Raw genomic sequence first — 53688 nt, 5'->3', positions numbered from 1 at the left:
CTCACATCAGGTGAAGAGGATACACGTGAAATCTTTATCAATTGCATCCCTCGACAGACTGTAACGCTTTGACTCGGATAACTCAGTAAGTCCATTAAAAGGAAGAGATAGGAAATGAGGAGTTGGTGTCTCACACATTTAATGGTTGGTACACTGCAACCCGCTCTTAGCTGATTACTAGACTGAAGTGCTCTTTGAGGAGAGTAAGGAATCAGAAGCTCACTATAATTATACTATATTTTGGTGCAAGATCAGATAAAGCCTTGGACACAAAGACAGCTATCATAAAATCAATTCTAAACTTTACAGGAAGCCAATGTGTTGAATTCAGCCTCTGTGTTTCATTTTGCTGATCTCAATAACATTCATGATTATTCATACTGTCATCAGTTCACATCAGGATTCAGAAACCAGTTCAGGATCAAATGAGTCACTAATGGACTTTTATTACATTTGATGAGCAGTTTACAATAGAAATATTAAAGCACACATATTACTCTGTTTATTAAAGATTCAGAACAGTATGAGAGTCTGATCTAGAGTCATAACTTCTGTATGATGATGAAAAACTAATTAAAAATGAATAGATATATAGTGATGTGAGATTTGATGTGTGCATGTGAACATCAGAAAGAGTCTCTCTATCATTTAATATCACACAGAGACACTGAGGAATAAGAATAAACCCCAAATCCAGCACAGAGGGGTTCAGTGAATGTGGTGTTGAGTGTGTGTAAGTGTTTGAGTGTGTGTGTGTGTAAGTGAGTGAGTGTGTGTGTGTCAGAGACTCTGTAGAAGGACAGAGAGCCAGCAGACACGTCCACATACACTCCTACTCTCTTACAGGATGAAGGGATGAAAGATTTACCACTGAAAATGTTGTTATTATTGTGACGGAAAGAGAAACTGTTATCAGAGCAGTACAGACTCCAGGAGTTGTCATTGGATCCAAACTCACAGTCACTCCCTCCTTTCCTGTTGATTCCTTTATATGACACTGATATTACAGCACCAGCACCGCTCCATTCAGTCTCCCAGTAACAGCATCCAGTCAGACTCTCAACACTCAGAACCTGAGGAGCATCATCAAATCTCTCTGGATGATCAGGATACGGCTGAGGATCTCTCACACGTGTGATCTTCTTGTTCTCATCAGACAGAACGAGTCGAGTGTGTGCTGTGTTTGGATCCAGTGTGAGATCACAGGCATCTGAACACAAGAAGAGAGAAACATCAAGAACAACACAACACTGAAGATGTGTGTGTGTTTACAGCTTTGACTAGAGCTGTGTCTGAAACCGCTCCCTATACACTATATAGTGCACTAGATCATCTGTCACACATTCTGTAGTGATGTCTGAATTCGGAGTGAACCACGTCATTCCTTACATTCCTCCACTACTTTTTACCCACAATTCATTCTGATTTCACACTATTTCCCACAATCCAATGCGGAGAAGCGGCGAGCTGGAAGCGAGAGTGAGTTTGAAGGAGAAATGATGTTTACATCTTTATTATTTCGGCTTTAATGTTTATTTCACACAATTATTCATATTAAAATATGTTATGTAGGCAATAACTCAGTTTAATATTTGACGATAATTTAAAAATGTCAAATCAACGTAATATTTACAGTATTGTAATAATTACAATATAAAGTCACGTTGAGTGTTATTGCTAGTAATATTATTTTCTAAAATAAGGTAGATGTAATATAAAATATCATATGACAATAACACCACCCCAGTGAATTTAGTTAGTGAACGAGTGAACGAGTGAGTGATTTCAGACTCAGCTTGTATTTGTAAAGTCCTGAATCTCCTCACTATTCACAGATGTCTTCACTAATATAGTGAAAGCTGTGTTTCAGTGTTAAAGTGGAATGATAGCAGGCTTTCTGCCACAGCGGGAAAAAATGTGTAGCATTTTAAAATATTTATCTGAATGTGACAGTTAACATTTATTTTTAAACCATTATTTGAATATGGCAACATAATATCGTGCTCTACAATATTTCTATGAATTAATCTCTGACAGACTTTCAGCCAATCACTGTGTGCATATTTAATGAGCATGCTGACATCATCCCTAGCCCCGCCCCCTTCCTCTGAGCTCAAGACTTCTCTCTGTTCCTCAGTAAAAGTTTGTCTCAGCAGCTTTGTGAACAGCTTTTAAGAGAAAACTTTTACTGTTATTTAGGAGAACTATTAGTGCTAAGATCAAATGTTTTGTGAATACGAGCCCTGCTCAAAGATTTATAATATCTGAAACAAGTCTCTTCTGCTCAACTATGTACTTGCTACATCATTAGAAGAATGGCATCTACGCTAATATTTGTCTGTTTCTCTCTTATTCCGAGGTCACCGTAGCCACCAGATCCAGTCTGTGTCCAGATCAGAGGGTCACTGCAGTCACCCGGATCCAGTACGTATCCAGACCAGATGCTGGATCAGCACCTAGAAAGGACCTCTACATCCCTGAAAGACAGCGGAGACCAGGACAACTAGAGCCCCAGATACAGATCCCCTGTAAAGACCTTGTCTCAGAGGAGCACCAGGACAAGACCACAGGAAACAGATTCTTCTGCACAATCTGACTTTGCTGCAGCCTGGAATTGAACTACTGGTTTAAAAGTGAAGTGACATTCAGCCAAGTATGGTGACCCATACTCAGAATTTGTGCTCTGCGTTTAACCCATCCAAAGTGCACACACACAGAGCAGTGAACAAACACACACACACTGTGAGCACACACCCGGAGCAGTGGGCAGCCATTTATGCTGCGGCGCCCGGGGAGCAGTTGGGGGTTCGATGCCTTGCTCAAGGGCACCTAAGTCATGGTATTGAAGGTATTGAAGGTGGAGAGAGAACTGTACATGCACTCCCCCCACCCACAATTCCTGCCGGCCCGGGACTCGAACTCACAACCTTTTGATTGGGAGTCCGACTCTCTAACCATTAGGCCACGACTTCCCAACGGCCACGACTTCCCGTTTCACGTTTCGTCTGCCACGTTTCGTCTGGTCAGAGGAGAACTGGCCCCCAACTGAGCCTGGTTTCTCCCAAGGTTTGTGTGTGTGTGTGTGTGTGTCTGTGTTAGTGTGTGTCTCTCTGTATGTGTTTGTGTGTGTGTGTGTGTGTGTGTGTCTTTGTGTTAGTGTGTGTCTCTTTTTGAGTGTGTGTGTGTGTAGACCTACACTTTCGTGGTCCTGCTCTCATCCTCTTCTCTCCTCCATGATCCACACTAGAAACACACAAACACAGGTTCATAAGTTGACACTCATATAATCAGACTGAGTCAATAGTGTGTGTATTTGGTGTATATCTGTCCGAGCTCAGAATACAGCCAGAGAACTCCCTCATACCCCACGCTGGGACAGGAACAGTTAGAGCTGATCAGGGTTTGATGGGCTTTTTAATCTGAAATCGATTGGATCTTCTGCAGCTTTTGAAAGCGTCTGATGAGCATCGAGCGAGGGCTTGGATCTGGTGCTGAGAGAGAGACCCTTCTGAGCAGCTGTGCTTGCTGTCTGATGAGAAAAGAAAGGCTGGAAAACTGTCTGCTGGTTTGCCTGATTGAACCAGAACCAATGTGAGCTGATTTTGGGATCACAGACGAGTGACGGAGCGATTAGAGTCTCCTACAAATAAAGGCTCCTAAAGGGATTTAGCTGGAAGCTCCTGAACTGACTCTAATAAAACGCTGTCATATTGACTGAATGTGTGGATGCAAACACACTCTTGGCACAGCGGAGAAACACAAAACCAGTGTCTCCTGCAGCTGTACAACTGAACACACTGTGTGTGTGTGTGTGTGTGTGTGTGTGTGTGTGTATTACTGAACACACTGTGTGTGTGTGTGTGTGTGTGTGTGTGTGTACGACTGAACACACTGTGTGTGTGTGTGTGTGTGTGTGTGTGTGTGTGTCTGTGTGTGTCTGTGTGTGTGTGTGTGTGTGTACGACTGAACACACTGTGTGTGTGTGTGTGTGTGTGTACGACTGAACACACTGTGTGTGTGTGTGTGTGTGTACGACTGAACACACTGTGTGTCTGTGTGTGTGTGTGTGTGTGTGTACGACTGAACACACTGTGTGTGTGTGTGTATGACTGAACACACTGTGTGTGTGTGTGTGTACGACTGAACACACTGTGTGTGTGTGTGTGTGTGTGTGTCTGTGTGTGTGTGTGTGTGTGTGTGTGTACGACTGAACACACTGTGTGTGTGTGTGTGTGTGTGTGTGTGTGTGTGTCTGTGTACGACTGAACACACTGTGTGTGTTTGTGTACGACTGAACACACTGTGTGTGTGTGTGTGTGTGTGTGTGTGTGTACGACTGAACACACTGTGTGTGTGTGTGTGTACGACAGAACACACTGTGTGTGTGTGTGTGTGTGTGTACGACTGAACACACTGTGTGTGTGTGTGTACGACTGAACACACTGTGTGTGTGTGTGTACGACTGAACACACTGTGTGTGTGTGTGTGTGTGTGTGTGTGTGTGTGTACGACTGAACACACTGTGTGTGTGTGTGTGTGTGTGTGTGTACGACTGAACACACTGTGTGTGTGTGTGTGTACGACTGAACACACTGTGTGTGTGTGTGTGTGTGTGTGTGTGTCTGTGTACGACTGAACACACTGTGTGTGTGTGTGTGTGTGTGTGTATGACTGAACACACTGTGCACTATGAGCTCCTGAGAAACACTTGTGAGAGAGTGTGTCTGTGTGTGTGTGTGTGTACGACTGAACACACTGTGTGTGTGTGTGTGTGTGTGTGTACGACTGAACACACTGTGTGTGTGTTTGTGTGTGTGTGTCTGTGTGTGTGTGTACGACTGAACACACTGTGTGTGTGTGTGTGTGTGTGTGTGTACAACTGAACACACTGTGCACCATGAGCTCCTGAGAAACACTTGTGAGAGTGTGTGTCTCTGTGTGTGTGTGTGTGTGTGTGTGTGTACGACTGAACACACTGTGTTTGTGTGTGTGTGTGTACGACTGAACACACTGTGTGTGTGTGTGTGTGTGTGTGTGTGTGTGTGTACGACTGAACACACTGTGTGTGTGTGTGTGTGTGTGTGTGTGTACGACTGAACACACTGTGTGTGTGTGTGTGTGTGTGTGTACGACTGAACACACTGTGCACCATGAGCTCCTGAGAAACACTTGCTCTGCTAATATTACACCAGTTATGTGTATTTCTCTCATGACTAATTATAAATGAATCATTTTTCTGAGCTTTGAGTTCTTTCACTGAACTAAACACATTTGTAAAATGGTCTGGCACCGTCAGTAGCTACTTTAAGCTGTTTTTTTCAATCGTAAATCTCCACTTCATCAGGGCTGTGTTGTTCTCTGTAGTTGTTTTCCTCTGAACTCATGCCCTTGACGAGTGTATTTGATCATTTTACTGATTTTTGCTGTTTTCGTTCTGTTGTTAAAAGGTTTAAAATGCGTGATAGCTTCGTTCTGCTCAGTGTTGCTGTCACTGATCGTTTGGTCCTCAAGTCTTAAAGATGTGTGTAATAGTTACATACTCAAGAAAATATCTAACATTAACATACACTGAACTGAACATTTAAGTGCTGCTTTTAACAAAAAAACTGTCTGTGCGCACAAATATATCCTGAAAGAAAGAGAGACGGACAAAACTACTCACATTTTAGTTGCAATTTAATTTAATTTAAAAAACAATTTAATAATTTAATAAACTGCATCCGTCTACCTTTCAGGCTGCAAAGAAACAAAATGTGATCATTTTAAAGGGGGCTTTTCTATTCTATTTTAAAAAAAGATATTTGACATAAAAGACCTTACATATAGGGCACAAGAGAAAATAATAGATGAATTTATAAAAATGACTCTGTTCAAAGGTTTTTATACATTATTAAATGTAATGTTATTCCTGTGATGCAAAGCAGAATTTTCTTCATCATTACTCCAGTTTTCAGTGTCACATGATCTTTAAGAAATCTTTACAATTTATTTGACTCAAGAAACATTTCTGATTATTATCAATGTTGAAAACTATTTTACTGCTTCATATTTTGTGTGGAAATGATGATGAACTTTATTTCTCAGGATTTTTTATAAAGTTTAATGAACAGCATTTATTTGCATTTATGTTTTAATTAAAATGTATTAATTAATGCAATGTATTAATTAAATTTGTTAATGCATTTAATAAATAAAAATCATTTAAAATATCTTCACTCACTTTTTGTCACTTTCATGCATGATGAATAAAATTATTAATTTCTCTCTCTTTTATATAATTACAGCACAACCGTTGTGAATTTTATGACAGCACTACCAATCTCAAATTCTTACCGTCATTCATAAAAAGTCACCGGGTCGAGTAACACGTTACAGCGCTGATTCTGCTCGTGTTTGGTGCTCGTGTACAGTGCTCTCAGGATCATTCTGTCCATGATGTTTCTTTTCACAGTTTATTTAGGTAACAGCTTAAGGACATTTGCACGATTTCAATCATCATGCAGTAACCAACCTAAGCCCCTCTCAAAAAAAATAAATAAACAACTCTGATCTAAGCAAATCACATGGGTCGTCCATTAGAGGTCGGAAAATACAGAAATCACGGAAAAAGGTTAAAATATTTGCTGATGCTGCAGAAGGAAAAACCATGCATTAAGAGCCAGGGTGAAAACCATTGAAAGTGTACATTTGTGTACATTTTTGTCATTTCCCTAAATTTATATTTTTTTATTTAGCACTGTCCTTCAGAAGCTACAGAACATACTTACATGTCTCCCAGAAGACAAAATTAGTTCAGTTTATCCTGATCTTCAAATTCAAAAAGTTTTCACACCCCCAGCTCTTAATGCATCATTTTTAGAGTGAACTGAGATTTGGATTGAAGAACAGAATTTCAGTATTTGCAGCCTCACGCCAGCATCTGTTACAGGAGCTGCAGGACACAGAAAGATGTAGAGAGAGATGGAGGAAAAGATTGAACAGAGGAGGGAGGAGAAAGAGGTTTTGCAGCGGAGGAATCTGGAGCACGGCTCAGGCTCGCTGATGACTCTAAAGACTGTTTTGGAGGGTTAGCTGACTGCAAAGAGACGTACAAAGATTAAAGCTGTACTTTGGTTATTAACTGGGAAAACTGTACATGTGCATTAATCACTTCTTGTTTCAGCCCCAAAATGTCCACTTTTTGATTGGAGGAATGGTTGCTGTGGCTGAGACAAAAGAGGAGACTGGTGAGTGAGACGGATGTCTTTCTGGAGGGGCAAGCAAAGTCATCATGCTGAAAGCTTGGGTCTCATCAGCTGGACCTGATGGGGAAGGAGTAGCTTTGGGGCCAGTGGGTTGTGATGGGGATCCAAACTCATCGTCAGAAGGGAAAATGTTGGATTTAGGATATTGTAGCGATTGGGGCAAAAGCTGTCATGGAGGTCAGTTGGCTGTGTATATATATATATATATATATATACACACAACATGACTTTTCATACCACTGCTATGCTGATGACACTTAACTATAATATATTAATTTAACTATATTTCCGTCCTTCGGATGAGACGTTAAACCGAGGTCCTGACTCTCTGTGGTCATTAAAAATCCCAGGAAGTCTTTTGAAAAGAGTAGAGCTGAGACCTCGGCATCCTGGCTAAATTCGCCCATTGGCCTCTGACCATCATGGCCTCCTAACAATCCCCATGTCTGCTGATTGGCTTCATCACTCTGTCTCCTCTCCAGCAGTAAGCTGGTGTGTGGTGGGTGTTCTGGCGCACTATGGCTGCCGTCGCATCATCCAGGTGGATGCTGCACACTGGTGGTGGATGAGGAGATACCCCCAGACTATGTAAAGCGCTTTGAGTGCCTAGAAAAAGCGCTATATAAAATGTAATGAATTATTATTATACCTCTCATTCCATCCTGATGATCCGACGGTAGCTATTCGCATCTCAGCTTGTCTAACAGACATTTCTTGCTGGATGATGGACCATCACCTTAAACTCAACCTTGCCAAGACAGAACTGCTTGTGTTTCCAGCAAACCCATCATTTCATCACAACTTCACCATCAAGTTAGGCACATCAACCATAACTCCTTCAAAAACAGCTAGAAGCCTTGGAGTTATGATTGATGATCAGCTGACTTTCTCAGACCACATTGCTAAAACTGTCTAGTCCTTCAGAAACTGTTTTTGCTTTATTCAACATTAAGAAGATCAAGCCTTTCTTTGGGAACATGCTGCACAACTCCTTGTTCAAGCTCTTGTTCTGTCCAGGCTGGACTATTGCAATGCTCTCTTGGCAGGTCTTCCAGACAGTTCTATCAAACCTTTACAATTAATCCAGAACGCGGCAGCAAGATTAATTTTTAATGAACTGAAAAGAATACACGTCAAACCTCTGTTTATCAATTTGCACTGGCTACCAATAGCTGCTCGCATAAAATTCAAGGCATTGATGTTTGCCTTCAAAACCACCACTGGCTCTGCTCCCATTTACCTAAATTTGTTACTTCAGACTTATGTGCCCTCTAGAAGCTTGCGTTGTGCAAGTGAACGTCACTTAATTTTGCCATCCCAAAGAAGCACAAAGTCACTTTTACAGTCTTTTAAATTAAATGTTCCCTCCTGGTGGAATGACCTCCCCAACTCAATCCGAGCAGCTGAGTCCTTAGCCATCTTCAAGAATCGACTTAAAACACATCTCTTCCATCTTGATTTCAACCTCTAACTTTAACACTAACTATTCTAATTCTATTCTTTAAAAAAAAAATCTCATTATCTTTCTTATCTTTTTGCATTCTATTTTCTTTTCATTTATTATACAATTATAAAAAAAGACCTCTAACACTAGCTTGCTCTATTCTTTTTCTATTCTATCCGTTTTCTTTTTATTTATTATATTATTTAAAAGCCCTTGCTTCATGTAGTGTGTTTAAGCTAACTGAGACTTGTTATAGCACTTGTATATCATTGCTTTTTTGTTGTTTTTGATCGCTTCCATTGTCCTCATTTGTAAGTAGCTTTGGATAAAAGCTTCTGCTAAATGAATACATGTAAATGTAATATATGAATTAGCATGTTAATTGAATTAATTATAAGAACGAGCTCCACCTGTGCTAAACTGGTTGATTAATCTGAACAAGCTCCTCCCAAATGTTGTTAATAAAACATGATTTAATGTAGATCTAAATCATTCACACACATGTTCAGTACGTCAGTATTAGTGTTTGACATACTTGAGTATCTGCAGTTTATAGTTTGGATCCTGCAGTTTGTGTTTGAGCAGCTGGACTCCTGATTGTCCTGGGTGATTGTAGCTCAGATACAGCTCTCTCAGGTGTGAGGGGTTTGAACTCAGAGCTGAAGACAAATAACCACAGCCTTCCTCTGACACCATACAGCCAGACAACCTACAGACACACAGAGACAGAGACACCGAGACATCATCTACAGACATACACAGTCAGATCATCTACAGACACACATTTTAACCAGTTGACTGTAAATTATCTCTGTTTTTAATACCTCAGTATCTGCAGCTGACAGTTTGGACTATTCAGTCCATCAGAAATAAACTGTACACCAGAGTCCTGCAGGTCATTGTTACTCAGATCCAGCTCTCTCAGGACACAGTTTGAGGATTGTAGAGCTGAAGACAAACTCTCACAACACTGAGCAGTGAGATTACAGCCAGCAAGACTGAAAGAGACAAGAACACACACCAACAGTCAGATCATCGACAGACACCGTCACATCATCTAGAGACACACACAGTCAGATCATCTACAGACACAGTCAGATAATCTACAGACACACACAGTCATATCATCTACAGACACACACGGATCATCTACAAACACACAGACAGATCATCTACAAACACACAGACAGATCATCTGCAGACACACACAGTCAGATCATCTATAGACACACAGTCAGATCATCTAAAGACACACAGACAGATCATCTACAAACACACAGACATATCATCTACAGACACAGACAGACAGATCATCTACAGACACACAGTCAGATCATCTACAGACACACACAGACAGATCATCTACAGACACACAGTCAGATCATCTACAGACACACAGTCAGATCATCTACAGACACACACAGTCAGATCATCTACACACACACACACCGTCAGATCATCTACAGACACACAGTCAGATCATCTACAGACACACAGACAGATCATCTACAGACACACAGTCAGATCATCTACAGACACACAGTCAGATCATCTACAGACACACACAGACAGATCATCTACAGACACACAGTCAGATCATCTACAGACACACACAGTCAGATCATCTACAGACACACAGTCAGATCATCTACAGACACACACCGTCAGATCATCTACACACACACACACAGTCAGATCATCTACAGACACACACAGTCAGATCATCTACACACACACACCGTCAGATCATCTACAGACACACACAGACAGATCATCTACAGACACACAGTCAGATCATCTACAGACACACACAGTCAGATCATCTACACACACACACCGTCAGATCATCTACAGACACACAGTCAGATCATCTACAGACACACACAGTCAGATCATCTACAGACACACACAGTCAGATCATCTACAAACACACAGTCAGATCATCTACAGACACACACAGACAGATCATCTACAGACACACACCGTCAGATCATCTACAGACCAGTGTTGGGCGATACGGCCATTTTTCAAATCGTCATATCGTCAGCCCGTGAGATCGACGATACACGATATTATCGTGCATGGGTGGAGCAAGAGAGAGACTCTTTGTTCTTGTAAATAATAGCAAAACTATTTGGTGTTTAAAAACGTGCGGGTGTGCGAGAGAGAGCCTATGGAATCACCAATAATCGAAAAAAAATACTTTAAAACATACTGACTGATTTAACTAACGTTAAATATAAAATATACTGTATTTAAGACAGCTAGTTCATAGCTGCTAGTTCATTCCTCGTGTTTCATCTGTTTCATTTCACAGATTTAACGAGTTATCCGAGTCAAAGCATTACAACTTCAGTGACTACAAGCTCTAATCCTCTCTTGCGCGTTGAATGTTTGTGTGTGTGTGTGTGTGTGTGTGTGTGTTTGTGTGAAATGCAGTGCTGAAGTGAAATGGCTAGGAAGGTTCAATCAAAATAAAAATAATAATAGTTATTATTATTATAATCTAATACATTAATAGGAGAATGAGCCTAATATCGAGGGAAAACAAAGCCCAAATTCCCTTTATCATCCATCAAAATGAGAAAAAACAAAGACTATATTTCTGATTTGCAGCAAAAGATAATTGAGCTTCACAAATTAGTGAAGTGGCTTTAAGAAAAGAGCTAGAGAGCAGTGAAAATGGCAATTTCCACCATCAGGGCAATAATTAAGAATTTCCTATCAACATAAAATGTTACGAAACTGCCTGGAAGAGGACGTGTGTCTATATCATCCTAATGCATGGTAAGAAGGAGAGTTTGAGTGTCTAAACACTCTCCAAGGGTCACAGCTGGAGAATTGCAGAATATAATTTAGTCTCGGCTTCAGAAAACCTTCTAAAAACAAAACAAAAAAACACAGAACTTAGATCATCACATGTTGTTTGGGAGGGTTTCAAGAAGAATTCTCCTAGCTCATCCAAAAAAAACTAAAGCATATTCATTTATCAGACACGACTGGAACTTCAAATGGGAATGGCTTCTATGGTCAGATGAAGCTAAAAATGAGCTTTTTAGCAGCAAACACTCAAGATGGGTTTGGTGAACACAGAGATATAAAGTACCCCATGTGTACAATGAACTATACTGCTGTATTTTGATGCTGTGGGTCTATATTTCTGCTGGAGGTCCTGGACATCTTGTTTAGATACATGGCATCATGGATTCTTCTGCTATTCTGCTACAGCCATTCCAGTCCTCTGACCTGAACCCTATAGAAAATGAGAGGAGTGAACTGAAGAGAAGAAGCTGGCAATCTAAAGGGTCTGGAGTGATTCTGGATGAAGGAATGGTCTCTGATCTCTTGTCAGGTGTTCTCTAACCTCATCACGCATTATAGGAGAAAATTTAGACCTGTTAAACTGGCAAACGAAGATTACAAAAATTATTGAATAAAAGGGTGCCGTTAATTGTGGCCAATGTGTATTAGAGAAAAACATTTCATAATGATATTTCCCCCCATTTTAAATTCTTATTATCCAATGAAAGGATACATTTTGTGATTTTTTAAAATAAAAGATCAAAAGGATTATCAATGCAGATGAATTTTCACAGCCTCCTTTGATCATATTTACCAAGGGTGTCCATATTTTTGGACATGACTGTAGACTGTGAAAACTATAGATACCATATGTTTCGAACTATAAGTCGCACCTGAGTATAAGTCGCATCAGTCCAAAAATACGCCACGATGAGGAAAAAAACATATATAAGTCACACTGGACTATAAGTCGCATTTATGCATTTAACGCATTTAACGGCTGTAGACAGTTTCTCTTGGTTCATTTCTCTTGGTTCATGTCAAATTAATTTTGATAAATAAGTCACACCTGACTATAAGTCGCAAGACAAGCCAAACTATGAAAAAAAGTGCGACTTATAGTCCGGAAAATACAGTATATAGACAGACTAAAGTACTGGGATGATTTTGCGCAAACTATTGTTAACAGCGTTAACAAAGAATAATGTAACAACAGGAATACATCAACATTCCAAAATCAAAGGTTTATTGCCCTTAACTATTTTTTACATCAAGCAAATCCCGCACTTTATTTTCTCTTTCTTGCAAGTTTTTTATTTAAGAAATGCTGTGCTGCGGGAATATATAAAGTTTGGCAAGGCCAGTGTTCATGCAGGGAGCTAAAGCAGAGCTGAACACACACTAGGGCTGAAACAATTAGTCGACATTATCAACAATAAAAAATTGTCGACAAATATTTTTGTTTTGTCGAGTAGTCGTTTGATTTAATTTGACCTAATTTAGAGTCTGCAATAATGCGGTTTGACTAGTGTGGCGCTGTAGCGCAAGACTGTAATTCAGCCCTCCTCGATGCAATTCGAGAGAAGAAGAGATACAGCGCTTGCTCAGCGCTGCTTCAGAGAAACGCACTCGAGCCGAACCGAATGGTGTTTGGATGTGAGAAAATATATGACGCGCGCTTTCCTCTCAATAATGAAATACACAAAAACAACAAAATTATTATTATTATTATTATTATTAGGGGGAAGTCGTGGCCTAATGGTTAGAGAGTCGCAATCGAAGGGTTGTGAGTTCGAGTCTCGGGCCGGCAGGAATTTATTGGTGGGGGGAGTGCATGTACAGTGCTCTCAATACCACGACTTAGGTGTCCTTGAGGAAGGCATCGAACCCCCAACTGCTCCCCGGGCGCCGCAGCATAAATGGCTGCCCACTGCTCCGGGTGTGTGTTGACAGTGTGTGTGTGTGTGTTCACTGCTCTGTGTGTGTGCACTTCGGATGGGTTAAATGCAGAGCAGGAATTCTGAGTATGGGTCACCATACTTGGCTGAATGTCACGTCACTTTTTTTTTTATTATCAATATTTAAAACAGTTGAGTACATTTTTTTTCCAGGATTCTTTGAATACAAAGATCCAGAGATCAGAATTTATCTGAAATAAAAAAGCTTTTGTAACATTATATGCTTTACCAATCAAAAGCTTGAGTCAATATAATTTTTTTTTTATTTTTTATTTGGGGTGTAGGGGATTATTGTAGAAATTAATACTTCTATTTATCAAAGATGCTTTAAATTGATATAGACATTTATAATGTTACAAAATATTTCTATTTCAGATAAATGCTGATCTTCTGAACTTTCTATTCATCAAAGATCCTGAAAACAATTATATTCTGCTATTTTCAACATAATGATAATAATAATAGTAATAATAATAAATGTTTTTTGGAGCAGCAAATCAGTATATTAGAATAATTTCTGAAGGATCATGTGTGTCATGATCCCGTCTCTTTCTCTGTCTCCCACTGCTGATCACACACACACACACACACACACACACACACACACACACACACACACACACACACACACACACACACACACACACACACACTCTATTCACCAACACGTTTCATTACTGACAGCTGTTTTCACTTTCCATTAGGCTCATTCCCCCCACCTGTTCCTTATCCCTTCTCATTATCTTGGCTTCTCTTAACCCTCTATTTCCCCGTCTTGTTGTCAGATTGTTTGATGTCACAGATGCGTATTGACCTGAGTTTCTTTCACTTCTATCCTGTCCTATCCTGTCTTGTCGGTGTGTACTGTGACTGTGTCTGTTCCCCGAATAGTGAGGTCAAAATATAAATTTAATGTAGGATCTAGAAAATAATCTTATCGTGATTAAACCAGAAACATGTAAAGTAAATGAACAAAAACAATTTTTAAAGTTTGGGCTCATAAATATTAGATCACTCACACCCAAAGCAGTTATTGTAAATGAAATGATCACAGATAATAGTTTTGATGTACTCTGCTTGACTGAAACCTGGATAAAACCAAAAGATTATTTTGGTCAGACAACCACTCAGTTGAGTCTACTCCACCAAACTACTGTTATAAGCATGAGCCCCTTCAGACTGGTCAACAATATTGTAAGAAAGGCCACCCCTTGAAAGTGAACTCTTCCGAACCCTCCCTCCTGTGTTCGTGATTTGGACTGTTCCAAATATTTCCACGGAGTGAGAACCAAGACAGTATAGAGGCTGGATGTGTTTATAGTCAATGTTTCATAGTTAAATTAGTTAGAAGTGGCCCGTTTAAGGATTGTGTGGATACATGTGTGCGTGCAACTAATTGTAAGTACATTTACATAATTCATTGTATGATAAGTTCACAAGCGAAATTAATGACCGCTGCCGCGGCATTCCGCCTAAATGTTTACATTGTTTATTATATTTGCACATTTCCTTGTGGACAAAATGTTATAATTCTCCTGTGTTTTTGTTTAATAGAATATTTAATTTTATTGCATATTAGGCTATAATGCGTAGACTTGAAACGCATCTCAGGGAACATGTTCGGGCTTGTTCACCGGACGAGTTAGGCACGTGAGCTAGACGCACAGTGCAGTAGTGCGATCATTTAATAGAACTTTGAGTCGTATTTGTATATATATTATATTTAGATAATTTACAATGCTGTTACTTATGAGTATTCAAGTACTGTTATAAAGGTCTGTTAATGTGTATTTAATCATTTATTCATATTTGTATACTGTTTTATATTTACAGAACCACACACATCTTTGCACAATAAATCACCCTGAAGTACATTCCTGGTGTGAGACCTAATGTTCTGACTGGACACCCTGTAGCCGTTCTATGAATCCGAACCTGAGTTAGACAAGAGTAGTCAGCAGTTTTTTCATGGTCCTTCGGGCCGGAGGTTGTGGATTGCTACAGACATGTCTCAACCAGAAAGAGAAGCCCCTGCTGTGCGGCCGAGGAGACGAGTTAACCCTCCAGCCTACTTCGAAGACGTTGAGCTCAGTGGACCTGGGTCTCATCAACAGCAATCACGGTCACTTATCTGCCAGGGAGTACTGGAGAATGAAACAGCAAGTGCTACAGGTCATTCCAGATCCACTTCACCAGTGAGCCAAGCATCAGAACATTCTGAGTGGATACTGACTGACCAATGGGACTGCACTTCTGAGAAGCTGAGAGAGGAGAATGCAGCATTGCAAAGGCAAGTGAAACAGCTGCCAGAGCTTACAGCCATGTTAAAGGAGATGAAGAGGGAGAACGCAGCCTTGCAACGACAATCCAGCCAGCTCCCTGAGATCATTTCAGCATTCCAAGAGATGCGTCAACAGAATGCTGCATTATGGCATGAGCTTCAAAGCTTGAAATCGAAGCAGAGCTCTCCATCCGAGTCGGTCACTCCACAAATGCCATCACCACGCTCTCACTCTCCAGCAGTTAACATTCAGACTCCACAGCCATACCGCCCAATACCAGCTCCACGCAGCAGGTTGCCACCATCTGCCACTAAGAGACTGCCACACCCAGCTGTGCCAGAGGAAAGCTCAGAGCTGACTGAAGATCTGAGAAACATGAACATTTCTTCCTCCCCTCATGAGAGACCCTCCTTTACAGCACATTATAGTGACTCAGCTCAGTTCAGGTATCCCAACACTTCCCCATATTCCCAGCCACCTCAGCTGCCTGAGTCCGTGGTCCCATCACAGGAAAGGAGGAGGCCAGCCCATGCAGAATACAGCTCAGATCATTTCTTACCCTCATGCACCCAAGAGAAAATCTACAGAGGTCCAGCCCCTACCATCCCCTGCCTAACGTCTTCTGACCCTAGGGAGTTTTCAAGACTGAGAATTGCTTTAGAGAACATCCTGCCTGACGATGCCACAGAACGTTTCAAATTTCAAATCCTCATAGACCATCTGATACTGGAGGAGGTCCTCCTTGTGGCAGACTCTTACAGCAACTCCAGATTTCCCTTCACCGACACCATGAAAGCTCTGCATAAGATGTATGGTCAACCCCACCAAATAGCCCTGCAACGAATCGCTGAGCTGATGGATGGAGCTAATATATGTAGTGGAGATGTAAAGGCCTTCAGGATGTTCGGACTGCAGGTGCGTTCGCTTGTCAGTATGTTGCAGCAGCTTGGCCACAAAGGTACTGTAGAGCTGGAATGTGGATCACATGTGTCTTGACTCCTGAGTAAACTGCCACATGACCTCAGATCAAGTTTCAAGCGGTACACCCACCCTTTGCAAGTCTCTATTCCTATTTTGCTGGACGTCGCTGAATATGAGCTTCAAGTACAGGAAGACAATAGCCAGTACGCTTGTTATACAAGGCAGGAATCTTCAGTGCGTGGCAGAGAGGTGAGAAGAGAGTCTAAGTAGCTTCGCAGACCAACCACCATTCTACTTGGTACCGACAAGTCACATTCCACATCAATGTCGTCAGCCACATCTAAACCAGCTTCAGTCAGAGAAGAGAAGGTGAGAGCTTATTGTCCATACTGTGATAATAATAAACACTATCTGAATGGCTGTGACAACTTCAAGCTTCTAAGCAAAGACCTGAAGATAGACTGGATAAAGACAAAGAACCGATGCTGGCGTTGTGGTCGTGGACATCAAGCAGCTAACTGCACACTAAAGTCTTTCTGCCCAACCTGCAACAAGAAGCACCTTATGGTACTACATGATGTCAATGACCAGGTCAAGACATCTCAGCCAAGTGAAGCTCCTTCCAGTGCAGTTTTATATGTTGACCGACCAACCTCCGGAAGTAAAGTACTGCTCAAAGTGACTAAGGTTCTGATCAAGAATGGCAACGTGGCAATGGATGCTTACGCCATATTAGATGATGGATCGGAGCGGACCATCATTCTGCATGATGCAGTGCAGAAATTAAGACTTGTGGGGGAGCCAGAGGACCTTGTACTTCGTACAATGAGACAGGATACCCAGGTCATTCACGGGGCGGCAGTGACTTTTACTGTGTCCCAAACTGTTAACCCCAGCAAAGCTTACAAGATCCGTAATGCCTTCACAGCCAAAGCACTCGGTCTGGCAGAACATACACACCCAGTTAGTGTCCTGCAACAGAAATTTAAGCATCTTGCAGGGTTACCTCTACAACAGCTGGACAAGGTCCATCCTGTTCTACTCATTGGCTCTGATTGCCCCCTCCTCCTCACACCCATAGAACCAGTCCAGCTGGGGCCCCCTGGTGGGCCAGCAGCAGTAAGAACACGTTTGGGATGGACACTGCAGGGTCCAACTGAAGAATTGAGCAGTCATCTTTCCCCTGATCAATGATTCTTCACCTCACTGCGGCCTGTCAATGACCTTTATGCAAATGTGGAGAGACTGTGGCAAATGGATGTTCTACCCTACCAGAGTGAAAAGGTAATTACCAGGTCACGCCAAGACAAAGAGTCCATTCAGCTTCAGCAAGAGAACACGGTGAGAGTGGATGTTAATGGTATCCAGCGATACGCTACTCCTCTGCTCTGTGTCAAGAGCATGCCTCGCCTCTGTGCACCAAAGGAAGCTGTCCTGCCACAGTTGAGAGGAATCGAGAAACGGCTGGAAAGGGACCCTGTTCTAACTGCAGCATACCAAGGGGAGCTGGCCAAGCTAGTGCAAGCTGGTTATGTTGTCAAACTTAGTCAGGAGCAAGTGGACAGAACAAAGGAAGCCTGGTACAGTTATCAGCCATCTGCCAGCTGACATTCAGTCACCTAGTAGCATCTTCTGGCTCAGCGAAGGCCACCAAGAAGCTCAGGAATCAACACTTGGCCTGCACTGGAATTGCCAATCAGATACCCTCTCTTACAAACGACCCAAACCAGACAGTGAAGTGCCCACAATGCGAAGCATCTACCAGATCCTTGCCAGCCAGTATGATCCACTTGGCTATATTGTACCCTTCACCACTCGAGCCAAGGTGATAGTGCAGAGGTTGTGGGACAAACAAAGGGAGTGGGATGACCCAAGGCTGCCAGAGGACCTATTAGACTCTTGGAAACACTGGGAGAGTGAATTGGAAGATCTGCAGAATATCAGTTTGCCCAGATGTTACTGAAGCAAGGAACTAGACTGCTCTAGCAGTATTAGGCAACTTCACATCTTTTGTGATGCCTCAGAGAAGGCGTATGGATCAGTGGCTTACTTAAGAACAGAGAACCCTCAAGGTAAAGTGGAGGTGGCCTTTGTAACAGCTAGGTCTCGTGTTGCTCCCAAGAAACAGCAGAGCATCCCTCGTCTTGCGCTGTGTGCAGAACTCACAGGTTCACAGCTTGCTAAAGTCCTGAAGGCAGAGCTAACGTTACCACTCAGTAGTGTCACACTGTGGTCTGATTCCACCACAGTGCTAATTTGGCTTTTATCAGATTCCTGTCGCTTTAAGGTGTTTGTGGGGACCAGAGTGGCAGAAGTGCAGGACTTGACTGAATCTGACACCTGGCATTACGTACAGTCATCCGACAACCCAGCAGATGCAATTACAAGAGGAAAGTCTCCCTCTGATCTCAACAAAGACAGCAGATGGAACCAAAGTCCAGAATTCCTCAGACAAAGAACAGACAGCTGGCCAGAAATGCCACCATTAGCTCACATAAGTCAAGATGGTGAGCTGAAAAGGTCAACTTTCTGTGGACTGTTAACCACTGCTCTGTCACTGCCGGATCCTCATCAATTTTGCACATTCACAGACTACTTAAAAGCTTTTATACAACCATCAGCAGAAAGCTCTCCCTCCATTGCAACTGCAGAAGACTATATAGAAGCTGAGCTCTCAGCCCTCCAACAGATCCAGGCAGAATCATTCCCAGACGAGATATTGCACTTGAAATCTGGTAAACCTCTACCAAGCAATAGTCGACTGCTTTGCCTAGCCCCAGAACTAGATATCAGAACCAATCTTATTCGGGTTGGCGGTCGCCTATGACAAATCAGTCAACTAGACGAGGATACCATTCACCCCATTGTCCTTGATCCACATCACCCGCTCACCAAACTAATTATCAAAGACTACGATGACTGTTTGCATCACCCTGGACCAGAAAGGGTGTTTGCGGAGCTCAGGAGAAAATACTGGGTATTAAGAGGACGAGCAGCAGTCAAACATCACCAACGCCAATGCGCTGAATGCCAAAAATGGCGGGCTAAACCGCATCCCCCCAGGATGGCAGACCTCCCACCTGCCAGGTTAAGAATTCCCCAGCCAGTTTTCTATTCAACAGGTATAGATTGCTTTGGTCCCTATCTCATAAAGTTTGGACGCCGAAATGAGAAGCATTGGGGGATCATCTTCAAGTGTATGACCACCCGTGCAGTGCATATTGATCTCCTCACAAGTATGGACAGTGACTCATTCCTAATGGCCCTCCGTCGCTTCATTGCTCGACGAGGGAAACCCTTTGAAATCCTGTCAGATCAGGGAACGAATTTCAAAGGTGGTGAAAGGGAACTTTGGGATGCCTACACTGCTCCAAGCTCAACTGGCAAGCCAGCAAATTAGGTTTACATTCAATCCACCTAATGCCCCACATTTTGGTGGATGCTGGGAGCGGGAAATTCGATCCTTGAAAACAGCCCTGCAAGTGACACTCGGAGCACAGACAGTCACTGAAGAAGTATTGCGGACTGTTCTCATTGAAATAGAGGGGATCCTTAATGCCAAACCTCTTGGTTACACATCTTCAGACATTGCTGACCCTGACCCAATTACACTCAACATCCTGCTGATGGGGCGGCGGGATGCCTCACTTCCCCAAGTGACGTACCAGGATTCTGAGCTTCTGACGGAAATGGAGGCATAGTCAGCTGTTAGCTGATCACTTTTGGAGGCAATTCATCCATAACTACCTACCCAGCCTTCAAACCAGACAGAAATGAATGTTAGAAACAGAGAACCTACAGATAGGTGAAACTGTTATGATTGTGGATCCACAGCTACCTCGTGCACTTTGGTCTGTAGGAAGGATTGTTCAAGTTTTCCCTTGGAAGGATAACAGAGTCAGATCAGCTGAGATCAAAGTGAAAGACAGAACTTACCTAGGGCCAGTGACCAAGATAATCTGCCTACCTCCTTTGACTGAATGACATTCCAAAATTTAGTAAGGCTCTTCTTGTTCAAATTCACCTTGTGAATTTGGGGGCGGCTGTACGAAAGGCCACCCCTTGAAAGTGAACTCTTCCGAACCCTCCCTCCTGTGTTCGTGCACAATAAATCACCCTGAAGTACATTCCTGGTGTGAGACCTAATGTTCTGACCGGACACCCTGTAGCCGTTCTATGAATCCGAACCTGAGTTAGACAAGAGTAGTCAGCAGTTTTTTTTTATAGTGACATTCTCAATGTTACCCAGAAAACAGGATACAGGTTTAACTCATTTGAAATACTTCTGCTTAATGTAACACTGTCAGACATGCAAAAGAAATCTAATGTATCTCTTGCTCTGGCTACTGTGTATAGACCACCAGGGCCGTATACAGAATTCCTAAAAGAATTTGCAGATTTCCTCTCAGACCTTCTGGTTACAGTTGAAAAGGGGCTAATCATGGGAGATTTTAATATTCACGTTGATAATACAAATGATGCATTAGGACTTGCGTTTGCTGACCTAATAAACTCTTTTGGAGTCAAGCAAAATGTCACCGGGCCCACTCATCGTTTTAATCATACACTAGATTTAATTATATCGCATGGAATCGATCTTACTGCTATAGATATCGTACCTCAAAGTGATGATGTTACAGACCATGTCCTTGTATCGTGCATGCTGCATATCACTGATATTAACTATATATCTCAGCGTTACCGTCTGGGCAGAACTATTGTTCCAGTCACCAAAGACAGATTCGCAAATAACCTGCCTGAACTATCTCAACTGCTATTTGTACCCAAAAATACACATGAATTAGAAGAAATCACTGACAACATGGGCACTATTTTCTCCAATACATTAGAAGCTGTTGCCCCCATCAAATTGAAAAAGGTTAGAGAAAAAAGTGCTGTGCCATTGTATAACAGTAATACTCACTCTCTCAAGAAAGAAACTCGTAGTCTTGAACGCAAATGGAGAAAAACTAACTTGTAAGTTTTTAGAATTGCATGGAAAAACAGTATGTCCAGCTATAGACAGGCTCTGAAAACTGCTAGGGCAGAGCATATACACAAACTCATATAAAATAACCAAAACAATCCAAGGTTTTTATTTAGCACAGTGGCTAAATTAACAAATTACCAGACGCCACCTGATTCAAATATTCCACCAACTTTTAATATTAATGACTTTATGAAGTTCTTCACTGATAAAATATATAACATTAGAAATACAATAGGAATGTAGATTCTACAGCGTCTAACACTTCAGTTTCATCCATCGCACCCAAAGATAAACAAATATAGGACAGGAAGAGCTAAATAAACTTATAACTGTATCTAAACCAACAACATGTTTATTAGATCCTGTTCCCACTAAATTACTGAAAGAGTTTTACCTGTAATAGAAGAACAGCTTCTCAATTTGTTTAACTCATCGTTATCTTTAGGTCATTTCCCAAAACCATTCAAGCTGGCGGTTATTAATCCTCTTATTAAGAAACCAAAACTAGATCCTAGTGAACAGGCAAATCATAGGCCTATTTCAAATCTTCCATTTATGTCTAAAATTTTAGAAAAAGTTGTGTCTGCTCAATTGAGCACCTTCTTGAGCAAAAATGATATATATGAAGAATTTCAGTCAGGTTTCAGGTCCCACCATAGCATAGAAACTGCACTTGTTAAAATTAAAAATGACCTGCTTCTTACGTCAGATCAAGGCTGCATCTCATTTCTAGTTTTACTTGATCTTAGTGCTGCGTTCGACACCATAGATCATGACATAATCATAGATCAATTACAAAACTATACAGGTATTCAAGGGCAGGCTCTAAGATGGTTTAGATCCTACCTGTCCAATTGCTACCATTTTGTTTATTTAAATGGGGAGTCATCTCATTTATCACCAGTAAAATATGGAGTGCCACAAGGATCCATCCTAGGTCCCCTTCTATTTTCAATATACATGTTGCCCCTTGGTATTATTATTAGAAAATACGGAATTAGCTTCCACTGTTATGCTGATGATACTCAGCTATATATCTCAACGAGACCAGATGAAACTTCTAAATTATCTAAGCTAACAGAGTGTGTTAAAAATGTAAAAGATTGGATGACCAATAATTTTCTCCAATTAAATTCGGATAAGACAGAGATATTAATTATTGGACCAAAAAACACTACACAGAATCTTGTAGATTACAATCTGCTACTATACGGATGTACTGTTACTTCCTCTACAGTCAAAAATCTGGGTGTTATATTAGACAGCAACTTGTCTTTTGAAAATCATATTTCCCATGTTACAAAAACTGCATTCTTCCATCTTAGAAACATTGCCAAGCTACGAAACATGTTATCTGTTTCTGATGCAGAAAAGCTAGTTCATGCATTTATGACGTCTAGACTGGACTATTGTAATGCACTTCTAGGTGGTTGTCCTGCTTCTTCGATAAACAAGCCACAGGTAATCCAAAATGCAGCAGCTAGAGTCCTTACCAGGTCAAGAAAATGTGATCATATTAACAAAAGTTTACAGTCTCTGCACTGGCTACCAATAAGTTCCGTATCAGTTACAAATTATCATTACTTACCTATAAGGCCCTAAATGGTTTAGCTCCTGTGTACCTTACTAGCCTTCTACCACGTTACAATCCAACGCTCCCTAAGGTCACAAAACGCTGGACCTTTGGTAGCTCCTAGGATAGCAAAGTCCTCTAAAGGAGGTAGAGCTTTTTCACATTTGGCTCCCAAACTCTGGAATAGCCTTCGTGATAATGTTCAGGGTTCAGACACACTCTCTCTGTTTAAATCTAGATTAAAAATGCATCTCTTTCACCGAGCATTCAAATAATGTATCTTAAATTGTGAGTGTAGTTGCATCTGATCAAATGCGCATTTTTATTCTTTAGCTTGGGTTAAACTAATACATTTTACTTTGTTGGATCAGCAGCTATGCTAATGATGTCTCTATTTGTTTCTATGTTTTGCCACGGGATTTACATCCTGTGGTAAGTAGGATTTACACAAGCTCCAGTCTGGATCCAGAACACCTGAGAAGAGATGATGCTGACCCTCAGAGGACCTCAGATGATGCTAACCCTGAATCAACAAACAGAACTAACAAATATTGCTACAAGTGTGACTGCATCATATAATAATTATTAATTATTAATAATATTAATAATGTTCATTGTCTGGCTGACTACGTCTTGTATTATTTTTCTAAAAATCCTGTCATACGTGCACAAACTGACAGTCACCACTTATAAGCTATTATCTAAACAGATTACCTGCTGGGTGCTCTCCGTCCGTCTGCCTCTTCATGAGCTACAAGTGCCTCAGCCTCACCAGTCCTCTGGTCACCCCTGCCACTGAGGAGCTTTGTGTTCACGTTACTATACCAAGTCCACTGGTTTCTTCAGTTCGCCGTTCTTTATTGATACTTCAGTTTGGATTACCTGTGGTCAGACTTTTTGATTCCGTTAAAGAACTATAATTGTCAATCTCGCTTTTGAGTCCTCTCTACCTGACCATCTAACCAAGACATGGACTCAGCTAGTGGCAGCCCATTCCAGACTGCCGTGGAACACCAGGGTGTCTTTCTAGGCAAGCATGAGGAGGACATATCCGCCGGCAGACACGCCAACGAGATGCTGGCCGCTCAGATGTTCGAGCTTTCCTGCCAGGTCCACAATATGTGCCTACAGTCTTCCACCTCGCATGTTCCTCCTGTCCCGCCGGAGTCTATTCAGGTGAGCCAAAACAATGTCGCTCTTTCCTTACCCAGTGCGAGGTGGTGTTTTCCCTACAGCCCATGATGTATGCAAAGGAGCAAGCCAAGGTCGCCTACATTCTCTCCCTTCTCGCTGGCCGGGCTCGAGAATGGGGAACGGCTAACCGGGAGGCGGAGACAGATTGCATATCCAGCTTTGCGCTTTTCAAGGAGGAGATGATCTGGGTCTTCGACCGATCAGCCTACGGTGAGGAGGCTTCTCGACTGCTTTCCGCTCTCTGTAATCTACCTAGAGTACAGAAGGAGACTATTCCATTGACTCTTATCATTTCTGGTAATCACAGAGGGACAATTTCTTTTTTTATTTTTCGATCTCCTTACACTCCTGTTGTTTTAGGCGATCCTTGGCTAAAGCTCCATAATCCTCACATTGATTGGGCTAAAGGATCCATTTTGTCTTGGAAAGTTGTCGGGTCATGTTGAGTGTTTAGTCTCTGCTGTTCCCCCTGTGTCTTCTGTTTCTGTTTTTCAGGGGGAAGCAGGGGAATTGTCTGGAGTACCGGAGGAATATCACGATATGTGAGGGGTTTTCAGTCATTCCCGAGCCATGTCTCTTCTCCCCTATTACCACCTTTAACACGTCCCTCTCACACTTTGAGTATAAGGTTCTTCCCTTCGGATTGGTCAACGCCCCCGCCATTTTTCAGGCTCTTGTTAATGACGTCCTTCAGGATATGCTCAACTTATTCGTCTTTGTCATCTCGATGACATATTAATTTTCTCACCTTCTCTCCAAGTCCACGTACAACACGTTCGCCACATCCTCCAATGCTTGCTTAAGAATCGACTATTTGTCAAGGCTGAGAAATGCTCCTTTCACATGTCCTCGGTAACGTTTCTGGGCTCGGTCATCTCTGAAGAGGGGATCAGTATGGATCCAGCTAAGGTCCAGGTGGTTGCCGACTGGCCCGTCCCTGACTCTCATGTCGCTTTCTCGGTTTTGCTAATTTCTATCGTCGTTTTATACGCAATTTTAGCCAAGTGGTCGCTCACAATGTGACTGGAGTAATGATGCAAAAAAGTCAGCCTTGAAATCACAGGAATAAATTATATTTTAAAATATATTCAAATAAAATAAAGTTATTTTAAATAGTAAAAAATCTTTCAAAATATTACTGTGTTTGCTGTACTTTGGATCAAATACATGCAGGCTTGATGAGCAGAAGAAACTTCTTTAAAAACAATGTTACTGTTAAAAAATGTTTGACTGGTAGTGTATATTGTGAATAATTTTTTTATCCAAAAATAAAACATCTAATCACTTACCTTTATTTTGTTTCTTATCCATATCATATACTTAAGAAAGGAGATGTTAGGCAGAATGACGAGTCGTTCAGTTAAATTTCATATAGTGATTAAATGGTAAATAAGGTTTCTCTTTCATCTCATTTTGTGTGTCAAATATATTTATTTGCATAAATTAATTGTATAATAATTGTAATTAAATAATATTATTTGCCAAAGCTGAAGTGATTACTACGTATTTTATTTATTTGTTATGTATAACAGTATTTTAACAAATTGCAAGAGCTGAATAATCAATCAAATTATCTTGATTAATCAGTGAAATAATTGACAATTAGTCGATTAATCATTCTAATAGATAGTTAGATTATTTGATTATCAAAATAATCGTTTGTTGCAGCCCTAACACACACTGTCCTTCTGCCGCACGTCGATGCAACTCAGAAAATACGGCTCTTCTTTAAGGTCATTCTTAAAGTACCGGTAACATGAGGAATCATACTGTTTTCTAAAGCAGGGTATCGCGATACATTTTTAGTATCAGTATATCGTGCAACACTAATACAGACATACACACACACACACACACACACACACACACAAACAGTCAGATCATCTACACACACACACACACACACAGTCAGATTATCTACACACAGACACACACACACACACACACACTGTCAGATTATCTACACGCAAACACAGACACACACACACAATCAGTCAGATCATCTACACACACACACACACACACACACACAGTCAGATTATCTACACACAAACACACACAGTCAGATCATCTACAGACACACACACACACACACACACACACACAGTCAGATCATCTATACACACACACACACACACACACACACACACACACACACACACACACAAGACACACACAGTCAGATCATCTACACACACACACACACACACACACACACACACACACACTGTGATCAGTTGACTGTAAATTATCTCTTATATGTTCTTAATACCTCAGTATCTGCAGCTGACAGTTTGGACTCTTCAGTCCATCAGAAATAATCTTTACACCAGAGTCCTGCAGGTCATTGTTCCTCAGATCCAGCTCTCTCAGGACACAGTTTGAGGATTGTAGAGCTGAAGACAATCTCTCACAACATTGAGCAGTGAGATTACAGCCAGAAAATCTAGAAGAGATTAAATATAATTTAAGAAATAACAAAACAATAAAGACATTTACAGAGTGTTGTGAGTTTTCTGTCCTCAGGGAACGGAGGATGACATAATCTGAACACTGAATCACAATATGATGTTTTATAATCTTTCAGATTGATTCATATCTGAGATCAGATGAGCTCCTGACTGTTTATTCAACTCATCAATATTTAACATTCTGCTAAATGTAGCAAGGTTTTCTGGAGGTATAAAAATAAAAGTTTTGAGAGACTCCAGACAGTTGAACAGGATTAAATCCTTCCTGCTGTATTGTTAATGTGATCAATATTTGTCGTTTCTCTTTATTTGCTGCTTCAGCTGCATTAGTTTGAGTCAGTGGTGTTCACAGGAACAGTAACTTGCTTTGCTTTATTAACTTTATTAACTTTAATCAAGGTCAAAGTCATTCAAGATCAAACAAGATGTGTTGAATAAATGCTTGATATGTAGTTTAATCTTCACAGTAAGAGACAGAGATGAATTCACTGAGTCACGTATGTGGAAATCAAATCCTTTCAAATTAGCTTAATGAAATAAAAGAGTCCTGAATGGAGTTCATTCAGGACTTTAAGAGTCATGAAATTATATTAACATTTACTATTTATTTGACTATTAATCATCATCTATGAACTTACAGTTCTGTGGAAATTACTTTATTATGTCTGTGAGTGACTGCATTAATGTTTAAAGTATAGGTTTTGCATTAGTGTATAGAAATTAACTGAGCAAAATACAGATTATTACACACAATAAACGTGTTTAAAATCATGGGTTGTAATGAGGCACTGATGAGATGTGTGTCCTTTACTGCAGATTCATTACTCACTATAAAAGACTAAAAATAGCATTACAGATCTCAGAAGCTGCTTGTCACAGCAGAAGAGTATTTGATGAATCGAGCTGCTAAAGGACTGTTTTCTACTTCCTCCTGATCACGTCTGAAGCAGAACAGCAGCGGAGAGCAATGAGGAGACAAGGAGAGAGATCACATGACAACAGACAGCTGCCAATCATCAAGTTCAGTGTCGATGGTGAAGCGTGTGTCATTCTCTTCCTTTTGACACGATTGACTCGGGTTCGAATCCGCCTTTTGGTAAACTTTCTTTCTCCCTTTTCAAATTTCAAATCACATCAGAAAAGCTTTTATTTTTAATAAAATTTTGCCCAAAAAGGTGGCATCCATTTAATAATTTGAATTACAATTTAAACTCCACTCATTCTGCTTTATAATGTATTACCATTATTAGCAAAATATCCTACTATTTTCAATCATTGCTCCCCTAACGATTGAAAGATTTTACTAAATATTTGTTAATTAATAATGTTTTCAACTCAAAAGTAAATATGCATGTAATGTAGTAATTTTAATATATTTTACTGTTATTTATTGTAAGTACATTAATAAATAAAATCAGACTTATTAATAGGCTTTCCCAATCTTATTTGCGTAAGAAGTTGGCGCGTGATGAATTTGCTCTTTTGGCGGTTAATAGTCTATGCTTGCTGTTGCATGACTTGAATTATTTTTTTTTTTTATTTTTTTACAACATACAACGACTGCAGAGGAATCTGAACCTGAACAAACTAAAGACAGATGAAGCTAGATGCCCGACAGCCTCATAAAGACGATCCATTAGACGCTCCCTAGACAGCTCAGTGTTTTACATATGTCAGGAAAAGGACCATTTACATCCAAATTTAATTTAATGCACACAGAACACAACATAGAAATATGTTTCAGAATATAAACTGCTTAATCGGCCATTTTCAGTAAGATTAATCGTTACTAAATGTGTTTGTGTGTCTGTGCGTTTCACTTGAATAATGTCCAGATGATATCGGTTTTAAAGCAGTGGGTAATTCACTCGTCTACTTTGCGATTCTGTTGGCAAACATGTTTTTATTCAGGAGAAAATCTCTCATTCAGGAACATTTATTTTAAAGGAGTCAGATTCATTATTAAATATGATCCTTTAGTTGATGATGAAACACTCACAGAGCTTTTCTGCAGTTGATCACAGCTGGTATCAGTCTTCTTCTCCCCTCAGCTGATGTGTTGTAGGTCATGAAGTTCAGTTCATCCAGTGTCTCCTCTGACATCTGAAGCATGTAGGAGATTGTTGAGCAGTGACCAGCAGTGAGTTTCTTCTTTAAGTGTTTGTCTGATTTCACAAACTCCTGAATCTCTGTGGACAGAGTCTGATCTTTCACTTCCAGCAGACAGAGGAACAGATTGATCGACTGATCAGCTGAGAGAGGATTAGGATCATCTGGATCTGTGATCCTCTGTTTAATGTGCTGTGTGGTTCTGCTGATGGTCTTTGAGCTGTTCTCTGTGTGTGTCAGTAGATCCTGTAAGAGTCTCTGATTGGACTCCAGTGAGACGCCCAGCAGGAACCGCAGGAACAGATCCAGACGTCCATTCTTACTCTTGAGAGCTTTATCTACTGCTGACGTTAGTAGATCATACAGAGAGACTTCAGAGCTGGATAATCTGAATTTGAGCAGTGGATCTCTGAATTCATGCAGTGTTTTCTGGTTCTCTGTTAAATAGCAGTAAAGCTGATAGAAAGCAGCGAGAAACTCCTGAACGCTCAGATGAATGAAGCTGTAGACTTTCCTCTGATGAATCACAGATTCCTGCTTAAAGATCTCAGTGCAAATCCCAGAATACACCGAGGCGTCAGTGACGTCTATGCCGCTCTCAATCAGGTCCTCCTCATAGAACATCACATTGCCCTTCATCAGCTGTTTGAAAGCCACTTCAGCAAGTTTCACAATCACTTCTCTGTTGGACGGCAGGAGTTTCTCTGGATCTCTCTCTTCATACTTCTGCTTCCTCATGTTGATCTGAATCAGCAGGAAGTGGATGTACATTTCAGTCAGAGTTTGAGGGATTTCTGCACTCAGATCTTCTTCCAGGAGCTTCTGAAGCACAGTGGATGAGATCCAGCAGAAGACGGGGATGTGGCACATGATGTGGAGGCTTCTTGCTCTTCTGATGTGTGAGATGATTCTGCTGGCTTGATGCTCATCACTGATTCTCTTCCTGAAATATTCCTCCTTCTGAGGCTCAGTGAATCCCTGAATTTCTGTCAGACGGTGGATGTATTTGGAGGGGATCTGATTGGCTGCTGCTGGTCTGGAGGTGATCCAGATGAGAGCAGAGGGAAGCAGCTCTCCTTTCATGAGCTTTGACATCAACACAGCCACTGATGAAGTCTCAGTCACATCACAAACTTTCTGAGCGTCTGAAAACATCAGTGTGATTCTGCTTTCATCCAGACCATCAAAGATGAACACAACTTTACACTCCTCATAAATCTGTGAGTCCAGATCTTGAAGTTCAGGATGAAAGTCCAGCAGAAGTCTGTGAAGACTGTACTGATGATCTGGGATCAAGTTCAGCTCTCGAAATGGAAGCACAAACATGAAATCTACATCCTGATTGGCTTTTCCCTCGGCCCAGTCCAGAATGAACTTCTGCACAGAGACGGTTTTTCCGATTCCAGCGATGCCTTTAGTAAGAACAGTCTTGATCTGCTCTTTCTCCTCACATCCTGCTTCAGCGGAGGCTTTAAAGATGTCATTGCAGTAGATTGGAGTGTCTTGTGAGTGTTGTGTTCTGGCTGTTTTCTCCATCTGTAAAACCTCATGTTCTTCATTCACTCCTTCTCTCTCTCCCTCTATGATGTAGAGCTGTGTGTAGATGCTGTTCAGGAGGCTTTCATTCTCCAGGAGTTTCAGTCCCTCAAATAATCTCTCATACTTGTTCTTCATGCTGGTTTTGTGCTGCTCTTTGACTCTCTGTAGTTCATCATTCACTGGTTCAGGAGGATCTCTGGTCTGAGTGTCTCTATACACAAAAAAAATGATTAAAAAATATATAAATACAGGATTTAAGTTATGAACAAAATTAGGATGTAAATCATCACAGGTGGCAGTCTAGTATTTTTCATATATTTTATGTCTTACATATTGACACTAAATTAATTTTAAAACATTAAATGTTTAAAATGCACGATAACAAGCTGGACAGTGTCTCACCTGGGGTCAGAGGTCACTGGTTCAGCACTGGGGTCACAGGTCACTGGTTCAGCACTGAGCTCAGAGGTCACTGGTTCAGCACTGAGGTCAGAGGTCACTGGTTCAGCACTGGGGTCAGAGGTCACTGGTTCAGCACTGAGGTTAAGAGGATAATTCATGGATGCGTCACTCTTCAGAGACACACAGCTGTGATCTGGAGATGAAGATCTCTCACTGATCTCCATGATGAAGAACTGATCTGAGGTCTGTCAATGAAGAAACAGAACAAATAACAAAAACACTTTGACCACATCAGTGGAGGAACTCAGTGATCATGTGTTTGTTGAGAATGAATCAAAACAGAAATCATGAATCTCTGTTCAGAGACGAGTGTGTTTTATGCTGCTGTAATCTGACATCAGGTTTTTTGAAAGCATGAATCCCTGTTCTGGATTTTTTTGAATCAGTACAATAAAGCTGAAAGAATATTTGACATTAGCTACAAAAGCAAACTATGTTAGTTTATAGGAGTTACATCATGTAAAAGTCTTACATGCAATAGAAAAGAAAAGTCCTGAAAAAAAAAAATAGGGAGTTTTATTTGAACATTTACACTTATGAAGGTAAAGTTTACCACGGTAAAGCAATAAATTAATAACACATTTACAGTGAGAAGGGTCTAAATTCAAATAATAACCAAAAAACACAATTTTGGGGGTTATACTAAAGTTTGGATATACATATTTTTTACAAAATTGGAAAAGTCAATCCAGAACACTTTACAGTAAGTACAGTCCCAAAACAAGTGATTGATTGTTTCTTCAGACTGAAGACAAAAGGAGCAATTGAGGGAAAACTATTGTTAAATTTAGCACGTTTGTAATTTATTAATTAATATTAATTAATTTACGTCAAAGTACAATGTGCATTCTAATGTCCAACTTTTAGGTTAACACAGATTACACCTCCCCTGGTATCTGGAGAGGTCCTGTACTTTGTTTTCCAGCTCACAGATTCTTTTTTCCGCGATTGTGTAGGGTTGGGTATCAATTGGGTTTTATTTGATACCGGTGCCATTTCATTACATTCAAAACAGTACCTGTGCCTAAACGGTGCCTGAATCGATACTTCTACATAAAAATAAATAAATAAAATAAAAAGCCCAAAAAGGATAACGTTATAGAACATTAAAAAGATTAAAAATAAATCCATAGCTTTCACACGCTCCTTGGATGCTCTCATTTCCCAAGCTTCTCTTACTCTAAGCCTAATAAATGTATTTCATGATCTGGTTCATTGTTTAATACAAAACCACACATAATGTTTCTACTGTATCTCTGTCAATCACTCTGATATTTAGTTAAGATAAATGCTGTCTGTCACTATTTTTAATCAGTTCTGTGAATTACTGTATGCTCATTCTTTATAAAGTAGAAACAATGTCGTTTGTAAAGTACAGTACTTGTGCAAAAGTCTTTTGCACATTAGTATTTTCACCACAAAAAAGGGTTCTAAGGGAGTTATTTATATTTTTTGCTGTAGTGTGTCAGCAGGAAATATCAGTTTACATTTCCAAACAGTCATTTTGCCATTAATTTTAATAATAATCTAGTGAGATTGTTGAATGCACAAGCAGTCTGACAACAGACCGCCTAAGACTAAGACTTTTTCACAGTAGTGTATGTATAAAGTAAGTATAATTAGATTAAGTATATTTCAATAAGTATAAGGGCTAGATGTTCGCTGGAGGAAACAGCTGTGATGTGATGAGCGGTGAACGAAGAGAAAACTTTACAGTAGATGAGAAACCGATTGCTCCCTCGTGACCTTTTGTGAATTGTATTTATGCCAAAGAACTGCACAGATACAGATATTTTAACAATCTGTCGATAAACACACACCTTGTGTCCTCTGTTTGTGTCTGAGTCTGCTCGCGCTGCTCCACGGTCTGTGGATTGAAGAGCGCGCTGAAAGACAAGGAGACTGATCTGCTGCTGTTTTCAGATTAAATTCAAGGTGACTGACTCTGATGCGATCGCAAATGTGTGTACAGTTTTTGGCTGATGCTATAGCCCCACTAAAAAAGCCTAGTGACGCCCGTGCTTCTTGTTGTCATGCTGTCTAGTCTCTGCTTCCCTGGGTGTCCACTAGTGGGCTCACTTCCCCTTAGGCACTTCACCATAGGCAGTAGTATTCCACTAGTCTTGTCCTGTCATCACAGTAATTGCACTCCTGCTAACCTCCACCGCATCGGGAACGGCCTCCACCTCGGCATCGGGCACCGCCTCGGCCTCCGGAACAGCATCGGGCACCGCCTCGGCCTCCGGAACAGCATCGGGCACCGCCTCGGCCTCCGGAACGGCCTCCGGAACGGCATCAGGCACCGCCTCGGCATCGGGCACGGCCTCCGGAACGGCATCGGGCACCGCCTCGGCATCGGGCACGGCCTCCGGAACGGCATCGGGCACCGGAACGGCATCGGGCACCGCCTCGGCCTCCGGAACGGCATCGGGCACCGCCTCGGCCTCCGGAACGGCATCGGGCACCGCCTCGGCATCGGGCACGGCCTCCGGAACGGCATCGGGCACCGGAACGGCATCGGGCACCGCCTCGGCCTCCGGAACGGCATCGGGCACCGCCTCGACCTCCGGAACGGCATCGGGCACCGCCTCGACCTCCGGAACGGCATCGGGCACCGCCTCGACCTCCGGAACGGCATCGGGCACCGCCTCGGCCTCCGGAACGGCATCGGGCACCGCCTAGACCTCCGGAACGGCATCGGGCACCGCCTCGGCCTCCGGAACGGCATCGGGCACCGCCTCGGCCTCCGGAACGGCATCGGGCACCGCCTCGGCCTCCGGAACGGCATCGGGCACCGCCTCGGCATCGGGTACCGCCTCGGGCACCGCCTCGGCATCGGGTACCGCCTCGGCATCGGGCACCGCCTCGGCATCGGGCACGGCCTCCGGAACGGCATCGGGCACCGGAACGGCATCGGGCACCGCCTCGGCCTCCGGAACAGCATCGGGCACCGCCTCGGCCTCCGGAACGGCATCGGGCACCGCCTCGACCTCCGGAACGGCATCGGGCACCGCCTCGGCATCGGGTACCGCCTCGGCATCGGGCACCGCCTCGGCATCGGGCACCGCCTCGGCATCGGGCACCGCCTCGGCCTCCGGAAAAGCATCGGGCACCGCCTCGGCCTCCGGAAAAAGCATCGGGCACCGCCTCGGCCTCCGGAACAGCATCGTGCACCGCCTCGGCCTCCGGAACAGCATCGGGCACCGCCTCGGCCTCCGGAACAGCATCGGGCACCGCCTCGGTCTCCGGAACAGCATCGGGCACCGCCTCGGGAACGTCCTCTGGGCTTTGAGGAACGGTAGACGCCTGTCTCCTCCTCCTCCGCCCTCTATGTTGGCGAGTCGGTGACACCTTGTCTGGAGACTCAGGCGTTGAGTCGGCCATCTTGTGCTGTGGCTCCAAGCTGGCGGCCATCTTGTGCTGTGGCGCTGGGCTGGCGGCCATCTTGGGCCATGAATCTGGATCAGTGACTGACTTGGGCATTGGCGCTGGGTTAGCGGCCATCTTGGCGGAAGAGACAGGAGTGGCTGGGGCATCCCACGGAAGCCGATGCTGCAGGTAGCGCACGAATGCCCAGAATTCCAGTGTCTCTAACTGCGCCATCTCCTCCTGAGACACTGGATCATCCAGCCCGCCATTAAAATAGTCCTTGAGGGCCGCATCATTGTAGCCCATGCCCTCGGCCAGGGACCAGAACACCTGTGCCAGGGCACCCACCTCATTGCCCTCTTGGCGGAGGGCGATCAGCCGGAGATACTTCGCTCTCCGCTCCGCCATCTTGGCTGGGGAACGGAAAAAAGACATACCGCTGGATCTCAGTGAGACGGAGTCCTTCTGTCACGATCGGTGTTACAAAGAACACAGGAGAGAGAACCAAGTGCAGGTATGTGACTTTATTAAAGGGCAAATCCAAAGGGTTAAACAGTCCAGGCAGGGTCAAAACCGGTAAATCCAAACATAACATAAACAAGAAGGCAAGGCAAGGCAAGGCAAGGCAAGGACGGACATGAATTAACATTTAACATTAAACATTAAACAAGGACTCCGTAACACAGACTCAGACAGACCGGGTATAAATACACAGAAGGATAAAGGGGAAACAGGAGACAGGTGGGGAACAATCAATTAACTAAACAAGGAGGAAGGTGACCAAATAAGGGAACAGGAAGTGATAAGGTGACAGACACCGTGAGAAAGGAGGACATCTAGTGGAAACCCAGGGACACAACCCAGACACTGTGACAATTTCATTCTGTAGGAAGCACTAAAGATAACTCTGATCTATTCAGCCGTAACGGCCTTGCTAACAAGCCAACGATGAGCGCCAAAGATAAAGGAAAGAAAGTGATATTAGATCACGTCTACTCATCTGCTGCCAGAGACTCTCCTCCTACTGATTCATCTTCAGGAGATCTACCAATAATTCTCCTCCAGCTCCTGATACTCCACTAATCAGACCCATGCTGAAGAGAAACAAACTGAGTTACAGGAAAATATTAGCACTGCCCTTTCCCTGAAAACTAATCAAAGGACTGACTCACTGCCGCAAATGATAATTACCAACTCAAACCCAACTGAGGATCTCAAAACATCCTTAAATCACCTGTACGTTGAGATTCAAGATCAATCTGGAAGAGCGAATCACTGATGCTGAACATTACAGAAGACGCTGGAGCCTACGTCTCTATGGTCTCTCTGAACAACCAAACGAAGACATAAAAGTGAAAGATCTTGAACGTTTCTTTTGGATTTGGATTGAAGGATTTGATGTCATTGACATTGCTCACAGGCTTGGCAAACCACAGGCGAGCAGGATTCATGTGAGATGCCATATGGAGGAATGACAAAAAAAGGAAATTCCTGAAACAATACAAGCTTCAATTTGTGGAGGATCTGACCAAAGAAGAAAAGGACAAACGATCGCTTCTATGGTCACATGTGAAGAAAGCACGTGAAGACAACAAGAAAGCCTACTATATCAGATCCAGAGTTTTTTTATTGAGACACATCAAGACAATGTGATTCTTGTAAAACAATTATAAAAGTCCAAAAACATTGTCTTTAGAAAGTAAAACAGATTGATCTCAAGACCTTTCTCTAAATGAAACTGAATTCTGTATAAATCTCTTAAAAACAACAAATCCTCTGGAAATTATGGGCTTACATCAGATTATTATATAGTTTTTATAAATGATAAATCTAAATTCCTGTTAGCGGTATATGAAGAATCCTTACATCACTTAAACAAGGTGTTATCACCTGATCCCTAAACGTCAAAAACATATCCTTGATTATAAAACCTCATTACTAAATAATGATTATAAAATAATGGCATCAATTTTAATGCATTAAATGAGAAAATTGATGAAACTCAATATGGATTCATGAAAGGTCGTCACGTTTCCTCTAATATTCGTTTAGTTATTGATTTAGTGCAGTATAGTTATTTATTAAAATGGAGACCCTTTAATACTTTTTCTGGATTTATATTTGATTCATTAAAATTCTTTGGTTCCTGACAATATTTCATCAAAAGTGTAAGAATTATGAACTGTGGTAGCAATATTTCTATTAAACTTGTGAAAGGAACATCTTCTAGATCTGAAATAAATCGAGGAACAGACAAGGTTGTCCAAATTCTGCGTTCTTCTCTTGGTCGAGGCTCAAGTTTTAATAATATGATAAATGTATTGCAGTTCATGAAAGACAGATTAAAATATCATAACTTGCTGATGACGAGACAGTTTTTCTTGGTGATAGTTCTGAGTGATAGTTTTCACAATTCTCTGGATTGAGATTAAATCTGTCGAAGTGTGAGATCCTACATCTTAAAAATATCAACCTCTCCACTGTATGTAATATTCCTGTTAAAAGCATGGTGAACTATTTGAGAATCAAAGTCTATAAAAATACTGATGGTCAACTCAAATGTTATACCTGTTATTGAAAAATGCAGAAGAGGTATAACTGATGATTGGTGAGAGATCTTTCTGTTCAAGGAAGAGTTTTATAAAGTAAAGCAGAAGATCTTTCGAGAGCAGCATATCTCTCGCTCTTCCTAGTGGCATAATAATTTTAACCAAATTCTCTGATGTAAATATTAATAATACAAGCCGACAAAATCTCCAACTTTTTGTAAATGGTCTCTCCTTTTTTTGACAAGTGTATTAATAACAGTTTTATAAGAAACTCCCTTAATGTCGGATCCAGTCCTTCATGTAAATCAGAATGGTTTAAAGCTCACTGTGTATCTTGGTGCAGCATCTGGATGTTATCATATAAATATGAACTTTATAATAAAGTAAAAGAAGTACTTTACAGAATTATTCACAAATGTTATCCTGTAAATGCAGTTGTTAGTAGATATATTCATAGTGTTTGTTATAAATGTACCTTTTGTAATGTATCTGTTGAAGATATTGAATCTTATTTTCTATTTCTCTTTGGGTTGACTTTAAAATAGACATAACAAAAAAAGTCCAACATTAAGATCCTCATGATACTTTGGTTTGTTATCAAAACCATATTTTTCTGATAGACATATTATGTTATTAAACTATTAATTATCTTAGCAAAGTTTTATATTCATAAGTCAAAAGTAATTCAAAAGAAACCGTCATATATTACATTTTGTAACACTGATCTTAAAATATATTTTGAAGCCCTTTCTAATATGAGATCACAAAATATGAAGCTTATGAAAACAATACAAATACTAAAGCTTTTCAAATCTATGTAACTTCCCTAATTTATGTATTATTTTCTTATTTTTATTGTGTTTTGTTTATATGTATATGTTTGCATAACATTTTTATTTTAGTTGTTGCTGTTATGTTTTGAATGCTTTGAGATGTGCAACGCTCCTCTATTTACATTGTGTCTTTGTGTGATGATGGAACTGAATAAAGAAAAATAAATAAAGAAAAAAACACACACACGCCTTCATTTTTGTCGGAGCTGAACACAAACCTGTTCTACCTGCAGAGCGCGCTCCCGAGATCACGTGACGCGTGACACACCTGTAAGTTATAAATGATTTCAACTAATAATAAAACACAGCAAGACTTTCTTTCCCACCTTTGCTTATTAATTAGTAATGTATCCGTACATTTCTATCAACTAAAATAATCGCTAGAGTTTGATATTATTATAATCCTGAAGATGAACTGATCATCTGATTTTACAAGCGTCACAACTCACTACAAGTTAAAGCTCGAGTTTAGTGTGAAAGCGACGCGAAAACGAACACATTGTACAATAATATGAGATGAAATCAGAAGATTATAACTGAACTTACCGTAATGTGGTTTTTATGCCAGTATGTAACTCTAGGAAATGTGAATTTACACTCGGTTAGTATTGAGACTCTACTTTCGGTTTTTAACAAGGCGTGTGCTCGTGATGCAGACCGCGCATGCGCAAGAGACCTCAGTTGACAACAACACACAAGCCCCGCCCATTTGTCTGCTTTCAGTCTGTTAAATGTGTTCAGCGCTACTGCACTGGAGTTTGACAGAATACTTTTTCGGGTTTTGTTTTGTTTTGTTTATTTATTAATATAGCACAGTTTAATACAACTCACGTTGCCCAAAGTGCTTTACAGTCACAAGCTAAACAAAAAATAACAAGAAAATGACAGAGATAGACATATCCACCTCACATAGACATACATAAACATTAACCCATTTAAAAGTGCTCTCCATTTGAATGTAAAAGATGTTGTTTTAACACAGCTTTGAACATGTGTAAAGATTTGACAGATCTAATAGATTGAGGGAGGTCATTCCACAATTTAGGGCCTGCTCGAGAAAAAGCTCTATCACCTCTATGTTTATATTTTGTCCTGGTAGTGCACAGCAGATGTTGAATTTCTGATCTCAGGGATCTAGAGGGGGTTGTAATTGCTCTCTCAAAATCTGATAGAAATGGTTTAGTCTTAGCTAACAGACGTAAATAAAAAAAAAAACAAGATCTCACCACAGTGTTAATTTGTCTGTCCAACTTTAAATCACTATCCGGAACAAATCCCAAATTTTTTACATTAGATTTAACAAAACCAGTCAAAGAAGTTGCATTCAAGCACTGCAGCACCTCATTCTTTCTAGGACCAAACACAATAACATCAGTTTTATTTACATTAAGCTTTAAACAATTTGCAGCAATCCAATCCTTAACATCGTGTAAGCATGCTAATAAAGTGTCACGTGAGTTTGAATTTAACTCACTCATAGGCAAATAAATCTGCGTATCATCAGCGTAGCAATGGAATGACACTTTATATTTGCGAAAAATAGCCCCTAAAGGTAGCATATAAAGGGAGAACAGAATTGGAGCAAGAATTGAACCTTGTGGGACTCCCCAAGGAAGATGTAATCTTGAAGAATTACAGCCCCCAATATTAACAGAAAAAAATATATCCTTGAGATACGATTTAAACCATTTGAGAACATTACCTTTTAGGCCAACCCAGAGTTCTAGATCAAAATCTCATGGTCCACCATATCAAACGCTGCACTAAGGTCAAGCAGAATTAAAATAACATTATCGCCATTATCCAGTGAAACAAAGATGTCATTTAACACTTTGACCAACACTGTCTCAGTGCTGTGGCAGGACTTAAAGCCCGACTGAAATGGCTCACTAACTGAATTCACAGTGATATGTGCTTGTAGCTGCTTAAATACCACTTTTTCTTGGCTAAAAAAAGGTACATTTGAGATCGGTCTAAAATTATTTGGATCCTCTATTGCCAAATTAGGCCTCTTTAATAATGGCAGAACTGTAGCATGCTTAAAAACTGCTGGACAGGTGCCCTGGCTCAGTTATTTATTAATCAGATTCAACACCGTAGTCCCTACACTAGCAAAAATCTGCTTAAAAAGATGAGGTGACAAAACATCATTTTTAGATGACGAAGGCTTAAGATGTACAACAATATCCGCCAAAACTGGAAGGGTAATGAGATCGAATTCTCTCCATTCTGTGCTACAAGGCACGGTCAGGTCAAAAGACGGAGTCACCGGTAGTTTCGGTATTGTAGAATATAGACCAACAATTTTATCATTAAAAAAATTCAAAAAGTCTTCACAATTCAGGATAGAGGGATCTGGATACCTAGTTTGCCTAGGGTTAATAACTGAATTTATAATCTTGAATGAAATTTTAGGTTCATTCACATGTTGGGTGATAACATTCGAGTAAAACTTATGTTTAGCGTCTCTAGAGGCCTTCTGAAATGTCTGTAGCGATTCTCTGAATATCTCACAATGGACCTGCAGTTTATGTTTTTTCCACCTAATGTTTTCCAAATGTTTAATTTTACCCCTTTTTGCTTTGAGAGGAGCAATTATAATAGGAGTAACCCAATGGTAAAAGGTCGCCAACGGAGTAATATCTCCTACCTTTAACCATGTTTCTGACAAAAAAAGGAAATCCAATTTATTGTTCAAGATAAAATCGTTAAGTATAAAAGATTTGTTTCCCACGGATCGAACATTGAGTAAAGCCATTTGCATTGTGGCATTTTCTTTGGTCATTTGCCGCTGATGAGGTGAGAAAGTGTTAAACCTCTCTCTGTTAAACCTTTGAGTAGCACCATGTTGAGATTCATTGAACCATTGACATTATTATATAAAGATTTAACTGCATTAATAAAATTCAATGGAATCAAAAGCTTTATAGAAATCAAGAAAAAGCAGAAAACTGTAATCCAGGATAAAGTCTGATTAATCTAAAATATGAAGAACAAGTCTAATATTGTTTGAAATAAGTCCTTCATAAAGCCTGATTGACATTCATCTATTATATCATCTAGGACACATTTACTCTTTTTAGCAAAAATCATGTCTAATATTTTGTAGTCATTATTCAGAAGACTTATATGTCACCAGTTCTCCGACTGAGAGCGGTCTTTTTGAGGTTTAGGGATCACATTTATAACACCCTGAGTCACAGACGGTGGGAGAATACTCTTTTAAAGGCTTTCTAAATAAACACTAAACCTCCTTTAACCTCCTCCTTCTTGAGCGAACACAAGCACACTTTGCTTTTCTAATACACAAGTTATCAAATCAATTCTGAAGTTGATCTAATTCTGATTTCTGTTCAACAGATAAATTCTCAAAAGGAGATCAGGAGAGCTAGACAAGTCTTTAACAATATCAAGTTCCTCTGCTTTATATTGCTGAGCTTTTTGAGTTCCAGCTTTGACTGAAATTAATCTAATATCATATTTTAGCAGCTCCCAATTAGAACCTAAATTATCTTCGGCTTGAGCTTCATTAAGAAATAAAGTAATCCTAGATATGACAGACCGACAAATTCCCACATCCTCAAATAAACCAGAGTTCAGTTTTCAGTGGGATGTCAAAAATAACAATCTCCAGAATGTGTGCAATAATTGAGCTCTCCTAGACATCTGGAGATACAGAAACCACTTTATTAGACAATTTACATGAAGCAATAAGAAAATTACTCAGAAATCAAGAATTGACTTTTGGCTCATTTCCTCAGAATGAGAACAAAATGTTTTGCAAACTACAATTTCCTCTGCTTTTCCCAGAGTTATAACTTTAAACACTAAATTTGAAGATGTCTGATGTTAATTGTAGAAATTCAGGCTATTGGAAATTAAATAATTATTTCTTGCACCATCAAGATTGTGTGGAGCATATCCAAACATTAATAAATAAATACTGGACACAGGCAAAGTTTAGAAAGAAATGGCACAGTTAGGGAACTATTAAAGTTTGAAATAAGAATATTTAGCATTCAATTTGGAAAAACACGTATTCAAGACATAATCAAAGAGCTTTATAAATTAAACTCAATCAGCTACCCATCATCCAACAGTGATGATTCAGAAAATGTACAGAAAGACTGAGAGTGTATTTCTCAAGAAAAAGCCTTTGAAAGATCTGGAAGGAAACGGATGGAAGAAGGAGAAAGAAACAGCAAATACTTGTTTAGTCTTGAGAAACGAAACGCTGAAATAAACTTAATTAGAAAATAAAAATGAACAGTACTGTTACTGAAGACTTAGACATGATTTCTGAATTTGTCTCTAAATATTACACAGATATTTATTCTTTAGGAGAGAATCGAGACAATGTGATTCTTGTAAAACAATTATAAAAGTCCAAAAACATTGTCTTTAGAAAGAAAACAGAGAGATCTCAAGACCTTTCTCTAAATGAAACTGAATTCTGTATAAATCTCTTAAAAACAACAAATCCTCTGGAAATGATGGGCTTACATCAGATTATTATATAGTTTTTATAAATGATAAATCTGAATTCCTGTTAGCGGTATATGAAGAATCCTTACATCACTTAAACAAGGTGTTATCACCTGATCCCTAAACGTCAAAAACATATCCTCTTATTAGAAAATCTCATTACTAAATAATGATTATAAAATAATGGCATCAATTTTAATGCATTAAATGAGAAAATTGATGAAACTCAATATGGATTCATGAAAGGTCGTCACGTTTCCTCTAATATTCGTTTAGTTATTGATTTAGTGCAGTATAGTTATTTATTAAAATGGAGACCCTTTAATACTTTTTCTGGATTTTAGAAAAGCTTTTGATACAGTAAGCCATAATTTATATTTGATTCATTAAAATTCTTTGGTTCCTGACAATATTTCATCAAAAGTGTAAGAATTATGAACTGTGGTAGCAATATTTCCATTAAACTTGTCAAAGGAACATCTTCTAGATCTGTAATAAATCGAGGAACAGACAAGATTGTCCCTTCTCTTGGTCGAGGCTCAAGTTTTAATAATATGATTTGCTCATAAAATTAAAAATAACCGACTTCCTGTTGGGTTTCGGATTTCGTACCAAGAGACATTTTTGTAGGTATTGGTGTGTTACATGTGTTTACCGATTTTTGTACATGTACGGGAAACGGAGCTCGAGGCGCGCTATGTTGAAAGTGTATAGGTGGCGCTATCGAGCCATTTTGCCACAACCGATGGAATATTGGCCTACAGATGTGTTCAGGCCAAGACTCTTATCACACATATGAAGTTTGGGGAAGATCGGACATTTTATGCCTGAGTTATAACATCTTTTATTCCCATGGCGAGACATCGAACTTCGTCACGGTGCCAAGGACACGCTAAAACGGGTTAAAGCTCGAGTTTAGTGTGAAAGCGACGCGAAAACGAACACATTGAACAATAATATGAGATGAAATCAGAAGATTATAACTGAACTTACCGTGATGTGGTTTTTATGCCCGTTTGTAACTTTGAAATGTGAATTTACACTCGGTTAGTATTGAGACTCTACTTTCGGTTTTCAACAAGGCGTGTCCTCGTGATGCAAACCGCGCATGCGCAAGAGACCTCCGGTGACAACAACACACAAGCCCCGCCCATTTGTCTGCTTTCAGTCTGTTAAATGTGTTCAGCGCCACCTACTGCACTACTTCATTCTACTCTTCTAGTTCATATACAGTTCATTTACATCTCTTTACAATTACACATCTCTAATGTATCTGTGCTGATTTTATTCATAACAGTCGGTGTATTTAATTGTGTAGCCTATGCATATATCCTAACCCCAGTCTAGTAAATATTTTTTGATTGATTTGAATATTGTAATATTGTCATCCCTGTTTGTCTGTATCCATCATCTCTCTTCTGACACTTTTGCATTTTAATGAACACTGTGCTTTAGTTTTGTCCAAGATGGATCTCTATGTGTTGATTCCTTGTATATGGTCTGTGGTATTATAAGATTAATAATAAGATGAACACAAACACAGCAGCAGGTGTAGAAGAGAGCGGGACACAAACGAACACTTCTGCACTTCCTCAGTTTGTGTAAATCCACAGTTCAGAGTCATTTACACAGTTTTGACGAGCAGCTGTCGTCAGCGTCTCATGTTTCCAGCAGAACTCACTAGAAATCACATCTGGGACTCATCTAATGTCTCTGTGATGACATCTTCTCGTTCATCCAGAAATTAATGTGACACACAATGTTTTTAAGTTCACTTACATTCTGCACCCAAACATCATTTATAACCTTAATAACATCCTGATAATAAAACATTTACAGTCTTAATACCAATCAAAATAACATCATATGAACTCAAACTGATGTCAGGATTCAATCTTTCTGTGTGAACGTCTAAGACAGTTTCCTAAACGAGACTCAAACAGCTCAGAGTCAGTGAAGAGCACATTTAAACTCATTTCTATGATCAGATTTGGGCCAAATAAAACGAACAAAAATATGCATTGAAAAATGATTAAAAACACTCTGAAAATAAAAACAATAAACTAAATAGCAAAAAAAGTGTCATCGTCTCCAAATAAACTGCATTCTTTGTTGATTTCAGTGTTTAATTTAGAAACATAGTTTCTCTCCGAACAGATGTTTTATATGGAATAATAAGCATATTGTATATAAATCTAAATGAAAATCTGGTTTTGGTGAGGCATCTTTTGAGCAAGAAGGTGTTGTGTTAACTTGTTGTGAATTGTTGTCTAAATGTCCTAAAGAATCTGCTGTAGTTGTGGATGCTGTAAAAACACATGTCCCAATCTTCTCTCAGTGCTTGGATCCTGCTGACACTGCTGTGGCTCCAGTTTGTTCTCTTCTTCCTCTGTTCAACACAATCATCCACAGCTTCAGCTCTTTTTCAGAGGGATGTTGTCTCCAACTTTCTGGAAGAACTGTGTTGATGCTTTGATACGGCATCAAATCTGGAAATGACCTCACAAAGATTTCAGCACAAATAAAGGAGAAGAAATGTCTTTCAAACTCATTTATTAATATTAGCCCAGTCACTTTTTCCTTGTAACAGATTTGACTGTGATGTTGAGACACTTTCTACATTTTGTGATCTACAAACAGAAACGCTTCTTCATTTATTTTGGAGATGTTCTTACTCAGACAATTTCTGGACAGATTTCTGCTCATTTGTAAGAAAATATATCATGCCCAGCTTTAACTTTGTTTTGAAGATGTTTTATTCGTTTTTTCACTTATAACGTGTCATTTCATAAGGAATACTATTTGATTAATTTATTACTGTTGCTGGTAAAGTTTAGTATTCATAAATGTAATACGACAATGATAAACCATTGTTTCTTATTTTGAAATCAGAAGTGAAGCAAAACCTCAAATCTATTTACAATCTGATAAACAAGAAAGCTGTTAAATGTGTTCATGTGTGGAAACATTTCCATATTTTTATGTAATATAAACGTCATGGTGGAGAAAGAGAAAACGGTAAAAAGTTATCTTTGTGGTTATTCGATTGTTGAATTAATGAATAATTTATATAAAACAAGTTTGTATTATTTTTTCTTATGGTCTTTTCAATGTACTTGATCATCTCTTGTGATATTTCACAGCCTGGTTTCACACACAGGGTTTAAACCCAGCGAGGATTACTGAGAACAGAACACAATTCATCTGAGTCTCACACATCCTATTAACCCTTTCATCAAACGCAGCGCAGAGCTCTGTTTATGTTGGTTTGGAGTTACACTCGGCACAATTCAAGTCCTCTGAAACTGTGGAAAGAAACACACACACACACACACACACACACACACACACACACACACCGAGTCAGGACAGTAATGGCAGATTTCATCTAGCAAGCAGTGTATGGACAGAACAAGTGGAATAAATGCTGTGCTAAATGTTGAAGTGCTCACAGTATTGCTCTTCATATTCAGTTCAACACATGGAGAGAGCAGAAAACATGAACTGTGAATCAAACCAATGCCAAGTAAACATGAACGCTGCACAGAGGAGTGTCATCTTATCTTCTCAGTGTGAGCACATCAGGTCTGTAAGTTACTGCACATCCTCAGCTGAACCAGTGACCCTAAAAGAAGACATCTGAACACAAATGGAGAAAGCAAGGAGGTTCGGTGAGGAGAAAAACAAGCTCTGTCTTGCTCCTCAGCAGCACACCACTATCTGTGGAAACAAACACAATCCTTTCAGTTTCTGAGCCAGATGTGTCATATTAAAGCCGTTTGGAGCGGGTCACACTCATTCAGAGAAGAGCAATGTCTCAGATGACCATCCTTTGTGTCCACCTCAAGATCTGGGACTGAAACAAATGCTGGAGAACATTCAACAGAACAAGAAGATCCCTGCTGTCCTACCAGACAATATACATCAGCCATCAGCAGAACAAGAAGAGCCCAGATCTATTTCTCCAGAACAAACTATTAGTGAGAGATGTCCAGGAGTCGTCCCCTCACTGACCCTGTCCTGATCACAAAGAGACTGAAATACTGACCAGCTGGACATTACTGAAGGTAGCAGGCTCTTATCAATATGAACATGTGCAATGCTGTCTAATACTGGTTTAAATTACAGATGTGTGAAGCTACAGCAAGCAGTGTCCACTTTGAGAAAGGTTTTATCGTTTTATATTTCTCAGTGACGAGGGGTTTTTGTGTTAAATAGAGACACATGAGAAAACAGTATGTCAAAGTGTTGTTAATAAGTGTCTCAGTTTGATCATAAATCCTCAGTAATGTGTGAATGGTGTTCTGATGTCACAGAGACTGATGAACACACACTTGTTCTCATCCACTGATGAAGACTTCTTCACTCAAACCATCATGCTGCAATCAAAGAAGAATAGAAATGAACATGAATCTGAACTACACACACTCTTCACATTCGCTTGAAGAAGAAGAAGATGGGGCACAGCTGCTCTTCATCATCCTGAAGGCTCTCTCAACAATGTTGTGTGTGTGAGCATCACTGCTGTTGAATCAAAGCTGTGCAGGATTGTGTTCAGACTCTCTGTCTGCTGTGATGAGGCAGATGAACACTCACACAAGGACACACAGCATCTCCCAGGATCTGTTTTCCTGCAGGTGGATACAGGCCTCCAGTGTAAATAGAGCTGTTCTTCAGCAGCCTGGCATCATACACAGACCCGGAGACTCAACAAACATATCAAGGCACTTCTCCTGCTGGTGGAACAAGAGAACGAGAGAGATCCACTCAAAAGCAGAATTGTTTTTTTGTGCTTCTGCAAATATTAGAGAGTAACTTTATTTGTAATGTTTTTCTGTAATTTGTATTTTAGGTTTCCATCTTATTTACAGATGCGTATGAACTCAGCGTCGGAGGATGCTTCTCTATAAGTCCACTGGTGTGGTTTTGACACCAATTCAGTGTAATAAAAGTAACTCGATTCAGAGAAACACATAAGATAACTAGTTTAGTGTAAATATGCACGTCATTCCAGTTATGAATGTACATTTAAACAGGTTGGTATAGTCAATATTCATGTTTTTAGCAGTTAAACATAATTCAGAGTTAATTAACTCAGTGAGCAGACAAGTAATGAAAGATTTTAAAGAATGCTGATGTGTTTTTTAACAGGTCTTAAGGGCAGTTCATGTAAAATTGTTATCATTTACACACATTTATATATGACCGGCTCAGTTTATTTTGAAGAATGTCTGAGCTGTTTATGTCCATCCAATGAAAGTCAGTTTTGTTAAAAATCCCTTCACTCCCCAAACACTTTCATTATATGGACAAACACAAAACAGACCTTCTTCAGGATATCTTCTTCTGCTTTTGACTCTCAGAAGTCAGGTTTAGATCTCATGTAAAGAAGCTTTTTAACCTCCATTATCAGACAAATCCCAGAATAACTTACATCAGTGCATCACTAGTATGATTATCAGTTCATTTATATATTTTAGTTTTAACACTTTATTTTGTGCGTGTGAGTTTATTTAAATGTTTTCCAGAAAGCACATTGTAAGACTGTGTTAAAAGATGACAATGATATGTACAACTTTAGCACATATTTGTAATATTTGTTATTCAGGCGGCGCTGAATCTTGTTCCTCCAGAGTCGGATGGGTGCCGTGGCAGTACCATCAGATGTGCAGCTGGAGGGGAAGACCATGATTTCAATCAACTTTTTATTCAAGACACAAAGGTCCATAGAGACAACACAGTACAGATATATACATAAATACAAGACAATACAAAACATTTAAGTATGATGCAGGTGAGGCATCATTAAAACATATACAGGCTTCGGGTCCAATGTTTCCAAAAGCAAGATGTGTACCTTGTGTCACTCTTAGAAACATCAACTATGGACACAATGATCATATTCTTAGACCCCGTCAGTCTGCACATGAATCTATACATAAAATTTCTTAAAACAGCATTAAATGTGGGCACATTGTTAGACACAAACATTTCACTGGCACTACTCCACCTAGGAATTTTAAGCACAATTCTCAGTGCATCATTATAAGCCACTTTAAGTTTTTTCATTTTCGACTCACTAAAATTACACCACAGGTGGGCAGTATACAGTGGAGTGCAATAGGTTTTGAAGAGTGAGATTTTAACATCAGGAGTGCACATGGGGAATTTGCGTGCCAGCATGTTTGCCTGCCCATACAGTTTTCCACACTGATGCTGCACATCATCATCATCACAGAGGTCATCTCTTATCACATGTCCCAGATATTTAACTTTCTTTACAACCTCTAGTGGTTCACCTGCCAATGAGTGAGAAGGATAGACACACTTCTTATCCTCCTTGGTTCTAGCGATCAGCACAACACTCTTCATTGAGTTAAATTTTATATCAAACATTAGTCCATATTGAGAGCATATTCTAAGAAGTTGCTGCAGGCCAGCACTGGAGGGAGACAGTACCACCAAATCATCAGCATAAAGCATATGATTAATGAGACTATCCCCCACCAAGCAGCCAGTTCTACAACCCTTTAGCTCCCTAGATAAATTATCCATGTACAGATTGAATAGCAGCGGAGACAGAATTCCGCCCTGCCGCACTCCATTGGAGACATAGAAGGGTGTTGACAAACTCATCCCCCACCTGACTTGCATAGTTTGGTGAGAGTACCAGAACTGCAATATCCTGATTAAGTAAGAGGGGACACCACGCTCATGTAGTTTACCAAACAGTTTCCCATGGTTGATACGATCAAAAGCCTTAGACGCATCCAGGAAACACATGAAGACTGTGCTATTGCGTGATCTGTACCTATGGACAATTTCTTTAAGTGCATAAATACACAGATCAGTTCCATGCTTGTTCTTAAAACCAAACTGATTATCCGTTGACGCTATGTATTCTGCAAGCCTATACATAAGGATCCCTTCTAGTACCTTGGATAGTATACTTGCGAGTGCAATAGGTCTATAGTTATCTATACTAGTTAATTTACCAGTCTTATTTTTAACTATAGGTACTAGCAAGACAGATAACATGGATCCAGGAAGTATGCCATGCTTCATTAACCCAGAAAAGCAAAGAGCAAGTAAATATAAGATTTATATTGTCCCTTTACAGGATCAATTTGATTTATCCTCCTTCCATCTGATGCCCAGGAATCTTCTTTAATGCCAAAACCAGAACGCAAGAAATGACATTGGATTGGTTTATATGACGAATGAGACTTTAGCTATACATTAAAGCACTGAATGAAATGTGTTTACTTCTCATAAACAGTATTATATTTTCACAAACACATTTTATTCCTCGTCCGGTGTCCCTTCAATCAAGGAGCCCTGATACAATTATCCACGAAATGAGATGTCATGGTACATAAAAAATAACATGAACATTGATACCTAATAATGTACTTGTATAATATAACTTTTTTATTATTATGCTGTCTCAACCGTATTTAATCTTTGATAAGATTAAAAGCAGACGATGCACCATCAATTCCTGTGACTCTGTAGGTGTTTTGTCTTGAGTTGTCTCCTCTGTATTTCACACAGCTGTTGGCATTTCACTGCCACTGGTCTAAGCACACTTTACATGCAATGAGACTCTGACAGCAAACTGCAAAAACAGGATCATTCACGGGCACTAGAAATTTAAAATCAAGAAAAGTACTTGTTAGTTTTTTCATAATATTTCTGGGATTTTAATCCAGAGAGAAGATATTACAGTTTAATTCACAAAATACTATCCTGGCTATCAACAAATCTTATAGAGACAAAATTATGTTGTTAACAAACCTTTGCAAATTATGCAAGCAAATGCAATTTTAAATGCTTGGTCTTGGTCCATGAATGTAATAAACGTCTGTGTGCCAGCGTCAGATCAGATAAGCCTCTGATGGCCTGTACAACCTCTGGCAGCTCTTGGGATGTCATCTCTTCAGTTCTTTCTAAGACATCTGGGAGCTCTTGGGACGCCAACATCATTTCTTCAGTTCTTTCTGAGACCTCTGGCAGCTCTTGGGACGCCAACACCACCTCTTCAGTTCTTTCTAAGAGCTCTGGCAGCTTTTGGGACGCCCACACCATCTCTTCAGTTCTTTCTAAGACCTCTGGCAGCTCTTGGGACGCCAACACCATCTCTTCAGTTCTTTCTAAGACCTCTGGCAGCTCTTGGGACGCCAACGCCATCTCTTCAGTTCTTTCTGAGACCTCTGGCAGCTCTTGGGACGCCAACATAATTTCTTCAGTTCTTTCTGAGACCTCTGGCAGCTCTTGGGACGTCAACACCACCTCTTCAGTTCTTTCTAAGAGCTCTGGCAGCTCTTGGGACGCCAACACCACCTCTTCAGTTCTTTCTAAGACCTCTGGCAGCTCTTGGGACGCCAACACCACCTCTTCAGTTCTTTCTAAGACCTCTGGCAGCTCTTGGGATGCCAACACCACCTCTTCAGTTCTTTCTAAGACCTCTGGCAGCTCTTGGGATGCCAACACCACCTCTTCAGTTCTTTCTGAGACCTCTGGCAGCCCTTGGGACGCCAACACCATCTCTTCAGTTCTTTCTAAGACCTCTGGCAGCCCTTGGGACGCCAACACCATCTCTTCAGTTCTTTCTAAGACCTCTGGCAGCTCTTGGGACACCAACACCATATCTTCAGTTCTCACCATCTCTTTAGCTCTTTCTAAGACCTCTGGCAGCTCTTGGGATGTCAACACCATCTCTTCAGTTCTTTCTAAGACCTCTGGCAGCTCTTGGGATGTCAACACCATCTCTTCAGTTCTTTCTAAGACCTCTGGCAGCTCTTGGGACACCAACACCATATCTTCAGTTCTCACCATCTCTTTAGCTCTTTCTAAGACCTCTGGCAGCTCTTGGGATGTCAACACCATCTCTTCAGTTCTTTCTAAGACCTCTGGCAGCTCTTGGGATGCCCACACCATCTCTTCAGTTCTTTCTAAGACCTCTGGCAGCTCTTGGGACACCAACACCATATCTTCAGTTCTCACCATCTCTTTAGCTCTTTCTAAGACCTCTGGCAGCTCTTGGGATGTCAACACCATCTCTTCAGTTCTTTCTAAGACCTCTGGCAGCTCTTGGGATGTCAACACCATCTCTTCAGTTCTTTCTAAGACCTCTGGCAGCTCTTGGGACACCAACACCATATCTTCAGTTCTCACCATCTCTTTAGCTCTTTCTAAGACCTCTGGCAGCTCCTTGGATGTCAACACCATCTCTTCAGTTCTTTCTGAGACCTCTGGCAGCTGACTGTCATCATCCCGCTGGCTGAGGAAAGAAGTCACAATAAGCACACTATGATTTTAAATATTTAAGTCGGTTACATGTTAGTAACTAACATGCTCCAAATATCTGCTATTTTACCTTAATCTTCTCCTTTTGGATCTCATATCCAACAAACTGTTGTTTGGAGAAAAATTCAGGTCATTTTAATGTGTATCATATTTTAATGTGAATTAAACCCCTTAATTTCACAAATTTTAAAAATCATATTTATATTGTTTAGGTGTATAGAAATTTTTTTTATCAACTGGTATTACATTTTTTTGACCTGCAGTTGTTACACTATTGTTAGGGATTAAATCCCACCGCTGTCACCAATGTAACAACCGCTCGAAGGTCAGGGAAGGCAGAGACCAGCACACTCAGATGGCAGTTTACACACAATTCTTTATTACTTGTTAAAACATAACACTATCTCATAAAACACATTACCCCCCTTTTTAGCCAAAATTGGCCCACATGCAAAGCGGACGAGTTCACGTCAGGCGAAGAGGATACACAGGAAATCTTCAATTATCAGTTTATGAGTCCAGATGCAGAACAGCCGAGCACACATCAGGTGAAGAGGATACACGTGAAATCTTTATCAATTGCATCCCTCGACAGACTGTAACGCTTTGACTCGGATAACTCAGTAAGTCCATTAAAAGGAAGAGATAGGAAACCAGGAGTTGGTGTCTCACACATTTAATGGTTGGTACACTGCAACCCGCTCTTAGCTGATTACTAGACTGAAGTGCTCTTTGAGGAGAGTAAGGAATCAGAAGCTCACTATATTTATACTATATTTTGGTGCAAGATCAGATAAAGCCTTGGACACAAAGACAGCTATTATAAAATCAATTCTAAACTTTACAGGAAGCCAATGCGTTGAATTCAGCCTCTGTGTTTCATTTTGCTGATCTCAATCACATTCATGATTATTCATACTGTCATCAGTTCACATCAGGATTCAGAAACCAGTTCAGGATCAAATGAGTCACTAATGGACTTTTATTACATTTGATGAGCAGTTTACAATAGAAATATTAAAGCACACATATTACTCTGTTTATTAAAGATTCAGAACAGTATGAGAGTCTGATCTAGAGTCATAACTTCTGTATGATGATGAAAAACTAATTAAAAATGAATAGATATGTAGTGATGTGAGATTTGATGTGTGCATGTGAACATCAGAAAGAGTCTCTCTATCATTTAATATCACACAGAGACACTGAGGAATAAGAATAAACCCCAAATCCAGCACAGAGGGGTTCAGTGAATGTGGTGTTGATTGTGTGTAAGTGTTTGAGTGTGTGTGTGTGTAAGTGAGTGAGTGTGTGTGTGTCAGAGACTCTGTAGAAGGACAGAGAGCCGGCCGACACGTCCACATACACTCCTACTCTCTTACAGGATGAAGGGATGAAAGATTTACCACTGACAATGTTGTTATTATTGTGACGGACAGATAAACTGTTATCAGAGCAGTACAGACTCCAGGAGTTGTCATTGGATCCAAACTCACAGTCACTCCCTCCTTTCCTGTTGATTCCTTTATATGACACTGATATTACAGCACCAGCACCGCTCCATTCAGTCTCCCAGTAACAGCGTCCAGTCAGACTCTCAACACTCAGAACCTGAGGAGCATCATCAAATCTCTCTGGATGATCAGGATACGGCTGAGGATCTCTCACACGTGTGATCTTCTTGTTCTCATCAGACAGAACGAGTCGAGTGTGTGCTGTGTTTGGATCCAGTGTGAGATCACAGGCATCTGAACACAAGAAGAGAGAAACATCAAGAACAACACAACACTGAAGATGTGTGTGTGTTTACAGCTTTGACTAGAGCTGTGTCTGAAACCATCCCCTATACACTATATAGTGCACTAGATCAGCTGTCACTCATTCTGTAGTGATGTCTGAATTCTGATTGAACCACGTCATTCCTTACATTCCTCCACTACTTTTTACCCACAATTCATTCTGATTTCACACTATTTCCCACAATCCAATGCGGAGAAGCGGCGAGCTGGAAGCGAGAGCGAGTTTGAAGGAGAAATGATGTTTACATCTTTATTATTTCGGCTTTAACGTTTATTTCACACAATTATTGATATTAAAATATGTTATGTAGGCAATAACTCAGTTTAATATTTGACGATAATTTAAAAATGTCAA

General features: G+C 40.4%; 2 protein-coding genes across 3 annotated transcripts in view; both read right to left on the bottom strand.

Moving 5' to 3' along the window:
• Positions 1-414: 414 nt before the first annotated feature.
• Positions 415-30699, bottom strand: LOC132142913 (NACHT, LRR and PYD domains-containing protein 12-like). 2 transcript variants are annotated; one of them, XM_059553113.1, is made up of 6 exons: positions 28879-30698; positions 26681-26854; positions 9513-9686; positions 9224-9397; positions 3197-3243; positions 415-1210 (listed from the first exon to the last, which is right to left on the bottom strand). In XM_059553113.1, the coding sequence occupies exons 1-6, from the start codon at positions 30660-30662 to the stop codon at positions 645-647; spliced, it is 2919 nt and encodes a 972-aa protein (XP_059409096.1). In that variant the 5' UTR covers positions 30663-30698; the 3' UTR covers positions 415-644. The 2 variants fall into 2 exon arrangements, with proteins under 2 accessions (XP_059409096.1, XP_059409097.1); XM_059553114.1 differs by lacking the exon at positions 26681-26854 and having other exon boundaries at positions 28879-30699.
• Positions 30700-52486: 21787 nt separating this feature from the next.
• Positions 52487-53688, bottom strand: part of LOC132142899 (NACHT, LRR and PYD domains-containing protein 3-like) — a 31929-nt gene continuing 30727 nt past the window's right edge. Inside the window, exon 6 of the mRNA XM_059553094.1 lies at positions 52487-53282. Coding sequence (XP_059409077.1) covers positions 52717-53282 — 566 coding nt within the window. The 3' untranslated portion in view covers positions 52487-52716. The remainder of the gene's footprint in view (positions 53283-53688) is intronic.

This window comes from Carassius carassius, chromosome 6 (assembly GCF_963082965.1).
Source record: "Carassius carassius chromosome 6, fCarCar2.1, whole genome shotgun sequence".
NCBI lineage: Eukaryota > Metazoa > Chordata > Actinopteri > Cypriniformes > Cyprinidae > Carassius > Carassius carassius.
This window is presented reverse-complemented; position numbering and strand designations above follow the sequence as displayed.

Bases quoted from the DNA above. Each gene is read 5' to 3' on its own strand.
- LOC132142913 (XM_059553113.1), bottom strand. From the start codon at position 30,662: ATGAAGAACAAGTATGAGAGATTATTTGAGGGACTGAAACTCCTGGAG. The intron at 9,398-9,512 runs GTATTAAAAACA...GTGTGTCTGTAG, and splicing joins TGTCAGCTGCAGATACTGAG to GTTGTCTGGCTGTATGGTGT. The intron at 1,211-3,196 runs GTAGGTCTACAC...TCTTGTGTTCAG, and splicing joins GAGAGCAGGACCACGAAAGT to ATGCCTGTGATCTCACACTG.